The 72,089-nt window shown below is 40.7% G+C and overlaps 1 protein-coding gene across 1 annotated transcript; it reads left to right on the top strand.

Annotated features, from left to right (window-relative positions):
- The first annotated feature begins 49,971 nt into the window (after positions 1-49,971).
- On the top strand, positions 49,972-50,376 carry LOC150075138 (uncharacterized). The gene has a single exon (XM_090388376.1). The coding sequence runs from the start codon at positions 49,972-49,974 to the stop codon at positions 50,374-50,376; it is 405 nt and encodes a 134-aa protein (XP_090244502.1).
- The last annotated feature ends 21,713 nt before the right edge of the window (positions 50,377-72,089 follow it).

The raw sequence follows: 72,089 nt of genomic DNA, 5'->3' as shown, positions 1-72,089 counted from the left end.
TGTACAGGGATATTAGAGATAAGTTTTGCAGCCTTGGGGATTGACATCATAAGCGGCTGGTAGTTGATTGATTGATATGTGGACATTTTGTTTCCTATAGTAGGTTTGTTCTCAGTAGATTCATTTGAATTCTTCTGCGTTTCTTTGGCTTCGCAGCTTGGTAGTTTTAATTGCTATTGCATTTGTTGATGATTTTGGTGATTTATTCTTGGCGTCTGGTCTAGGAAGGGTTTGACGATAGGTAGCATAATAAAGTACCGTTCACTATACGATGTGCAGTAAGCGCCGGTCATTGTGATCACGTTTGTGAATTGAATTTTAATTCTATCAAACGGCGATTCTAATTAGCGAAAATAGGAGGAATATTATCCACAGGCTATAAAAGCAAAGATATATTAAGCACAAATTTACCCTTATTACCTTACCAATTAAAAAATTAAATGATACGTGAAAATCGGAAGAATATACGTGATAATCGGAATAATTAATACGTACTGTAATATGTACATACGAACTAGTTGACATTTCTGTTCACTGACATTTGTGGGTGGGGGTTAAAATTTAAAACAGTAAAAAGATAAGCAATCAATAACAAAGAACACGGCACACACACAAATTGCAAGTAACACGATACGCGCAAGTGAGAACGAAGTAACGAGTTACAAAGCTTTAAAAATACGATTGAAGAGATCTGAAAATTAATTTTTTTATATGATTGAAGATTTCATGGAAGTGTAAACACATTTCACCATAATAACCCACAGAATTCCAGCTGTCGGTATTATCGCAAATTCAGTAAGATCGAGTTTACTGTCTGTTTGGGCGCCTCCGTAGACAGGTGGGAAGGAGCAGCAGTGCATAGCACACGCTTCTTGATTAGACCGAGGTTCGAGCCCGTCACCACCAAATACGGAGGATGCGGAAAGGTCAGGGAATGACCACCGCATATCTCGGAGCAATATGGCCTTAGTTGCTAATGCTCCTAAAAACTAAAATAACAACAACAACTGTCTGTTTATGATAGACTTCGCTAAAAGAAAAACCAAATAAACAGGTGACTGCTAATTGTTTTATGGTTGTGACCTCCAGAATTTCGACCGAACCACATGGTACCATCGGAGACAATCGTAGGGTAATCTCCAGTGCTGCGGTCTCCTGCCCCGATTAAACGGCATGCTGTCCCAAAGTAAACCCTGGCTATTTTCTCGATTGGTTTCTGTTTAAGATTTTCCCACAAATAAATGGCTGCACCGATTAACCGGTGGCCCAAATAACCGGAATCCACTGTACTGTATTAAGTGCAATAGCATCATTAATACACAGCCATTTCTGAATAAACAGAATATTTATAAGGCGGCATCGTTTTAAGTTATATCTCATATTGCGAATATCTTCACAACGAGTTGCCATTATATTGCAGTACTTCGGTATTGCACTACAGTTATACTTCATTAACTGTTTTGCCATCATTGCATCACTTGGGTGCATACCCACGCACCGAAGAAGGGCCAAATAGCACTGAAACGGTGCCGCTTGGCTGGTGGTACCTATCTGAGAATAAGTAACATTAGTCTTCTCCTTAGGTGAAGCGTTACTTATTCGAAGTAATGCAATATCATGGCAACTCGTTGTGAAGGTATTCACAATATGAGATATAATTTAAAACGATGCCACCTTATAAATATTCTGTTTATTCAGAAATGGCTGTGTATTAATGATGCTATTGCACTTAATATATACATAGTGTAAATCCATCATTAACGATTGCAGAAAACAAGCGGGATATATTATCTAAGTTAGTTGATTTGTGGCAGGAGCGTTGGGACTTAAGTGTAACTGCTAGGATAACATATTATTTTATTTCTAGTGTACAATTTAATTATTAGAATAAATTAAACGAGTGGTTTTATCCTTGTATGAAGGGTTCATACAAACAGTACTTACAGGACATGGTTCACTGAAAGCGAAATTACATCAGTTAGAATTGGAAGTTGAGCCCTACTGTGTTTGTGGCATGGTAGAATCATGGGATCATGTATTATACAATTGTAATTTGTATGAGTTCAGATGTCAGCTGATACATTTGGTGGCTAATTTTGGTAGGGGGGGGGGAAATGAGGCAGTGTTGTTGTCTTCAGCTGTTAATATGATGTATTAATGTTAATTATGAATTATTAATCATAATTAACAATTATGATTAATAAATCAACAAGTTGTAATATCAATTACAACGTGTTGTCAGTCAGTATTATTACTGAATAATTGCATTAATGATATTACTAATATATTTATATTAATTATGCCTTTTTTTTTCCGCTGGCTTCCTGTGGATTCAGGTTGCGGGATGATACACCGTATTTGGGAGTTGTCCTGAGGTGTGTATATACACACACATATATATAATGCTTTTTTTGGGACGGTACACAACGGTTCGGCGTACCGGCACCTTTATTAACAGTGACGTGTGACATTTGGATGCAGTGCACTTAGAAATTTGTAATATTCCGTAATTTTTTTCACATATATGTTTACCTACTATTCAAATAAGCTTAAAATTTAACTAAATTTGCATTGTTTATTGTCTATTTTTAAGATATTTTCTATATAAAACTGTATAACATTTTTATAATTCTAATTTACTCAGTCGGGCCTCTGTTTAACGAAGTCCTTTTATAGCGAAATATTTTGAATTCCCCTTCGAAGTTTCATTTAAAATAGTTTCCGCTGAGCGAAGAAAATTTTCATATAGCGAACGAATTAGAAGAGAATTAACTTGGTGCTCATTGTTCGCATTTGTTGCCCTCAGGCAATTTAGGCAATTAGTGCTGCTGCGCGAATTAAGAGATCCAAAGCATTCTACAACTTAGTGGTACCTGGTAAAACCTATCCGACCACCTGTCCCACATACGAACGAGTCGCGCTAGTCAAGGGTGAGCAGATCAAGGTGTATTCCCAATGGGCTCTGCCCACCTTCTACTGCAGTCGTGTCCAACCTTTTCCCGTACAGGGGCCATATTCAAAAAAATTCAAAGTTAGATTTCTTTAGTGTGTTACATTTTCTATATCTTCTTGCACGTAAAAGTAAAATTGAAAATATTCGAAAATTTTATTAAGTACAATACACAATTACATTTACTGAACAAAAATATCTAATGAGAATTTTTTTTTGATAATTAACAAAATTTTAAATGCTGTTTTAGTTCACTTTCGTCGCGGGCCGTAGGTTGGACACCTTTGTGAATCAATCGTATGCACCCCATTCGAGAATTAGAAAAGTGATTTTCTTTTACCCCGACAAATAATCATCTGTTGTTTCGCGGAAGTGCGTTATCCACATTTTCCCTATCTCTGTTTACATGGTCACAGTACCTGAATATCCGAATTACCCCGTCATTTTGAATAGTTTCAAAAGAAAAAAATTCAAATTTAAGAATTAGTGACAATATCGATGACGAGAGAAGGAAAACGAGGAGAACGAATGTATTAATCTTTCTAAACTTGAATTGATGACATTTGGTGAAAGTGAAGTTAGAAAACTGTCAATTAGGTTGCAGTTAAATGAAAGAGATGCAATTCGGGGATATCTAATTGATAAGGTTTCAGAAGAATTGAAGCATTTGATGAACGTTCTGAGTACGATACCAATTTCATCGAGTGAATGTGAACGAGGATTTTCACAAATGAATCTGATCGCCTACCCAAAAAGCGCTTTGTTGATGACAAAAACAGTTTCTTCACTACTGTTTCTTAAAATTGTAGGGCCACCGCTTCGATCCAGCAAAATATGTCGATTCGCGACTGCTTCGGAAACATCATTCAGCAACCGACACACAAAGAGGAAGAAAAGAAGTCGGCATAGGACAGGGGTAGACAACCTGCGCGGCTCGCGAGCCGCATGGAACTCTTTTAACATGTAACTGCGGCTCTTTAAATTTACAGCTCACATTAAGCTCAATTTGAAATGGAGTTAAGAGGACTTAAAAATCAAGGACATGTGGAGTGCAAGACTAAAATGCCTTAAAATCTGCAATTCTACACAAATGGACGGTGATAGATGATTTTAAAATGCAGCCCAAATTGGTTTGCATTTTACGGACCCATATATAAATATGGGTCCGTAAATTAATTGGTCTGCATTACCGGACCCATATATAAATTTGAAAATATTTGCGTTTGGACTTCTCTCAGTTTTTGGTTCGACGTATTTCTGCGAGCAAATATTTTTGAATATGAACTATATTAAAAATAAATATAGAAATCATCGTCTGAACAATGCGAGCATGTTTAATTAATTACGACATACTCGCATGATGTTGGACCAAGACTATGACCTACCTGAAGTGACACTGAACTGAACATCCAAAAACCATGACTGTGACTGCAGTAACCCACCTGAAGTGTTTCTGAACTGGCAATCAAAAACCATGACTGTGACCGCAGCTATGCTGTTGCCTCGCCTTTTGGCGATCTGGGTTGGACACTTAGTCTAGCCCACTTTCTCTCCATATGCTGGCGGGGGGAGGGGACAATCCCGTCCCCCCGTTTACTTCTCCAGGTGCGGCATGGGTATGCCGCACTGATATCTGGGGTCGTCTTCCCTATTTGCCCCATACTTCTGTCTTCCCCCCAACTCTCTCTATACATCACAGTGTACGCCCCCACACGACAAAAACTTAAACTTCCAAATTATAACAGCCAAATCGTGCATCAATTCCGAAATTTAACCTCATTAGCGACCCACCCCTTAAAATCGCGTTTTCTTTTGTTTTTTTATTTATTTTTTTTTTGAATTTTTTTATTAGGCCCTAGCCACTGAAATTTCAGGAAATTAGGTGACAGGGCCTGCCAGAGTAAATAATTATGCTGGGTGTACCTGGTCTGGCTCCACGGGGCTGAGTGTGGGCAACGTTGGGCCCCAGCAGGGGTCTAGCGGCTAAATGGCCAGAGGAACAACGATACACAACACAATACTTCCAAATCCCATACACTTTTAAATATCTGGCCTTAACAGTGATCTGTTACACCCACAAAGAAAACCACGCGGAGATGGGGGAAACCCCTGGTGCCGTTTGACACGAACACACTTTACCATCCCTCTTTCAAAGTCGGTTACCGCAGGCCGTTTTACTGATACAGAATTATCGTCTAGGTTAATGCATTGTACCTATATACCTGCCAAGCGGTAGGTTCGTCCACTAGCGAGAGGGCTGAAATCGTCGCTTGCCCAGGAACCAGGTATCCCATGAATTCTGTTCTTTCAGTGTAATCTGAATACCAAGGATACAATAGTAACATTGTTTTCCCTAATCAACAGCTTTTGAAATTATGATCTGGCTTGCTTATATACATTGATTTGAATTTCAGGTTGATATAACTCTGAGTGGTAAATCTTAATTATTTGGACGATGAGAATTCTCATATTTGTGGAGAAAGACTAACTTGTATTTAAAGAGACTAACTTGTATTTAGCAGTTAACTAATCGCAGTTTTTTCTTAATATGTCGCTAAATATCAACGGTACAACAGTCATTACGAATAGCAGCACCACTGAATATATAATGACCAATACTGAATAATTTTAAGCAGCTCTAGTTCCACGATGAGGAAGTAAAATGAGCGAACAATCGAAAAAATAAAATAAAATAAAAACCTGAGACCATAATATAATTAATAACGGTTTGATGGCAGTGTCAGGAAATAACATATCAAAAACTATCCAACTGACGGTTCTAATAGCAATCAACTTTTCAAAAAAATAAAATAAATAAAATATATGTACTCGTATATATATAAAATAAAATATGGAATTAATATTTATTCTGTTGTAGTGAAAGAGGGTTTAATCATATTAGACTATAAAGCATAGCTAGAAAATTACTGTATTAGAATTTTTTAGAATCATTAGAATTCATGGGTTCAGGAGGGTGAATGATTATCGTCTCAGTACATTGAGACACCAGTACACCTGCTTCAAAGTAAACAATCGTGGGGTAAGGATGGACTTATTCCTTGGAAGGACTTATTCCGAAAATTTTTACTAGGGGAACGAAAGAATGGCTAATACATGGAACGGGTACGAAAATATGGCGAATAACTAGAACATAAAGGGACCCGCCTCCCAATAACGCTAAGCAGTTATAACCAAGAAGGGTAATAAATTAAAACATATTTTAGAAAACTTACTTAAAATGATAAAATGCTTTATAATACTCAGTCAGTTAAGTAAAAATTAATGTATTTATATGAGGTCAGAACAATTACAACTAAGAGCATAAAAAAAATCATAAACTACGGTAAACTTAATCTAACGAATTCCAGAAACTTATACTATACTGTAATTAGAAATGAATATTCCTAAACTAATCAAGATTACATAGTTAAATTCACATATAATAAGAAAGTGGAAAGTGTGATAACTAAATAAAACTGTTTCGCCTAGAAAATGCATTCTTTCATCTGAAACTGTCCACATACTGCATTATATGCAAAAGACTGGAGTTGCTGACGATCACGTCCTATATTCTCTTCTTTACAAACCTAAAAAAAAATTAATGAGGGCTCCTACCACTGCAGAAGAAAACAAAGCGATGAACTTCTACACGAAATTTAAAACAAAATACTTTACTTACCAGTGGTGGACCAATACATTTCGAGGTGCGACTTCTACAGCGGCCTACACTAAAAATGAAATCCAAAGGAAATTAGCACAGTGGAACGGGGAGTAAAATTAACATAAGAAAGTTGGTAACAATGCATCAAAAAAGAGAGAGAGAGAGACTTGCTGCTAAAGTAGCTCTTATACACGCGTGATGTGTAAACAGCCGTACACATCATGTTTTATGTATGTCAGAGACTTCGCCTACACAAGTCCGTCTTTCTGACAGATGGCCAAGGAACATTTCCAATGCTAAATTCAAGCAGTCCCTTCGATATTTTCCTCTCTATCTTTGTAAAAATTTGGCTCACTACCAGTAGAGGTACTTAAGATTTCAGGGAGCAAAGAAATTTAACAAAAATGTCAGAAAGCTCCGAGCGGTTAAAGAAATATTAAGTTTAAAAGTTGATACCCGCATGAAGTAACAAAATATTCCTTGCAATCCTTCAAGCAATGATTAATTAAACTACTTAGAAATAACTAATATTTAAGTGCGAACATCCATTGTAATATAACTTAAAAAACATAAGAGATTTCCTCTTTCATTGTTAACTTTATGCTAGAATATTTTTTCTTTGGTTACAGAAAAGATAACTTCCCTAAATCAAATAGCCCTCGCGGTAGTACAGTGGCCATAACACCCTTTGCCCACATCCAGGTGGAAATTCTTTGAATTCCAACTCCGTCAATGACGCTGGTTTTTTCATATGACAGCTGAATTAGTCGGTCTTAAGCGAGGATTGCATAGTTTCTCCTCTTGGAAACTTGGGTTTTTCGTCCAGAAAATAACCAACTGACTGAAGAACAACCAGTTACAGACTGTTCACGCCTCGTAGTCTCATTTGCTTTGGAGCGCGTGTGCACACATACACACATCAAATTAAAGAAAACTGTTTCATACCTACCCTTCACCACAAGGGGGAAGAATAATTATGAGTGTGCGGATAGTTATGTTTGTTATTTGGTTTTTAGGAGCATTAGCAACTAAGGCTATATTGCTCCGGGATATGCGTGGTCATTCCCTCCGCATCCTCCGTATTTGGTGGTCACGGGCTCGAACCCCGGTCTAATCAAGAAGCGTGTGCTCCTTCCCACCTGGCTACGGAGGCGCCAGTGTACGGATAGACTGTTGGCGATATTACTATTCATGGTTAAGCAACTGCGCTCCATTCGCATTTGATTGGGAACGCTAAAATGAAATCTTACCTCTTCACTGCAAATAATTCTTGGAGTACTTATTACTTGACGATGATCACACCCAAAAGTAGTATGGGCATTTTGGCTGTCCATCGCTGATATTATTTTTAAACTTTGCTGACTGATAATGAAAACTTTCTCATAACATACTCAAGTTATTTATTACTTATATTTTGGACGTGAGTGAAATATTCAAATTCTCCAAATTAAATCCGGAAGCATACAGCAGAAATCACTCAGAATTTTCAAAGTCTACAATTTAAATTCGAAGAAATTTTCGTAAGAGTATCAGTTTAAATTAAGTGAACTACGGCGCAATTAAGAACTCAAATAAAAATTTATTACCTGTAACGTACTGTTTGTGGTATTTTATAAACTCCGCATCAGTTTCTTTCGACTTCTGAAACAAGTAATAAAATGAAGCACTACAAATAAACTCGTGTGCCTACTTTCCGACAAATACTTTTAACTTGAGCTGAATTTAAAATTTGCATCAGTAACATCAAATCGGATGCTCGTAATGCTAACATCCAATATGCATTCGAATACAATAATAAAATAATATTTATTTTAGCAAAAGTAATAATAATAGCACTATAGTGTAAGGTTTTGGACAGTTCAGCAAAAGCTGAACCCGCCGAAAAAAAAAAAAAAAAAAAACGAGTAGTAAGAAAATACAAATTATATGCTTCCCTCCTCACACAAGCAACTATCCAGTTGACTTGAATTTATTCAACCCGTCAGCCTCAACTACCTGTGAAGGTAATCTGTTCCAGCAATCAACGACTCGCTGGCTAAAAGTAAACTTTCTACAATCTAGTCTAATATGTTAATGTAATATATATGTGTGCTAATGTGATATATATTTCGTACAGATAATTACTCCAATTGGATTGGAAAATTGTCATTGTCATGCAATTTAATTCCAAAACGTGTTTCACACTGTCCGTCAATCATCTGGATCTTAAAGCATTTCCATGTTTTTTTTTTTTTTTTTTTTTTTTTACACAATGCATGTCTCTGGATATTTAGTTGCCTAAAATCAATTTTTTATCGAAATAATTGCTTTGAAACTTAAAGTTAACCGTCTAGACATGGTCTAGCTTCTAAAGCACTAAGACGGGGCGAAATTTTATAAGCGTTTTCACACGATGTCGATTTTGTCGATACTGGGCGAAAGTCACACGTTGTCCTCCCCTCCCCTTCTCGGAAATTTGATTTTTGTATGCAGAAAAATAAATTAAACACACTTTACAGACCAAATACACATACCTCATAGACCTACGTATTTGCGTTGTTGTTTCGTAAAAGCAACAAATTATCATCTAAAACTTGGAAAATTATGTTTGTGCTACTTAAATTTACTCGTGACTAATTTAGTAGCGGGTTGAATTCAACCCGCTACTAATTAGTTGAATTCAACATACACAGGTTGAATGCAACTTAAATTGCATTTATTTTACTTTGTAAGTAAAAGTATTACTACACACATTAACGAAGAGTAACATCAGAATGCCAATTCTGAAAAAGGTTTAAAAAAAGTTAAAGAAATTCGACAGGCTTTCCCCGCACACAAAAACTCGAAAAATTAGAACTACGCCTGGTGAGTTTGTAATTCTAAAGAAGTAATGAAAGTTTGGCGAGAATAATTTACTTCGCTAGTTTGGGAGTGCCGGCAGGTGTTTACATGCGCATACAAGTTCAGAAATAAGAGCTAGTATTTATTCATTTCATTAAACAGTATGTTTGATTGTTGTCACTTGAAGTGTGTTAGCTGTTTCATTTTTCGCTCGTTAGTTGTGCAATTTAATTGTTTCCATCTGAAGTGAACATAACAGTAGTCATTAACTTTTACTGTTAATTTTTATCTGAAAAGCAATTAACATTTAGATTCACTAATGCCTTTTTTTTTTTCCCCACAGAACCTGGAAGAGGTGACAGGTTTAGTATTTTGTGAAAGCTTCCCCAGATCTGGAAGCTATAAAAAGGGAAATTATATGTTGTGGAGTTAATCCTATCACTCTTAAAACGGACTCTGGATTCTTTCGGTTGTTGACACTAAAATAATGATGAATTTGACTGCACATACTCTTCATCAAAAAGAATGACGCATACAGAAAAGTGTATATCCCCATAAAAACGTATACATTTCAAACATTACTATATTGAATTTTGATTGTAGGAAAGTTTCCGCTTAATGGAATTCCCTTAGTATTAATTTAATTTTTTAACAAGATCGAAAATAACACAACCATATTTGTGTACTGAACAGCAGCAGTACCGAAATTGTACATCGTGCGCTTTCATATTTTATTATTCTCTGCTATTCTAGTCATTAATATTTCATTAATATTTCCGCAATACGAATATTTTGTTTCTGATTAAACAGTTCACATTCGTGCGCTTAGGTTGGAAATGTGCTAGTGATATTTGTGTAGCTGGCAATGACAAGCTCTAAAAATCCATTGTCAATGACTTAGTATAAGACATTACGACAGACCATATCAGAAAATATTAATATCGCTGCGAGCCGAAGTAGAAACATCTTCGAAAGCTAAATGAAATGTTATATCCAAGTATACAAAATGTAGTCAAGATTCTTTGTAAATTCAAATGAAATTTTACAAGTACGTGTTGTTTGCAGTTGTTTACTCGGTAATTGTTTCTTTCTCACTGATATGATATAATATAATAAAATAATACTATACTATAATACGTCTGTATAAGATGTTACCTCCACGAGTAGTTCCGGCTTGGGCAAATTTAAAGGCAGAACTTTGGGAAATTGAAAGGTCAGCTGGATCAACAACTACTGAAGTGGGAAACAGATAAGCAAGGAGGTTTTGTTTTTGCGTTGCAGCAAAAGCGAGATCTTCCTTACACTACATGGCTAATACCATTTGAATAAATCGATGACAACATGGAGGTCGACTTACAAGGTGGGGATTGCAAATTTTGACTACACATCTAAGGGGAAATCTGATTGAGATGTATAAAGCGCTGAAGGATTAAGTAAAATAAATGAGGAAGGTCAGTTTTCTTTTGCCATTTGGGAGGATTTCGTGGGATTTACCTGAGGATACGCGGGGAGAGACATTCTTCTAGTTGGTGTAGAGTGCTATTAATGTGATTTGTGGTAAGAATAAGAATTTTCAGATACTAGTCACAAACTAGAATGAAGTTCCTGTTTTTAGTGAATGGGTGTAACAGACAGTAAACAATAAACCTGATATACATGCCCGTCTCCCCCTTGGGTTCACATGACGATCAGAGTTTTATAGAAACACCCTTGGGCGGAGAGGCCTATCACTCATTTTCTATGTATTTTTTGTAATCTTTCTTCCTGTTCACTCAAACCTACAACTTCACTATTATCAGTAGATAGTTTTAAAACCACTCTGAAATCTGTCAGAATTTAGAGCGGGTAAAAGTTTACATTTTTAGACCATGATTCATTTGGCTTCTGTATAGTTTAGAATGCCAGTGAAAAGAAATCCTGTAACCTAAAGTTCCGTCTGAGAGACTGTCTGCAATATTTAATAAAAAAAAAAAAAAAAAAAAAAAAAAAATGGTAACACTCCAGAGAACGGTACCCCTTACAAAATAGCGTCGAGAAGAATAGGGGGTAAAGCAGTGACATACGGTTCATAACTCCGCCCCCACTTCTTCTCGACAACTGCACGTGGTGGATGTCACGTGACATAAGTATGTCAGAATTGCAAAACAACAAAATTAAAGGCAAATTTTTCGGGACAGTAACCGAAATGAAATTTATTCGGCTGTAAGATGAAAAATCTTACACGTTTAATATTTTAGAAAAGAGTGAGATTTATTTAAAATAAAGATTAGGAAATGGCAATATGGGGCAGCAGAACAGTACTGGTCACAAATACTAATTAGATAATGGGTCACAGGCAAGGGGATTAAATGTAGACAAGGTAACAAGGAAAGGTTAGCGTGGGAGACTACGGGCCGAACGTGGCTATGGCTACTGGCGAGGAGGTGCGAACAATTTAGGCTAGGACAGAACACAATACCAGAAGGACACAATCGGTCGGACATTCCTTTTGATCGGGGACCTCCGGAGCCAGCCAGGTGGTAAATAGGGGTCAAATGCTAAGGTGAGATTTTAAAATGGGCGTCCGTCTGTCGGCGATCGCAGGTTTAGAAGATAGTGAAAAACAAATTCGTTAAAAGCACAAACGAAGTAGCGGCGTGCTTCAAAGGAACAGACAATCTGGGAAAATTATAATTTATTAAAATAAGAGGTTGAATTGTACATAGTAAAATTAGCTTGAGAAAAGTCGAAGGACGAATAGGGCAGAAAGAAAGTCAAAAAAACAGGAGAAGATTGGTTATAGAAAAAAAAAAAAAAAAAAAAAAGGGGGCAGAACTGACATACAAGGGCGGTACGTAATTGAGAGAAACAAAAAGTGAGAAACGGGACGAAGAAGGAGAGAGCCTTCTTGGAGTGGTTGGTAAAAATGGGAGTTAGAAGCAGATTGGAGTGATGTAGGTATTTTTGGAAATAGGTTATTGTTATACTAAGTTGAGTTTTTTGTCGTGTTTGATAGTTGGGTGATATAGTTTGGACACAACACACTGAGTTGAGTTTGGTGGTGGTTTTTAGGAAATTTAAATAGTCAGCGGGCACAGCAGTTAAGAGTTTCGTCAGTGTAAGGAAAAGTAAGTTAGTAACAGTTAATAGCTGAGGGTTTCGTCGTTGTAGAAATTATCTGTTAGCAGCAATTGAGTTTTTGGGGTATTAGGAAGAGTAAGAAGATTAAGCCGGTCCGTCATTGGAAGGCAAGAGCAGTGGCCGTTTTTGCGAGTCAATCCGTCATGGACAGTAGCCGTATGCTAACGAGCACTGTCCAATAATTCTTATTTTAATAAGAAGTTTGTGAAAGGAGGAGTCAAGAAGGGTAGCGCCCTGTGAAGTCTTCTTCTTGAAAGTGTTTTTTATTAGGTGGAGCGAGGGTAGCCCCTGTGAGCTCTCTCATGTGGACAAGATAGCCGTATAAGGTGAGAAAAGGCCTCAGGATGGAGATAGCAGTCCTCATATCGACGGAGTATGATAGTATGCAACGTGCCAGCCCAGTTCAGGTGTACAGTGAGTCCATCAGAATACCAGAATTGTGATCCTCACTAGAAAATTCGCTAGGAGTTCTAGAATGAATGCCCTGATATACGATGATGACATTTCCAACTAAGAGTGGGAGGATCCAAAACACCGAAGCCCGACTAAGAGGAAATTAAGTAAGTGACTAACATAGTATTCTCGTTACCTTAAAGGACTTTAGGACCCTAATAACAGATTAGTGGAGATTTAAGACACAGAGATATATACGTGTATAAAAATATATACGTAATGTAGAGAGAGATAAGTTAGGTGATAATAATAGAAATTTGACAGGTATAACTTTGTAATTAGTGAAAGGAACTAAAGAAGAAGAAAAGGGTGTTAATGATGTAGTGGCTTTGATTAATAATAAAACATATGTTATGTTATCAGTAAAGGAGAGAAAAGGAATATTTGTCATAAGTTGTTTCCTGAAAAATGTAGGTATGATTAGCATTTTGGAAGGGGAGAGTAAAGTCCTAAACCAGTTTGTCATCCTGGAACACCCAGCTCTTCCGAAAGGAATTTATAATTAATCGAGAAGTTCCCTTGAATTTGGAATTCTCCTAGGAAGTAAAAGTCAGATGCGTAAGTGGGGGAAATAAGAAAAGTTGACAAACATTAAAAGGGAACAAACGAAATAAAATTAAGAATAAATAAGAAAAAACAATAAAACGAAAATAAATAAATATATAAATCATCGTCAATGAATTCCATCCCCCACACGGTGAAGGCAAAATGTCACGTAACATAACGGCATTCCAGAGTTAAAACGAAGAAAAATTAACACGAAACACCAATTTTTGTTTTTAATTTTTTTTTTTTTTTTTTTTTCAAAACAAAAAATAATACCACGTGTGGCCAACGACCATTTTTTGCTTGGATCCCTCCCGAAGTCGCGTAAAAACCTAATATTTTTTCACTAAACACAAATGAAATTCGATTAAACACATGACCCCTCTTAATTGTTTTTTTTTTTTTTTTTTTTCCCCAACGAACGCTTGAAAGTCGCGTAAAAACATAACATTTTTTTCACTAAACTAACACGTGCAATTAACAAAAAAAATTCCTCTTTGTATATGCACAATACGCCAATACAATATTATTTTTTATTTTTTTAAAGAATGTAATCACTGCCAATACTAGGTTAAAAAGATTGGAAAAGTAAGGTCACCTCATCAGTCCTGGAACGCGGGCTCGCAGCAGCAAAAAACAACGAAACAGTTTACACGACAAACTCAGAACGACACGTGGAACCACGTGGCAAGCTAACCCAATATTAATTTTTGGACACTTACGGTAATTAAAAAGATGTAGGAAAAATATGAACAATTTATGAATATTTCCAAGTTCACTTTTCTTTAACTCAAGACAGCACGAGGTAACAAGCGAACATAACCAACAAACCCAGCAAGGAAATGTACTACGAAACGATACGAACTTCGCATTTACCGCTGCAATGACGAATGTCACATGACGTCCGCCTGAAAAGAAGGGAGGACGAAGTAAGTAGGGGATCACAACTTGCCAATCACTGCTTCCCCCGTTTCTCATCGCCATTTTGAAGGGTGTACCGCCACATCTAATTTGGCCAAAAAATTATTTCTGCACATAATGCAGCAGCGACTTGACGCTAACACAGGTTAAATAAAACTGGTTAATACAATGGGACACTGACGCATATGCGATACAGTAAACAGAATGGGGTTTCACCCCACTTATTCACGATATGTCCATCTTGTAGAAGGCATGCTAGTGGTTAAGAAAAATAAATACTATACGAAATTCCAGAGCTCGATCTGGATTAAAGCAAAATACGATTTCATAATTTGAAATCATATTTTAATTTATAATTCAATATTATCGGACGTATTAAATTTCATATAAAATTTAAACTATTGTGTTTAAAAAATAAAAATAAAAAAAGCATGGCTAACTTTACTTTTGGACAAACATACAAGGATAGCATTAGCATTAGCATTAGTAGAGGCATTTGATGCAAGAAAGCAAGCTTATGCAGCATCAGCCAAAAAAAACGCACTTCCACTTCACCGCTCTGTTCGTTCAAAATACCTATCCAGCCGAGCCTTAAACTTATTTAGGCTATCAACCTCCACTACAAGGGATGGAAGTCTGTTCCACCAACCAACCACCCGATGGCTAAAGGCAAATTTCCGCACGTCTATCCTACATCTGTCTTTCCTCAATTTGAATTTATGCCCTCTCAGGTGATTATTCTGAGCTAGAGGAAGAATCCCATCAGCATTGAGCATGCTCGAACCATTCAAGGCTTTATACACCTCTATCAGATCACCTCGCTGGTGCCTAGTCTCCAGACACTGTGATTTGCAAAACTTAAGCCTTTCTTCGTAAGAGCACCCCTTTGTTCCATTCACTAATCTTGTTGCCCTTCTCTGTACTCGTTCCAGCAGCTCTACATCCTTCTTGAAATGAGGCCTCCAGACCTGTATACAGTACTCTAGGTGTGGCCTGACCATTGCCTTATACAATGGAATAATCACCTCCTTATCCCTGCTGGAAAAATTCCTGTATATCATTGACAATACTCCATGAGTTACTCTTGCATCCCGTCTGCACTGCTCAGAGAACTTCATATCTGCCTGCACAACCACCCCCAAGTCCCTTTCATTCTCTACCACTGTCAGTGTAGTACCACAGAGTTGATACGTTGCTCTGGGGTTGCTGTTTCCCATGTGTAGTACTTTACATTTGTCAATGTTAAACTTTCATTTGCCACCTCTCAGCCCATCTGCTCAACCTTTCCAGATCCTGTTGCAGCAGCATAGTGTCAGTAGTGCCCTTGACAACCCTGCCAACTTTGTATCGTCTGCAAACTTGGACATTAAGCTTGATATACCATCATCAATATCATTTATAAATACAGAAAACAATAATGGACCCAACACTGAGCCCTGAGGGACTCCACTAATAACATTAGTCCACGATGAGCAGTGTCCATTGATTACCACTCTCTGTCTTCTCCCCCTCAACCACCCCTTTATCCATAGCAGCAATTTGCCTCCAATATCACACTGCTCCAATTTGTGTAGCAGTCTTCCATGTGCAACAGTATCAAAAGCCTTCATAAGATCCAAGTATATAATATCAAAGTTATTCCCTGTGACTGCATCATAGTATCTAATCAGATTGGTCAGGCAAGACTTCCCCTTAACAAAACCATGCTGCGTCTGAGCTATAACTGAAGTCTTGTCTCGGTGATCCTGCAGTGCTTCTTTAACCAGTGCCTCCATTAATTTTCGGGGAACAGAAGTTAAACTCACAGGTCTATAATTACTTGTGTCAGCCTTTGATCCTCCTTTGTGAATTGGGGTCACATTTGCACATCTGCAGTCCATGGGTGCCTCCCCTGAGTCCAAGGAAGCTCTCATAATTATGGCTAAGGGTTTGCTTACTTCCATTGCTGCCTCCTTTAATATAACTGGATAGATCCCATCCACCCCGGGTGCCTTTCTTGTGTTTATCTTCAACAGTTTCTCCTCCACTTTACTCTCAGTTATTACAAGATTCTCTAGCTTACTGCCAGAGTTGAATACACCTCTGGCATTCCCTCGCTGAATAACTCCTCATGTGTGAATGTCGATGCAAAATATTCATTGAGTTTGTTAACTACCTGAGCAGGATCATCAACAGTTGACCCATCGATATCAAGTGGACCAATCTTATTCATCCCATTCCTTCTAGAGTTTACATAAGTAAAGAACTCTTTGCTGTTTTTTTTCGCATCCTTTGCCAAGGATTTCTTGTAATCTGCCTTCGCCTGCCTAACCTCCTTTGTAACTTGGTTACAGATCAACTTGTATCTATCATAGGCTTCTGTGTCACGTGTTAATTTGTATGTATCCCATGCATTTTTCTTCTCTGCCATATGCCTCATTAGTTCATCTGACATCAATTTAGGCCTAAACCTTGAAGTTGGTATGTAAAGCCTAGTACTTCCAAGATAAGTTCTTTGAATGCTTCCCATTTTGAATTTGCTGTTGGTAACATCATCAGTTGATCCCACTGTATAGAATTTAAATACTGTCTCAGTCCACCGTAGTCGCCTTTACGAAGGCAATACCCCTTTCCTTTACCCCTAATGGTAGTTACCTAAATAATTTATGTCTTTCAATTTTATAGAGTAGCCCCCATGGATGTGCATTGCCAGAGTTGTGCAAAAATTCTGTCCGTGATTCCTTCTTCTTGGTAAAAAGTGTGAAGTGTAAAGTGTGTTCGTGTCAAACGGCACCAGGGGTTTCCCCCATCTCCGCGTGGTTTTCTTTGTGGGTGTAACAGATCACTGTTAAGGCCAGAGATTTAAAAGTGTATGGGATTTGGAAGTATTGTGTTGTGTATCGTTGTTCCTCTGGCCATTTAGCCGCTAGACCCCTGCTGGGGCCCAACGTTGCCCACACTCAGCCCCCGTGGAGGCAGACCAGGTACACCCAGCATAATTATTTACTCTGGCAGGCCCTGCCACCTAATTTCCTGAGATTTCAGTGGCTAGGGCCTAAAAAAAAAAAAAAAAAAAAAAAAAAAAAAAATAGTAATAATAAATAAAATAAAATAAATAAAAATAATAATAATAACGCGATTTTAGGGGATGGTTCGCTAATGAGGTTAAGTTTCGGAATTGATGCACGATTTGGCTGTTATAATTTGGAAGTTTAAGTTTTTGTCGTGTGGGGCGTACACTGTGATGTATAGAGAGAGAGAGTGGGGGGAAAGACTGGAGGGGAAAGACAGAAGTATGAGGCCAATAGGGTAGACGACCCCAGATATCACTGTGGCATGCCCATGCCGCACCAGGAGAAGTAATCGGGGGAGACGGGGGAGGGGACGGTTCCGGCCCCTCCCACCGCCAGGATATGGAGAGAAAGTGGGCCAGACTAGGTGTCCAACCCAGATCGCCAAAAGGCGAGCAACAGCGTAGCTGCAGTCACAGTCATGGTTTTTGGATGTTCAGTTCAGTGTCGCTTCAGGTAGGTCACAGTCTTGGTTCAGTCTCACTTGTCTCGTGTTCATCTTATGGGATCAGGAAGAGGAGTGATGACTCTGGTCAGTTTGTAGTACTGCTTTGATGTCAATTTAGTCATATTCGTTGAGAGCATCAGTCCTGGCCATTTGCACCAGGTCATGAATGTAGAGTTATCTTTGTTGGTAATTTCTTCTGATCGGTTGTAGTCATGCGGTATGTTCATGCTGTAGTCTCCTCCTTGGTCAGTTTCAATGGAGTTCTTCTATTCAGATGTTTCCATATTGTTGCGGATAGCGATTTCTGTTCTCCTTCTGTTAAAGATGTCCTGGGCGTAGCGGCTGAACGCGGTGTACTCGTCTTCCGAATCCAGGAGGTGATGCTCATTGTCTTTTGGTACAAATTTTATACTGGTGATGAGTACTGATCTTTGTTCCTCATAGCATTCACATTTGTGCATGATATGTTGCCACGTCTCCATATTGCCACAGGTGCAAGTTGGGTCCTCGGTCAGTTCGAATGAATTCAGTTTTGCGTTAAAGGGCCCATGGCCCGTCAGGAGGAAGGTGGTGTTCAGTCCTGGGTAGAACCATTTGGGGGCTTTTGGATAGGTCTTGTCTACGTAGGGTATAAATTTCCGTGTGACTTCACCCTTGGTCGTCTCTTGCCATCTCCTCTGCCAAGTTTCTTTCAGGTGTTCCATGATTTTCTGTTTTTCCATTCGGTGGTTGTTTGTAGGGTCCAGTGTAAAAGTGTCAAACGTGGTCGGTGTTCCCTTTGCCAGGTAGTACATCAACCCACATCTCGCCACCTCCAGGTCCAGTGGGAGAGTTCCCGCCAGGACCTGCAACGCACAGGTACTCACCGTGTTACACGCCCTGGTGATGGTGAGGAGTATTTTTCGCTGTATTGTATCGAGGATTCTTTTATTTACTGCAGTTCTTGCTTTGACGTACCATATTGGGGCTCCATAAGTAATTGCTGGGACGAAAATTGCTTTATAGTAGAGGGATAATGTTCTTTTGTTTAGTCCCCAGTCTCTGCGTGTTACTCTGACTACTAGTGCTGCGTATTTTCTCAGCTTCTCCTTCATATATAAGAGGTGTTGTTTAAAGGACAGGTTGGAATCTAGGATAATGCCTAGGTATTTCATCTGTTTTGCCAGTTTGATTGTGCTTCCCCTTACTTTCATCTGGGGCGGCCGTCTGATGTTGAGTGTTCCTCTCAGTAGAATTGAGTTCGTTTTGGTCGAGGAAATCTCCAGTGTATGCAGGTTTGCCCAGTCCTGGAGCACTTGCAGTGCATGGTTTGCACGGGCTTCTAACTGTGATCTAGAGCTCGCTGCCACCGTTAGGACGAGATCATCCGCGAAAGCTTGTGCGTTGACATCACCCAAGTCGAGTGCCAGGAATTCATCAAAAACAATGTTCCACAGGAGCGGCCCCAGGAGAGATCCCTGCGGGCAGCCCCTGCGGACCGATCTTGTCAGGCTCCGGAACGGTGCCATTACCCTGATTTTTCTATCTGAGAGGTAGGATCTAATGCAATTATATAAATTCATGGGGATTTTTGCCTTGCGGAGTCTGCCCAGGACGCTCGGCCACCAGAGGGTGTCGAACGCCCCGGCGAAGTCGACCGCAATTACCAGGAAGTACTTTTCATTACATTGTGCTGCGCTTTCTAGGAGGTTCCGAATTGCTTCAATCGTGGAGAGTCCGGGTTTGAACCCATATTGTCTGGGTGACTCTAGGTTAGCTTCTTTGTAGTGGCTGAGTATTCTTCGATGTAGTATTCTCTCCAGGAGTTTACTTAGTGTTGATAGCAGCGCTATGGGACGGTAAGAGTTTGGTTGTTCAGGTGGTTTAGTTGGGTTTTTCAGGATGAGCTTGAGATGTGCTGTTTTCCAGCTAGTTGGGAAATGGCCCACTCTGAGGCAGCAGTTGAAGAGGTGCAGCAGGGGTTCCGGTATGTGCTCCACCGCCCTCTTAACGAGTTCTGGGTCCAAGAGGTCAGGGCCAGGGCATTTCTTGTTGCGCATTTGTGTTGCAGCTTCCTGCAGCTCATCCATGGTAATTGGCGGCTCCATTTGTTGGGTGTTATAGGTCTCGTTTGCCTGTATGATAGCTTGTTGGTCTTCCGTGAGTATATTCGGTGGGTCTTTTATAATGGTGTTCAAAATGTTGGCCACCGAGTCGTCCCATGTTGTGGTGAGGGTGCGTTGCGGCGTTATAGTTGCTGTGGTTATTTCCCCCCTGGGGAGTTTATTTGTTGTGATCTTGTAGACCACTCCCCAGGGATTCTCATTACCTTTAGTTGAGACCAGTCGTTCCCAGGAGGACTTTTTACTTTTCTTTATACTCTCGGTATAAGTATTTCTCAGTACTGTATATTGGCGGCGCAGGTAAGTGACCTCAGCGGGTGGCCACGACCTCCGTGCTCTCTGATATTCCTTCCTTTTTTGTTGGACTAATCTCCTTTGTCGTTGCAGCTCTGGGGTCCACCAGGGCATGGTCTTGCTCGAAAGCGTTTTTCTTTTTATGGCAACTTCAGCTGCCTTGGTTATGATGTTTGTTATTATTTGTTGCAGTTCGTCTGGGTCCTCTCTTATTTCTTGGCCATACTGTCTGGTTTGCCCAATTCTATCATGTTGGGCTCTACTAATAAGCTGTTCTCGGTAGAGTTCCCAATTGGCTTTGGAGATTGCAAATCTGTTTAGCATCGTCCTTTCTGTTGCGATTCTTGCTGTGGTTCTCTGTATCCGGTAGGTGATGGTACGGTGATCCGACGTGGTCCAAGCATTTTGCACCGTCCAGTCGGTCACGTGGGAATCGATATTTCTTGTGATTAGGGTGATGTCAATGGTCGCCTCCCAAAGTGTATTACAGAAGGTTGGGAGGCAGAAAGGTTGATTTTTAACCGTCAATATTGAGTTAGCCAGGAACTCTTCCAGTCTTTGGCCGTTTCTGGTGCCTTGCCGGTCCGGCGTGGCGCTGTGCCAGACTGGGGATCGGCAGTTGACGTCGGCACCTATTATGATCCTCTGTCCTGCTAGGGTAGTTTGGACATCCTGGAGATATGTAATGGCGAAGTCAATCTCGACGCCAGGTCTGCAGTAGAGAGAGACTGCATATAGGCAGCCGACAGAGCTGATTATATGTGCACATGCTGCCCATGGCGTGCATAACTGTGGGATCTTGGTTACTGTTATTTCTGGGTTGCGGACTATAATTGCTGCCCACGGTGTATCTTCGTCACTCTGTACTATTTTAAACCTGAGCGGGTATCCCCTAACCTTCTTCATGTGAGTGTAGGGCTCTTGAATAAGGATGAGATCAGCATTGTCTTCTTCTGCTTTTAGGCATACTTGGGCGACCACTGCTTTCGCACGTTGCGCATTTATTTGGTGAATTTTTAGCACTCCATCGTTATATTTTTTACGTTGCGTACCCATAATTGGTTCTGAGTTGATATATACACTTGAACTTTTGATATGTCGGACATTTTGGATCTCTTATGGAATGCGTATGATCTAGCCTTAGTAGCTTGCAGTTGACGCATACAGGGTCTTTTGCTTTGTTTGGGCAGCTACTGAAGTTGTGCCCCTTTTCGGAGCAGTGGCCGCAGGTTGGTTCCATTTGATTACATGTGTGTGTCGTGTGCCCATATTTGCAGCACCTAAAACACTTTACTATAGCCACGTGTTCTCTGTACCTGTGGCTACTCCACTCTATATAAATTGATCGCTGTTCCCGAAGGACTTGCCAGGCCTCTGGGGCCAGCTCCACTACCCAGTTACAGTTTCCGCTGCTTCTGGCCCTTGTTTTATACTTGGGCATTACCATTAGCTTTTCATCCCTCTCTGGTAGTCCTCTCTGTAGGTTTTTCCTATAGATTTCCCCGGTTAGAGTCTCGGGGGTGATGTCTTGGTCCACGTCAAATATTATGACAGATGGCCCTTTTCTTCTTAGGGTTTCCGCAGTAAGGCCCAAGGTTGGGATCTTTGCATTGGACATGATTATTTCCGCTTCTTCCTTGGTCTCCGTTTCTATTACAATCCCTGGGTTTCTTGTTTTCCTTATTGCTTTAATTCGGGTAGCTTCGAGGTCTTTCCGCAGGTTTTACATTACCACCTTCTTTATTTCTTCGCTTGTATGTTCATCTTGTCCTGTTGACTTTAGGATGACTATATTGGGTGTTGGTAGGAGTGTTCTTCTCGAGGACACTCTTGCAGGTTTGGCGGCAGGTTCATTTATGTTTGCAGTGGTGGTTTTGCTCCTCAGCGCTTCTGAGAAGGTCGGGGCACGCTGTGGCATTTCTCTTGCCCCGCCTTGCAGGTATGCCTCTAATGTGGCGTTTATTTTTTCGTTCTCTATGTGGGTTTTGTACAGGATAGTTTCCAGTTTTGTCCACAGTGAGACAATGTCTGCTCGAATCGTTGTTGTAACTCGATTGTTCTGCTTTGCAAAAATTTCCTCCAGTGCAGACCTGAGTATGAGAATCTGGTCTGGTACTGGGCCCCCTGGTAAGGTGGGGTCTAGGGTTTGCGTTTCTTCAGTCATCTCAGTCAGTTGGTTTTGTTGTTCCAAATTACTTTTGCTCAGGTCAGATTGCGACCTGGTTTCCCGTTCGAATTTCGGGACGCCCGGTTTCTTGTTCCTTTTTTTTGAAAGTGGGGTCGGTTTTTATTCCTCGGTGTCGTCCCTATTGCCATCAATCAGGATGGGTTCTGGTTCTTTTCCGATGTTTTCTTCGGTTTGGTTGGGGTTTTCCGAAGGCATTTCTGGCCAGATCGGAAAATCGGAGTATTCGGATTAGCGGGGTTCTGTTTATATAATCTTGTAGCTGATTTAAAAAGACGAAGTTTGGTGGGTCACACAAGTTCGTGCGTTGTATGGTTGTCACACAATACCCTGGCAACGATTTGAGCTATCCCCAAGGTCAAATCGTTGGGGGGGGGAGTCAAGTGTTAAAATGCCCCTAGAGCAGTGGGATTACCTCCGCATGGGGTTTCCTGTGACATCTAAAATATTGAAATAGGCACGTGAGAGAAGATTCCACAACATCATGGAAGTTTATGGCGGGGGGGGCAGTCACTAAAAACATTATTCACTGTCTTTTAAAACAGTTGTAAGCACAGCTTGTTGGAGCAGCTTTTGCTCTGGATATATCACAGATCGTGGCACCCTCCCCAGTCAAGTACAAGGTACCAACGTGGCTTCCGCGTTAAAATCGGTGCCTCTCTATATCCCTGCTGCCAGCCACATGGTGACCAGTGTAGGTCTGGCAAACAAAGGAAACAGATAAAAAACGCTGGTAACTTGCAAAATTCCAGTTAAATACTCAAACGTTCCTCACCTATAGAGTCCACTGTAGTTTATAAATCACTGGACATACTTTTCCTGAAATAAAAGCACTAAGAACTCATAATTTAATCCATAAATCGCAGAGCGCTGTTTCAGCGTGGCAGTAACAAACGGCAGCCATATTGGCGATCCTTCTTCTTGGTAGCAATCACCTTCGCATAACGTTTCTTGAGACCAAGGTAACTATTATAAAAGATGCAAACATCAGCCTGAGACAAGTGACGATGTCGCTGATTCGTGCGTCGAGCATGGTGGACCTGTTTCCGAAGCGAAGATAATTCTGACGACCACAAGGAACAAGTTCTGGAATTGATACTTTGTTTCTTTGATGATTTATATGATGCATTCAGCAGAATTTTTTGAACCTGTGTCGCAGCTTCAGACACAGACATGGCATCAAAATGAACATTAGAAACTATGCTGCCATGGTAGCCCAAGTCATGCGAAAAGACTTGGGACTAAACAGAAGAACTCTGGCTCTTTATTACAAAGCCACTTTTATCCCCATAATCACATACGCAGCTGCCACATTCTCCCACAAAATGACAACAGTATCCAACAAAAGGAACCTTAACTCAATACAACGGTCAATATTATTGAAAATAACGCATGTTTGTAATACAGTTAGTACAGAGGTACTCTAGATTCTGGCGGGAGTCTTGCCGCTGGACCTGGAAATCATTAGATGTGGCCTGACATACTACATAACGAAAGATATTGCCTTCTTGGGTCATACAATAGAACTGGCAAACGGAGATATACAAGAGAAAGCACGATTGCAGGCACACCTGAAACAAACATGGCAGACCAGATGGTCCACTTCGCACAAGGTAACGTGGAAATTCATCCCGCTTGTAGAAAAAACCTACCCAAAGTCGCCTGCGTGGTTCCATCTGGGCCTCTACACAACCTTCATGCTGACTGGCCACGGGTCCTTTTAATGACAAACTCGCCACACTGGGTATACTCCAAGATCCAAACTGTCCTTTTGGTGAAAGAGAAAGCTGGGACCATCTGATGTACCAGTGCCCCCATACACAAGGACCTGCAGGGAGCCTTCATAACGAGACTGAGTTCATACCCCAACGGCAAGAACATCACCTACTGGAATCATATCCTTATACATAAAGATTCAAGGGCCGAATAGCAAATCCTGTCCAGATTTTCCGGGGACCTCTTTGCAAGAAGAACTCGAATTGCGATTAGGAACTGATGAGAAGATTCACTGAAGAGAATATCATAAGCAAAACCACACAAGGACGAGACATCCCAAGAGACATCGAGTATGACTCTCAACGACAATGATCAATCCTCCTGAGCACTCAATGAACGAAATGAGACGGTGCTCCTATATGCGACCCAAGCACATGAGGCACAGATGCAATCTACTCTACAACCCAGGATGGGAACACACCACTTATGTGACCTAGGACTGAAAACATTCCACAGCTCATTTTTACAAAATAGGACCCATGGAAATCACGACCGGGACACTGTCCAAGATGTGGTCATTACTGAACTGATAAAAGGCACCATCCTCTGAGCAGACACCCGAGCACCGAGAACTAATGTGACGACTTGCAAAGCAACTGATACGACAACTGACAAAAAAAGTTGAGAAAACCTGACACAGCCAAACAACGATGGTGGACGCAGCGCTTGGCTGACAGTGATTCACCACCAGCTGAGACAAATAAGAAACCAATTTCCACAAAGATAATACACGAAGCAGGAATAAGAAAATACAAGGACTGAGCTAGCCAAATAAATAATCCAACTAGAAATGACGAAACAAAGTGCACCTTAGCTGTCAAATGCCATATGGCGACCTGAAGAGGGCACCCTAGCCCCCTTCATCTTTGAATTACATATCTACCTTCGCGGAAACCGTATTGCACCGGGTTAAGGAGGTTATTTTTAACTAGAAACCAGGTTATGGGGGCATTAATCATTTTTTTTCCAAGACCCTACTCATACAGCTCGTTAGTGCGATAGACCGAAAATGTAATGGATTTGTAGGATATTTTCCTGGTTTTGGAAATACCAAAATATAAGCGTGACGCCATTTGTCCAGGAAGGTATTTTCTTTGAAAATTCTGTTGTAGAGAAGTAACAATGTCTTAATGGCTGGTTCAGTAAGTAGTGCTATCATGATTTCTTCTCTTTCTTTGTGATTCTCTTCTATTTCTCTCTCTCTCTCTCTGGTTAATTCAGATTTTTTTTTTTTTTTTTTTTTGTTGCCTGGTGCAGCATAAGCCTCAGGCTTCCTTCACCACATGGCTAATAATAATAAAATAATAATAAAATAAAATGATTTAGTGTATTCCATCTGGTTATGCTGGCAGTGAGTTTGCTTGGTGGTGGTGGCTAGAGCATGATGGAATTTGACATTGTAAAGGGGAGATTGTATGCAGCGCTATATGCTGATTCGAAGTTGATGAAATGTTTCTGAGCATGTGCCTTGTGTGCCTACAAATGAGGTACGTAACATGTCGTGGCTGAGATTTTCATGAACGATTCGCCCAACGTATTCGCAATCTCCACTGGTTTGGTAACATCACGACCGTTAACAGTGAGTTTGGGAACGTTGATACGTGGATGTTTTGAGTACATACGTCGTATTTTGGTCATATCGGTTGCGCTTTTGTAGTTGTTGTAACTGTGGAGGCGAAACGCCTCCATGCTCCTCTGTTGCTAGTCTACCTAAAACGTTTTGCTTTTGCCCGAGCCTGTTTAAACAGATGAGATTGTCAGTTGTTGCGAACTTCCAGGGGATGTTTCATGCCTGTTCTTCTCTTTTTTAGCTGCGCTGAATTCATTATTCCACCACAATTTTGAACGTGCTAATATTTTTTTTTTGGATTGTTTTGGAATCGCTTGGTCCGTAGTATTTGGTTAGATATATATATACTGTCCCCATTTATGGTTTGTTGGACCTGCTTTTCTTCCAGTATTGCTAGTTGCTTGTATATATCCAATTTTGCTTTGAAAACGTTCCATTTGGCAGTTCGGTTAAAAAAGTGGAGAACGCTTGTATCAATCCGGCATATCACTGGGTAATGGTCACCACCCAGCGGACTGCTATCAATAGTCCATCCAAATAGCAGATATACGAATGCTGAATATAGAGAGCCATCAATAGCTGAAGTAGATCCTGTAGGTAAATTCGTATAAGTGTATGCACTATTATTGAGAGTAGCCAAATTGTGCTGGTCAAGTAATTTTTCAATAATTTGTCCATATTAATCCATGTGTAAAGTTCCCCATAAAAGATGGTGACTGTTGAGGTCCCCCAGGATGAAGTAGGGTTGAGGAAGTTGTACCATTAGAGGACAAGTATAACGAGATGATGGTCAAGTCAAAGTTAACATTGACTCGTACTCAACTGCCTCAAGATTTGTTTTAGCGGTATTGGTTTGGAGGGCATTTGAGTATTGATTGATTATCAACGCTACACCTCCATGTGCCAGATTCAGGTTGGGTGCAATACGATCTTGTCGAAGAATTACGTAGTTCCGGAGAGAAACAGTTATGTGGGTTAAGATTAGTTTCCTGCAGACGAAACGCGATAGGATCATATTGTGAGATGAGGATTTGGATGTCATTTAAATTACTAAGATAACCTCTACAGTTCCACTGCAGGAATGTAAGCATTATTTTCGTTTAGTAGAACCCTCGATTTGTTTTCGAGGGGGCTGAAGGTTTGTTTCACTCTAGTTTCCCTTTTCCCCCTTCTTTGGAAAGTATGGTTTTCCCATGCCCATCTCATCGTCAGTGAAAAGTTTTAGTACATGCTCATGTTGCAGTGAGCCAACTTCTGATTCCATACAATCTGTTTGGCTGGCATCAGGAGAAGTACTGTAGAGTTTTACTGTGGGGTAGCATCTGGTTGTACAGTAATCTGGGTATTTATTGCTTAGCTTTGTTTTCTTCTGCTTGTCGTTCGGTTTATTGGTACGGTGGCCAATAGGCACCTTGCCCACTCAGATAGTGATTCGTTTGGTATGGTTACCGCCGTTTGACGTTTGAATTCAAATTGGTATTTGTCTTTTGGGTACTTGAGCATAGGTGGGTTTATTAGAATTCAGGCTGGAAAGGATTTTTTTGGCCTCTTGGTAGGTGACATTGTGTTCAATTTTGTGTTGGTGAATATTTGTTTCACATTTCCACACGGTATAATCCTTGGAAAATGCCGGATGGGCTTCTCTGTGTCGCACGTGGATCCCGGATGGGATCCACATGCGGCACAGGCAGATGCTCCTCTGCAGACTGTCAGTGAGTGCTCAAACTTCTGGCACTTGCAGCAGCGTAAGGGATTTGGAATGTACGCTTTAACAGGGAAGTTAAGATAACCTGCTTTGATCAACGTTGGTGGTTTGGGGTTGTCAAAAAGGAGTATTACGTTCCGTGTAGGAACTAGTATGCCATCCTTCTTCGTCATAATTCTTCTGACATTGATGACACAGTAAAAACAAGAACTAATCTTGTAGTTCTTGTTTTTACTCTTCATCTGACACGTTCATGAGGTCCCATTCACTGATGACACCTCTTTATGTGTTCAAGGAAACGTGTGGTGAAACGATAAAAAAAGTTCCACCAAAAGTTTTTAGTTTTAGTTTTAGTAGTTGCTCAGACCATCGAGCAGTGGCAACTTCAACCAGTAAGTGTCCCGATCTTAAACAACGAACTGTCTTGGGGATGCCTATTATGCTTTCTAGACATTTCTGTACCACAAATGGTGAGAGTTTGCCAATCGATTGTTCTTGGATTGAGTGGATGATAAGGAAGGTTGGAGTCCTGATTCTGTCTACGTCAGTCTTTTAACATTTAGGCGCAACTAAATCCGGCTCCGATTGTTTCGCCAGTAGGGATTTCATCCGTGCACAGTGGAATTCTGGGCTTTAGGACCTGTTTGCTCCATTTTGTCCTGGAAGGGAGAGTTTCCCCCTGCAGGTTACCGGCCCCACCAGATGGAGGCAGGAGCAGTGCCACCTTTGTGACCAAGTAGGAGAAACTAAGAGAGGAAAGAAGGTTAATTTTCCTTCTGATCTAGTGAAATGCTTTCTTTTAGGGATTAATTGAGTCTTAACGTAACGCTGAAAACAAGGAAACGATTTTATTTCACTAGTAATATGCAATCAAGGACAAAAGACGCACTCGTTTTGATAGGATAGAAAATAAAATCACAATAAAATGTCCACCCAAAAGTCACAATATTTTCCAAAATGAGGAATTAGTACTATTTTATTAATATTTATGGCAATAAAAATCACGTGTGATAGGATCAAATGGAGCATTAATTTTGCGTAACTACTGAGAATGGCGAATCTAAATTCCATCAGTTAGTCAAATGGCATGAGTTCGCTGTTGCTGTTGATCCATTATCTATTTATTATTATTATTTATTTATTTTTCGTGTTAAGTGGATTCCAGTAATTTAAAAAAATATTCTCCATATTCATCCGATCATTTCCCCATCGATTTAATTTTTTTTTTTTTTCATTGCTTTTTACAAAGCACAGGGAATGTTTCCGTGCGAAATATTTCAAATAACCAGGTCACAATTTCTATAAATACTCGACTGGAAGATCATAATAAAGATTGCTTTATAATATGATCAATGACGTGGAGTACCGCTGCACCGATGAGTAAGGTGTAAAGTATATTGTTGTCATGCGGCACCAGGTGTTTCCGCCATCTCCGCGTTGCTTTCTTTGTGGGTGTACCAGTTTCCTGGGGATGTCAGAGATTTAAAAGTGTGTGGGTATTGTACCTGTGTAATGTCGTGTACCGTTGTTCATCTGGTCATTTAGCCGCTGGACCCCTGCTGGAGCCCAGCGCTGCCCCACCTTCGCCCGGTGGAGGCACCGTTGAGTAATTGTAAGCATCGAAATTAAAGACTGTCATTGGCAACAACAATACAAACCTTGTGAATCATTATTGTAACATGCTTAAATGTCGCAAAAAAAAAAAAAAAAAAAAAAAAAAAAAAACGAAACTAAGTGAAATAACAAAACACATCAAATTCTGAAAGTAAAGCATCTTTTCAGGAGAAGATGAGCTTAAGAGTAATTATTCATTAAAATTTTCAGAACAGTTCAATCATATAATGTTACAAGCTGTTACGCTTTGTTTCAACTTCTTAAAAGTACAGAAAGCACAAAATTTTGCTGCTTGTTATTAGCTTATTATCCAGCGTGAGATCAAAGATCAAGAAATGAATGCAGCTCAATTACATCTCTACCTTACATTTACATAGAAGCAGATTTACATCATTCTTCAACACAATTTAAAAATAAATGAATGTTCTTCCCCTGATTAACTGCTGAAAATAATCTGACTTCAACAAAATTCTATCTGCGATACCACAGCAAAGTTCCACAAAGCATAAACGTTGATTAAAATTCGAGAACAACCCGTGTCATCTAGTGACGCTTTAGCGCTGTCGGTATACTTCCCATAACGGAGAATTGCGTGACTAAGGTGCCCTTCAGACACCATTACAATAATATGTAGGGAGTTTCCACTGATAAGCTTGAAAGATGGTGAAAATGGCCAAAGAGAATGCGATGCAAGTCTCGTACACGTCTTCTACATCATTAAAGATGGAATGAAGGGCCATCAGTGAGGCATTTCTCTCACATCAGACTCACCATTTCTAAAGAATTACTTCGCATAAGATCTCATATTAAATTTAAAAATGTTCGGATCTAATAGGTCGTAGCCATTCACGGCCCATTTTTAGATAAAGAAAAAATAGACAGTGGTAGTAAAGATCAAGGAAAGAAAGAGTTATGCTGGATTTTTTTTAAATTTATACCTTTAAATATCCTCGGAAGTTCCCCAAGAATTGTCCGATTGTATTTCGTACAATCGGATAATTCTTGGAGAACTTCCACATATAATTTCAACTTGTAAACAACTTAATTATTTTATCTCCATAGCCGGGGTTAAGAAACCTCGCTACTTTCAATGGGATTACATTTATTCTAATATTCGTATATTTTGCAGTTCGGCAGAGCAAGAATTTCTTTTCAACTGAAAGGAAATCATTTTGTTTGCGCAAGGAAATTTGTTAGCATTATAAAAGTGAGAGCAATTGTCTTCTCTAATTTGACCTAAACGTATTGCTTGAAACTCAAACTCATTTTCACATGGTATTCCTTTTATTAAAATAATCTGATAAATAAAGACGTGAGGAGATGATTAGCGCTGCAAGCGGACAACATTCTTTTCAGTTCAGCATGCAGAACTTATCTGGAGGCGTTCTCTCTCTGTGTGGAAGACGCAATAAGAGAGCTATTACCAGTGCTTCGTACAATCGTGCTAGTAAGCGCTTCAAAAATCTTCCAGGACAAAGGCTTAATTTTATGAAGATTTATTGTTATTTTAGGAGCATTAGCAACTAAGGCCATATTGCTCCAGGGATATGCGGTGGTCATTCCCTGACCTTTCCGCATCCTCTGGTGGTCACGGGCTCGAACCCCGATCTAATCAAGAAGCGTGTGCTACGCACTGCTGCTCCTGCCCACCTGGCTACGGAGGCGCCTTATGAAGATTTAAAGACAGCGTTCAAACACAAACAGACAGCCTTCAGGCGATGGAGAAAATCAAGAACTAAGGGAGAATCACATTACTCACAAAGCGTTAAGGGCAATAAATCTTGAGGATTAAAAGACACCTGCGGTATGACAGCTTTAAAAAGATTGCTGTCATTTGCATCGGTCGTTTGGTCACTCTCTCCTTCTTCGTACCATGTCTTTGGATGTGAATACTGCCTCATGAAGTGGATTAACCAGAAACCTAATAACCCTTTTATAATATCCGGATCTGGGTATCGCTGGTTTTTTCGTAATGAAAAATTCGTGTGCCAAATTCTTTCACACAGAATCAATGCTCTTTCAATCTCCATAGTGGTCTTCTTCAATCCAAATGGAAGACTGGCTTAAAAAGGATCGATTATTGTAAGCAAACTGGCAAATTGCAAATACATTAACACGATGTTTCGACATAATACCTTGGACATACCTATAGCCTCCGAAGCAACCCAGTCATTTTTTCCAAGCAAATGGACACTGAACACAGATGCTTGAAGATGCATTTGCTTAATAGTTGAAACTGATTGCCCTTCAAGCTTTTTGTACTGGGGTGTATATATATATATATATATATATTTTTTTTTTTTTTAACTTACGTAAATAAATATCTTCTGGGCTTATAGTCTGGATGGGATAAGTTCTTCCCACCAGGCGAAATGGACCAAACTGAGTCAAAATCTACAACGCCACTGAATTCAACCATACAATAACAATACATGTTTGATATCGGTATCGGTACGGGTTTGAATAGCTAGGAATTTTGGTTCCTTATTCATATTAATAGCAGGAGAGAGTCCGATAAAGGCGACGTGGAGGTCCAAGAGGAGACAGCCTGTTAGTACCTGTAGGGCATCCATGGCGTATAGTTGGACATTTGCTGGACAGTACCTTTATTGGGTTTGGAGGTTCCAGCGCATGTAGAACAGCAAATGAGGAAATATTCAGTCGAACTGTGATTTTTGAAATTTATAGTCGTGCCATCCTGACTATTGAATATTATTGTTGTTTTATTTATTTTATTATTTTTTTTTCCTGCTATCTCCCTGGAATGGGCAACCCGGGGAGCGGGATTGCTGGCACTCACTGGTACTGCACTACCTCCAGTGGGTGTAGGATTTCATGCGCGAATTGCTTTTCCAGGCCTGTTTTGTAAAGACTACATTTTTACAAGTTCTCAAGTTAGAGTTGGGCTTATGCCTGGGAGCTACCCTGATTAAAGAACACACTTACACACACACATACACTAGTGTTTGATGATATGTACAGAGCATATATCTAAATATATCTTGTATATAAATCATGTATATACACTGATGTACATAATCTTGAGACTGTATATTGTGTGTAATTAATAAATGAATGAAAGAAAAACACCTGTAGGACGGCAGTTGAAGTCGTTCTACATGCGCGGGTCATTTGTAGTAGCAAAAGTCGTTGAATTTGCTGAATTTGACGTTGTGCATGCACTATAGTCATCTACTGGGTACCTGGTCTGCCTCCACGGGGCGAAGTGTGGGCAACGTCGGGCCTCAGCAGGGGTCTGGCGGCTAAATGGCCAGAAGAACAACAGTACACGACATCACACAGCTCAAGAACCATATACTTTTAAATCTCTGGCCTTCACAGTGAACTGTATCACACCACAATATAAACTACGCGGAGATGGGGGAAACCCCTGGTGCCGTTTTACCCTGAACACACTTTACACTTTATAGTCATTCGGCGGTACCATACTGCAGCTCCATATGTGACAATTGGTATAAATACTGCTGAATATAGAAGTCGTTGAGTTGGTCCTTTAAAACCCCAGTCCTTGCGGGTAAAGCGTGCTAACAAACATAGTGATGTAATTTTTTTTTCTTTTTTTGATAGCTTGGATAAGGGGGATGAAAGTTCTCCTGTCGTCCAAATTTACTCCTGGGTACGTCACCGATCGGTAGATTTTCAGTGGGCGGCTATTAAAACGTATGGTAGAAGGTCTGGAGAAGTCCAGTTTGCCTTTCAATAGGAGGTTTTGCTCTTCTCAGTGGAGACAGTTTATTTTCCATGGCCCATACAGACAGAGCAGAGAAAACAACTGCAGCCTGGGTTTATATGGTGGCGCAGGTGGGGGCCCTCGACGATGATAACCATGTCGTCGGCATAAGAAATTTGAGTAGTGTGTGGGTAGTCCCTCAGGAGCCAGTCCACAAGTATCATATTCCAGAAAGCTGGCCCCAGGATGGAACCCTGGGGGCAACCTCGGGTGATGCAGTGATATTTTGTTTTGATGCTGATGTTGCGGTTAGAGAAGTAGCTTTTGAGGCAGTAGTAGAAATTTCAGGTACAGTTAGAGACTCTGGGCTATACAATAAATCTGATTTATTGTATCTTCCCAAGTGTGTAGTCGCAGATGAGTCATCAGAGCGGACAGACTTTATGACATCCATGGATCCCAGCTTATTCCTCACGAGTTTGTGGTCTTAACCCCACGGATTAAGGTTCCCCTCAGTGTCGACAAGGGAATGCCAGGAAGAACGCCCGGCCACCACACTGCGTCAAAAGTTCAGTTTCCTTTGAAGTCAATGAAGATTGCCAGTACATAAATTGCATCCCACTTTTCTGTCACTTTGAGGGTTTTAGATAGAGCATCAATTGTGGACCACCTTTGTTTAACTCCAAATTGAAGTGAGGATGCCAAATCACTGGCTTCATATCGGAGTTGGAAGCAGGGAAGCAGCAGTCTATCAAAAACCTTGCCTAGAATGGGAAGCAGCGCAATCGGGCGGTATGCCTTGGAGATACTTGTGGGATCCTTAGATAAGAGCCTCAGGTTAGCATGCTTCCAACGTGATGGAAGTTGCCCTCGCTCAGACAGGTGTTGAAGAAGCATCATTAGAGCTATGGCCCAGAGAAGCTGCACAGTCTCGCCTTTAATAAAATCCAAACCAGGAGTTTTACCTTTTTTGATTTTTTTAATTGCTGCATCGACTTCCTCCGCTGTGGATTGTTCCTCCATGTCTGGCTGGAAGCTGGAATTTTGTGCTGCAATCTTCCTGTGGATGTCATTGTCGAGAGTTGGTGTTGTCCTGATATATTAGTTCATCCAGAATCTGATTTATTGTATCTTCCCAAGTGTGTAGTCGCAGATGAGTCATCAGAGCGGACAGACTTTATGACATCCATGGATCCCAGCTTATTCCTCACGAGTTTGTGGTCTTAACCCCACGGATTAAGGTTCCCCTCAGTGTCGACAAGGGAATGCCAGGAACTCTGCTTGGTATGGTAAATTTTGTTAGTATATTCACTGCGGACTGCTTTGAATCGGTTTCTATACTGTTCTACAATGTGAGCAGGTTCAGTCCTTCGTTTGCGTTGGTACTCTTTGCGAGCGTGCTTCAGAGAATTGCGCAGGTTATTGAGTTTCTGCGACCACCATGGTACATCTTGGTTTCCTGGAACATTTTTTCATGGAAACCTCTGAAACTTAGAGAAGCAGATTCTGTACAAAGTCTGTTTTCTGCACACTGTTCATTGATTGGTAGGAGTTGCTAGATGGGTCATGAAGAATATCTTGAATTATATTGTCAAACCAGTCCTAGTTCGCTGTTTTAGTAGAAAATCTTGCAATATCCTGGATAGACACTTGACGAAGGGGAGCAGAATCGGTGATACTGCAGGTGATGATGCGATGGTCGCTAGCAGTGGCCGTGTCATGCACCTGCCATTGAAGGAATCTATTGCAAAAAGAAGAAGTAGTCAGTGTGATTACCAGGTTAGACTCTCCAGTTCCCGAAGAGTAGGTAGTTTGTTGTCCTATTCTGTCGATGATTCAAAAGCCGCGTAAGGCAATGAATTCATCTAACTCTCCTCTTGCGTCGGTAGAGGTGTTGAACCATTGTGTCGACCGGGCATTCGAATCTGCTGCTATAATGACATCAGTGTTCTCCAGGTGGTCAAGAACTTGTTCCAGTCGAATTATATATGCGCGGGAGGATATCAGTATCAAATTGGAAGTACCGGTATGCTGTTATGACCACAATACGGCCGAAGCTGCCTTCTATTGTAGCCCCAGCTAGGTGGGAAGTGCAAAGTGATTCTATCTGTGTTACCACTAAGTCTGGATTGGGGACGATGTTAGCAGCGAGGCACAATTGGTTTGTCGTCTAGATTTTCCTGAAAGCCAGGGGATAACCAGAGACCCTTCCACGGAAGCAGTACGGGTCCTGGAGGAGAAGAATATCTAGATTCAATTCGTCCATTAGAGGATGAAGCTGTGTTGCCACTGCGATGAATTTTTGGCCATTGATCTGGGCTATACGAAGTCTGGGAGAGGGGGGGTTAATCATCAGTCAAAAAAAAAAAAAAAAAACCGTTCCCATTTCGCCCATCCAGTCACTCTAAATGTTCGTCTAGTTCAGCCTTAAATTTAGATTTAACCTATCAACTTCCACAACAACAGATGAAAGGCGGTTCCAGCAATCTACTACCCGCTGGCTAAAGGCAAACTTCCTCACTTCTATTCTACAACTGTCTTTCCTCAATTTGAATCTATACCCCCTCAAGTTCTTCGTCTGAGCAAGCGAAGGTATCCCGTCAGCATTAAGCCTGCTGAAACCATTCAAGGCCTTATACACCACAATCAGATCGCCTGGCGGGTGTCTAATCTCTAGACACTGTAATTTGCAAAACTTAAGCCTCTCTTCGTAAGAGCAACCCTTTGTTCCATTCACTAATCTTGTCGCCCTTCTCTGTACTCCTTCTAGCATCTCTACATCCTTCCTAAAATGACGCTTCCAGACCTGTACGCAGTACTCAAGGTGTGACCTCACCATTGCCTTATACAAAAGGATAATCACCTCCTTATCTCTGCTAGCAAAATTCCTATGTATCATTGACAAAACTCCATGACCTGCTCTAGCAACCCGTCTACACTGCTCAAAGAACTTCAATCTGACTGCACAATTACCCCCAGGTCTTTTCCATTCTCCACCTCCCTGAGTGTAGTACTACACAGTTGGTATGTTTCTCTTGGGATATTGCTACCTATACGCAGTACTTTGCATTTGCCAATGTTAAACTTCAGTTGCCACTTCTCAGCACACTGACTAACTTTTCTAGATCCTGTTGCAGTAGCATACTGTATTTAGTGTCATTAAGCTGCAAATCTTTGTATCATCTGCAAACTTGGACATTAAGCCTGATATACCTTCATCGGTATCATTGATAAATACACAAAACAACATGGGCTCAGCACCGAACCCTGGAGAACTCCAATAATAACGTTAGTCCACGTAGAGCCGTGTCCATTTATTACCTCTCTCTCTCTCTCTCTCTCTCTCTCTCTCTCTCTCTCTCTCTCTCTCTCTCTCTCTCTCTCTCTCTCTCCCCCCGTCTCCCACTCATCTATCCTGACTTGCCCTTAATGCCATACCGCTGCAATATTTACAGCAGTCTTCCATGTGCAACATTATCAAAAGCTTTCCTGAAATCCAAGTATATGATATCAAAATTATTTTTTGCTTCCAGTTCTTTTGTGACCACATCGTAGTATCCAATCAAATTGGTCAGACAAGACTTCCCCTTAACAAACCCATGCTGTATCTGAATTATTACTGCAGTCTTCCCTATGTGATCCTGTATCACCTATAACCAGTGACTCCATTATTTTACCCGGAACAGAAGTTAAACTAACAGGTCTATAATTATTTGTGTCACCCTTTGAACCCCCTTTGTGAATTGGGGATACATTTGCACATCTCCATTCCACGGGAACCTCCCCCAAATCTAAGGATGCTCTCATAATTATGGCTAAGGATTTGCTAACTTCCCTTTTTTTTAGGTGCCTGTTTTTTATGTCTAACTTCAACGATTTCTCCTCCACTTTTCTCTCAGTTATTACAAAATCACTTACTCCGTAATGTTGTTTGCATGTTATTATATCTCATTCTCTGTATGGAATTGTAAATATTAACCTGCGATATTGTCTGCATCACAATGTAGGGCGAGATTGCCAAAGGTTGGCACCTCATACATTAAATAATAATAAAAAACACTCGTGCGGGGATGAACAAATTTGAAAATTGGGTAGCACAGTGGTATTGCCACCGTCCTCCCCACACTGGATGGAAAAGGCCCGGGTTCGAATCCCGTCGATGATGCGAAGAACTTTACTGGGCTTTTTTCACTCCGTGGCCGAGTTAGCCGATCTCAGGCGTAGATAGCAAGTTTTTTTGCTCCAGTAAAATGGCAAATTGACCAGAGAATACACACAATTTACAGACACAATACACACATGAATATATGTAAGAAATTATCGTCGACCCTAATATAATAATTTGGTTTGTGGGGGGGGGGGTAGCACAGAGACCCAATTTGAATTCTATGGAACATCTACAAGATGAACTAGAAAGTTGGGAGAGTGAGACTCACCTTTCACTGGTAAATCAAGTGGTCACTCTTCTGCAGGAGAAATGAAAGACTACACCTGCTGCAATCTATCGTTCGTTGATGGAAAGCCTACACAGATGGGTCAAATGTGCCATAGCGAACAAATTGGACTGACCTGCTATTGAAGAGAGTGGCAGTGACGTCAATATGAACCCGATGTGTGTGCTGTTCGGATATTTTTGGAGGGTAGCGTCCGTGTCATGGACGACAAGTAAACATTTTCAAATACTGTAAAGCATTTGGATTCTTTTTTTTCTTGTCCTTTACTGTAAATCAAATAATAAATGAAGGAGTATCCGGAGAAAAGCAATGTGGATTTAAAAATACAGGTTATATAGATGCCCTCACTCACTCTGTAAAAATAATTTTAAAATAAGGTTCAACTTACCAAGCTTTCTCTTATTGCTTCATTACGTAAGGCGTATGATAATCTGAATTGGGAAATATTATGGAACATATTAAATCAAAATGAAATGCAAAATTAATTGACAGATACAACAAACATTTTTCTAATACAAAAATACGCATTGATATATAATTATTAAGATTTCATGTAAAATAAAGACAAATAATAATGAAAAATTTAAGAGTAAAAGAGGGGTGCGGCTCTAATCTGTTTCTATTCATTTAATTTATACACATTCAATGGTGTCAAAAAAGTGAAGAACAAAACAACAAACAGATCTAAACAAATTCACAGTATTTAGGAAGAGTAGTAATTTTATACAAAAGAAAGACCAAATTTATCAAAATTTCCTTCAATATTTTTATTAACTAAGAGATACGAGCATGATCAATAGAACATAAACAACGTTTCAGAGAATGAAAGTACACACAGCATTATCTACTACTTACATGTATCTCATTGATATTTTGGGATTGAGATCGAAGGATTTACTGCACGTCACGTCACGTCACTGTATATTTTAAGTGATATTCTATCAGACGTTACGCATTCAATAGTTCGCTAAGAAATTTATGTATAGCGTCGTATTATCACCCGTAATATTTTATGGTAACAACAAACACAAAAACGTTATCTAGGAATATGCGAATGCGTCTCTGGTTTACAGTAACATATACAGTCAAAATATTATGACGATTTACCTAATAGTGGGCATGTCCTCTTGTCGCCAGTACCGCCACCACACGCGAGGCATGGACTTTATAAGGCCTCTGAACGTTGCAGGAGATAGTCGTATCATGTCGCCAGTATTGCAATCCAGTAGATCTCTAATACACCATGGTGGAGGATTCAAACGGCAGGTCTGTCGATCCACTTTTTTTTTTTTTTTTTTTTTTTGATTTGGTAGTTGTTGGCGCATCGGCTTCTGTGGCCATATTGCACCTCCCAAGGTTTTTGCAGTACTTTGATCCAAGCCCGAGGCGGGAATCGAACCCGCGACCTTTTGGGTTGCCGGGCAGGTACTTTACCCACTCGGCTAGCCCGGTCGGCTGTCGATCCACGTAATCCCAGAAATGGTCTAAGGGATTCATATCCGATTAATTCGGCAGCCAAGGTAATCACTTTCGTTTTCGGCAAACCACTCTCGAACAATACCGGCAACGCTGCTGGGCGCATTATCCTTCTGGAACACACTTGTGTCGTCCGGATAGGCAGTCGCCATGAAGTGCCTGATCAGCTACAATGGATTGGTAATTTCAGCATTCAGAGTACAGTCTATGGGGGTGGGGGGGGTAGAGCTCCAAGATATTCCCAAGAAACATCCTCCATACCAAAACACTGCTGCCACCTGCCTGTTTCTGTTGGACGAGGACATCGCAGTGATTCGTCTCCTCAGTTTGTCTCCGTATTTTCTATCTACCATCCACACGGCATAGCAGGAAATGTGATTCATCGGAAATGGCAAATTTTTTTCCAGTCGATAATGGTTCAATAACGCCATTCAGATGAAAACTTTAGGCATCGTTGGCGATGGTGGTCGTACGTTTAGGTAACTTTACCGGGCATCTATTCCGAAGGCCTAAATGAAGGAGAGTTAGTTGGATTGCGGTTTGGAAATACCGCTGGTCATCGCCCGGTTAAAGTCAATGGTCAGCCGCTCCGCCGGTTTCCATCTATCCGCTCGCATAATGCCGGAGATAAGTTCACTACGACCATTGATGAGGCGTGGAAGTCCACCACTAGCCAGGCGACTGCTGCTCTGTCCGCTCTTCGAGCACTGCTCTGACCATCAACAAGGTCTGTAGGTCCTTCCAACAGAGTGTTTTGAAACGCGAGGAATACCGCAGGGAGGTGTCCTGTCCTGTCCGGTCTGCCGTTCGCCGCTACTTTCGAACCTTTCCTCGCAAGGTATGCTGATTTTTCATCACACGCGGACGACCTCAAAGTATATGTAACATAGAAAGCCGATGAACAGACTGACCTCATAAATCAGACAACTCTCCGCCTTAATTAACAGACTTGTAGCCTATCTACTGCAAATAGGTCTATACCTAAATATCTAAATCAGCTAAAATCACTTTTACGAAAAATAGAATAAAAAAATAACATCAGGGACTATCAAAATGGATTGTAGATAAAGAAAGTGAAGTCTCACGCCGACTTCGGCTTGACTTGGAATGAAAGCCTCACTTTTCAGAAATATTTTTCAACCATGAAAGGAAGATTTACTCAGGATTGTGGGTAATTCGAGAAGAAATTCGGGGGTTACTCAACGTCGATGTAGTCGGGAGATACGTCCAGCAGTGCCTACAATCATTTGCACTATACCCATCAACAATCTTGTCTTCTGCTCCGAATGTTAACAGATTTCTGGCAGTCGAGCTGTAGCATTAGGAACGCCTTGACATCGGGGCAGGTGCCAAGGGAGCTAGTATCAGAAGGTCGCCATTGACAGGCCCCATCAGTTCCGTGTCAAGTTATTTCCACACCCGAGGATAGCTGACGAAATGGTGCCCCTAGATGTCGCATCAGGATGAGAGCAGAGGGCGGGGTGAAAATTAATTTTTGCCAAATGTTTTCAGAGGACGATTCAAACATGCATCTGATTAGTTGTCTTTTGTGCTGCGATCATGAATACTTCCCTCTAGATTCTGGAGTGCTGGACCTGATTCACTGCGTCGGATCTGGTGCTCTAATGGTTCTATTATCCATGGCGTATAGTTGGAGATTTGCTGGACAGTACCTTTATTGGGTTTGGAGGTTCCAGTGCATGTAGAACAGCAAATGAGGAAATATTCAGTCGAACTGTGATTTTTGAAATTTATAGTCGTGCCATCCAGACTATTGAATATTATTATATGTATATATTTTTTTTTCCTGCTGGCTCCCTGGTATGGGCAACCCGGTGAGCGGAATTGCTGGCACCCACTGGTATTACACTGCCTCCAGTGGGTGCGGGACTTCATGCGCGAATTGCGCTACAGTAAAATCAGACTCAGGTAATCCAACATACTTTTCCAGGACTGCTTTGTAAAGACTATATATTTACAAGTTCTCAAGGTAGAGTTGGGCTTATGCTTGGGAACTACCCTGATTAAAGAACACACTTACACACGCACATACACGAGTGTTTAATGCACGAGTGTACAGAGCATATAATTATACATAAATATATCGTGTATATAAATCATGTATATACTTTGATTTACATTATCTTGAGACTGTACATTGTGTGTAATTAATAAAATGAAAATGCACTCATCCTTAAATCTGAGTACATACTGCATAGCAGCACAGATCTATTTGCTGTCCAGAACAAAACGGGACCAATCAGGCGACCAGTTCATCGGCACATGCTCGAATCACAGCAGTTCGCAATTCACGCACTGTGTACGTTCTGCGATACTGAATATGTTTGGAGTTATAAATAATGAGTGTACAGTGGTTTTGTGCTTGCTATATATACAGGTAATCGTGAATATTGTGATTTATAATAATTCAACGCCGTACATTAGCACGGTTTCTACGCCGTACATCAGTACGGCGTAAATATGTAAGTTATATATGGAATTATTAGTGAACTGTAAATATATGATTCGTATAATGTATGTACAGAATCATTAATGTGTAAATACTGTATATATTAAACATAAAATTTGTATATAATATTTCGGGACGAGACTACGTGTTCTGTATATGTAGCCCTCTGCACGTAGTATCTCGTACCCTGATATGTACTTAGCACCCTCCTGGCACTTTGCCGTCCCGAGGTGGTTTCCTTATGGGAAATAAACAGATGATAATAATAATAATAATAATAATAAATAGGGAAAATTTACGGCAAAGTGTGGATGATTCACTTCAGGGAAACAACAGATTGCCCCTTGTTGGGGTAAAGGGAAACAACAGATGGCCCCTTGTTGGGGTAAACGAAAACTACTTTCTCCTAAATCTCTAACAGGGTGCTTACAGTAGAAGGTTGACCAGAGCCTACTGTACGAATGTGGAATACCCTTCATCTGCCAACTGGCTATGGATACATATAAAGTAGTTGACCAGCTCGACTTCTCGATATGTAGTAGAGATATGTGATGCAAGAAAGCAAGCTTATGTAACGTCAGCCAAAAAAAAAAAAAAAAAAACCATTTCGCACATCCATACCCTCTAAAAGTTTGTCCGATTCCTCCTTGAATTTATTTAAGCTATCAACTTTCACAACGACAGATGGAAGTTTGTTCCAGCAATCAACTACCCACTAGCTAAAGGCAAACCGCACATCTATTCTACAACTGTCTTTCCTTAATTTGAATTTATGCCTCCTCAGGTTCGTGATTTAAGCAAGAGGACGGATTGGGGTTATTTCTACCCATCAGAATTGAGCTTGCTAAACCCAATCAAGGCCTTATACACCTCAATCAGATCACCTCGCAGGTACTTAGTCTCCAGGCGCTGAAATTTGCAGAACTTAAGCCTTTCTTGGTAAGAGCACCCCTTTTTTTCCCCTCACCAATCTTGTTGCCTTTCTTTGTACTCGTTCTAGAAACTCTACATCCTTCCTAAAATGAGGCCTCCAGACCTGTACACAGTACTCAAGTTGTGGCCTGACCATTGCCTTATACAAAGGGATAATCACCTCCTTTTCCCTACTAGAAAAATTCCTGTATATCATTGATAATATCCCATGACCTGCTCTGACAGCCTGTCTGCACTACTCAGAAAACTTCATATCTACCTGCACAATTACTCCCAGGTCTTCATTTTGTACCACCCTAAGTGTAGTATCACACAGTTGGTAGGTTTCTCTGGGGTTACTTCTACCTATATGCAGTACTTTGCATTTGTCAATGTTAAACTTCAGTTGACACTTCTCAGCCAAAATTCCCAACTTTTCTAAATCCTGTTGCAATAGCACCCTGCCATTACTGTCATTAACAATCCTGCCAACATTTGTATTATCTGCATACTTGTATATTAAGCCTGACATACCTTCATCAAGCCTTACTTTCCAGCAAGGGAATAACTGCATCACAAAACACGTGGAAGTCGGTATACCCCAAGGTGGATCGTTGTCGGCACTGCTTTTTTCAGCGATATTTATTCCACTAATGAATGAAATACCGGCGCTCATGGCCTACGACGACGATATTGTTTGTTACCTCGGTTAACACCTCACCAGACCAGGCAGAGGAATTATTGAATTCTGTCATCCTGAACAAATATCTCTCCTCTTTCTGTGAATACGCTACCGATTTTGGGCTTAAAATAAACCCTGAAAAATCAAATATATCATTTTCTCACCTAGAGCACAAGCACACCTCAATCCAGCAGCCTCTCTGCAGCCCTCCATTGTGGGGCATGTTCTCATTCCGTAAAATTCCAAGGAGTGGTAATGGACGAAAATCTAACGTATAAGGATCAAATCCAGCAACTGCGTTCAAGAGCATTACGGGCTTTCTGGGGTATGAAACTTGATCTCTGTAGAGCACACAACAAGGAAACAGTCAGAAAATGTTCTCCTCTACTATTCTAGTTCTGTCATCAGTTATGGTATTAAAGTTTGGTCCGCTGTTCCTATGTCCAGTCTGAAGATACTCTGGGGTCTGAAATTCTGGGTCCTAAAGTCACGCACTGAATTGTCAGTGTCCGTCTACACCCGTGGTGTAGACGGACACTGACAATTGCCCAGTCAGTGACAATTGCCCTGGAAAGCCTGCCCAGTGTCCGTCTACACCCGTGGTGTAGACGGACACTGGGCAGGCTTTCCAGGTGATCGCCTGCCTGGTGACAAAACGGCCAGAAACAACTAAACACACACACTGCACGAACATAACGTTACACACATTTCTGGCCTGTTACAGTGTTCTGTAATCATCACAGTGTACAAAGACGGAGTTGAACTTTCGTTCAGGTGCCGTCCTACATAAGATACTACACATGTCTACATGTAGGTTGAATTGTTGCCGGCTTCCTGGCACGAAGGTTCTTTTGAATGATTCCAAACTCGCTTTGCACATTCAGTGCGTGACTGTTGAGGTTGGCCATGGTACTTGCGTAGTTGTGGCCTACCTCCCCGTGGTGTAGACGGACACTGGGCAGGCTTTCCAGGTGATCGCCTGCCTGTGACAAAACTGCCAGAAACAACTAAACAAGACACACACACACTGCACAAACAAATGTTACTCACATTTCTGGCCTTTTACAGTGCTCTGTAATCATCACAGTGTACAAAGGCGGAGTTGAACTTTCGTTCAGATGCCGTCCTGCATAAGGTACTATACATGTCTACGTACATGCAGGTTGAATTTCGATTTGTCAGAAAAGATGACGGTGTCCCATTGCTTTTTTTTGTCCATGAAACATGCCTTTTAGTCCAAGCAAGTCGCTTCTTCCTCATTTGTTGGGTCGACAAAGGCTTCTTCTTGGGCCGATAGGCATGCAGACCACATTCCGAAAGCCGTCTTTGGATAATTCGTGCACTTGTTTCAATAGCAGAGGCCATCTGAAAGTCCAGTTTTAGATCAGGAGCACTAGCATGGAGATTACGAAGGCACAGCCGTTTCAAATATCGATCTTGGAAAGGCGTAGTGACTCTCTTACGGCCTGATCCATGTCTTCTCTTCACTTCACCGGTTTCACGCTTTAATTTCAGCAACCGGGGTACTATTGACTGGTGGCAGCCTATTTTATCAGCGATAGCACGCGTAGAAAGCCCTTCCTGAGACAGAGCAACGGCTACACTTTTTTTTCTTGGTATCAACTGAACACATGGAGCCATGCTTATACCTCCTCAAAACAGGATACTAATGAGCGCGTATACCCTTCCAATGCCCTATTTATAGAAACGGTTGAAACAATACCTTGCAATTACTGTCTGATACAATAGAAGCGTTATCTGACGCAATATCTTTGCTTTGCGACAAATAAAACAACTGTAATCAAACAATATCTTATACGTTTCACTACAAATGTTACTTTTTTAAGGTGATGCAGTTTTTTTTATTCGCCACTAACTACCTGATTGACCTGGCCTGAGACGAAAACTCATGTGACACTCACTGAAGGAGCAGTCAATTCCTTCGATAATGAGAGTGTACCAAATTAGCATTAGCATTAGTAGAGGCATTTGATGCAAGAAAGCAAGCTTATGCAGCATCAGCCAAAAAAAAAAAAAAAACCCACTTCCACTTCACCCCTCTGTTCGTTCAAAATACCTGTCCAGCTGAGCCTTAAACTTATTTAGGCTATCAACCTCCACCACAAGGGATGGAGTCTGTTCCACCAACCAACCACCCGCTGGCTAAAGGCAAATTTCCGCACGTCTATCCTACATCTGTCTTTCCTCAATTTGAATTTATGCCCTCTCAGGTGATTTTTCTGAGCTAGAGGAAGAATCTCCATCAGCATTGAGCATGCTTAAACCATTCAAGGCTTTATACACCTCTATCAGATCACCTCGCTGGTGCCTAGTCTCCAGACACTGTAATTTGCAAAACTTAAGCCTTTCTTCGTAAGAGAACCCCTTTGTTCCATTCACTAATCTTGTTGCCCATCTCTGTACTCGTTCCAGCAGCTCTACATCCTTCTTGAAATGAGGCCTCCAGACCTGTTACAGTACTCTAGGTGTGGCCCTGACCATTGCCTTATACAATGGAATAATCACCTCCTTATCCCTGCTGGAAAAATTCCTGTATATCATTGACAATACTCCATGAGCTACTCTTGCAGCCCGTCTGCACTGCTCAGAGAACTTCATATCTGCCTGCACAACCACCCCCAAGTCCCTTTCATTCTCTACCACTGTCAGTGTAGTACCACAGAGTTGATACGTTGCTCTGGGGTTGCTGTTTCCCATGTGTAGTACTTTACATTTGTCAATGTTAAACTTCATTTGCCACCTCTCAGCCCATCTGCTCAACCTTTCCAGATCCTGTTGCAGCAGCATAGTGTCAGTAGTGTCCTTGACAACCCTGCCAACCTTTGTATCATCTGCAAACTTGGACATTAAGCTTGATATACCATCATCAATATCATTTATAAATACAGAAAACAATAATGGACCCAACACTGAGCCCTGAGGGACTCCACTAATAACATTAGTCCACGATGAGCAGTGTACATTGATTACCACTCTCTGTCTTCCCCCCTCAACCACCCCTTTATCCATAGCAGAAATTTACCTCCAATGTCACACTGCTCCAATTTGTGTAGCAGTCATCCATGTGCAACAGTATCAAAAGCCTTTCTAAGATCCAAGTATATAATATCAAAGTTATTCCCTGCATCCAGTTCTTTTGTGACTGCATCATAGTATCCAATCAAGTTGGTCAGGCAAGACGTCCCCTTCACAAAACCATGCTGTGTCTGAGCTATAACTGAAGTCTTGTCTAAATGATCCTGCAGTGCTTCTTTAACCAGTGCCTCCATTAATTTTCCTGGAACAGAAGGTAAGCTCACAGGTCTATAATTACTTGTATCAGCCTTTGATCATCCTTTGTGAATTGGGGTCACATTTGCACATTTCCAGTCTATGGGTAGCTCCCCTGAGTCCAAGGAAGCTCTCATAATTATGGCTAAGGGTTTGTTACTTCCTTTGCTGCCTCCTTTAATATAACTGGATAGATCCCATCCACCCCGGGTGCCTTTCTTGTGTTTATCTTCAACAGTTTCTCCTCCACTTTACTCCCAGTTATTTCAAGATTCTGTAGCTTACTGCTAGAGTTGAATACACCTCTGGCATTCCCCTTGCTGAATAACTCCTCATGTGTGAATATCGATGCAAAATATTCATTTAGTTTGTTAGCTACCTGAGCAGGATCATCAACAGTTGACCCATCAATATCAAGTGGACCAATCTGATTCATCCCCTTCCTTCTAGAGTTTACATAAGTAAAGAACTCTTTGCTGTTTTTCTTTGCATCCCTTGCCAAAGATTTCTCGTAATCTGCCTTCGCCTGCCTAACCTCCTTTGTAACTTGGTTGCATATGAACTTGTAGCTATCATAGGCTTCTGTGTCATGTGTTAATTTGTAAGTGTCCCATGCATTTTTCTTCTCTGCCATATGCCTCATTAGTTCATCTGACATCCATTTTGGCCTAAACCTTGAACAATATTTCTTAGTTGGTATGTAAAGCCTAGTAGCTTCCAAGATAAGTTCTTTGAATGCTTCCCATTTTGAATTTGCTGTTGGTAACATCATCAGTTGGTCCCACTGTGTAGAATTTAAATACTGTCTCAGTCCATCGTAGTCGCCTTTACGGAAGCAATAACCCTTCCCTTTACCCCTAATGGTAGTTACCTCTTTGAGTAAATCCCACTTCAGCACACTGTGATCACTGCCACCTAGTGGTTCATTTATCTGCAGATTCTTAATGCATGAAGAATCACTGCTGATAATCAAATCAAGAGTATTACTCCCTCTAGTTGCCTCCCGAACATGCTGATGTAGAAAACAATCATCCAATAAATCCACAAAAGCCCTGCTAGTGTGTTAGCAACCGGCCCCCAAACCCCAGTCAATATCTGGTAAATTAAAATCTCCCATTATAAGACTCTCTGATTTACTGGCCCACTCTATTTCCCTGTACAGTTCCTTATTATACTCATCAGAGTCATTAGGCCTATAGCACACTCCTACTCTCAATTTTGATCTCCCAATGCTTATGTCACACCAAACTGACTCAACACTGCACTGTCCAGCGATGTCGACTGGTTTCACTTCCTTGGTTTTTATGTCTTTCTTAACTAATAGTATAACCCCTCCCCCCTTCCTATCCTGTCTATCCTTTCTGTAGGCGTTGTACTCCCCAAATTGCAGTTCTGCATCCCTTATATCTGTGTGACACCACGTCTCTGATATCCCAACAATATCTGCCTTTGATGTTTTGAGCAATACCTCAAATTCATCAATTTTATTTACTAAACTCCTAGCATTGGTGTACACGCAAGTATACCTGCACCTGTTTCTATTCTTAGCTACCCTAACACAACCCATGTGTTTACTTGTACCGCAATGGCTCCCAGCAGTCTCTGAAATACCATGCATCTTGTTTTTTAGGCTTCTGCTCATTCTAATAAAAGCAGTGCAAGAATCTCTTTCACCTCTGCCAGTGGCCACTGTCAATCTATTGGTCTTTTTCTCCCTCCCAAGCTAGCAGTTTTCCGACCCACCTAACACTGCCTCGATAGCATCAGCAAATATTCTTGCACCCTTTCTATTTAAGTGTATCCCATCCCTGTAGAAGCAATCTCTCCTGTTAACAAGCACAGTCCAGGCTGAAAAAAATTCTACCCCTTGAGCCTTGCACAATCTTTCCAGGGCCGAATTGATCGACAAGGCTCTCATCATATACTCCCTCCTATCGTGTCTGGGCAGAATTGCAGACACTTTCAAATTCAACCCTAATTCACGGCTTTTGTTCAACAGTGAACTGTACTTGTTAAGTAATTCTGCCGGTCTCCTACTCTTAATATTATTAGTGCCAACGTGTACAACTATATCACCTTTTGTGCCCTTAAAAGATGATATTCGCTCTACAACGTCATCAACCTTTGCCCCTGGCAGACATACCCTGGTCCTGTTCCACCTATCTTTTTTACAAAGCATGTTTCCCGTTTCCCTGACAATAGAGTCACCAACAACTACTAGTTCCTTCGGGACCAGCGCATTCTGCCTTGGGGGTTGTCTCTGTGTCACGCGATGCCCAAGTGCAAGCTCTGGCATTGATGTGGGCAGCTGAGAGCTTGATGGGCCCCTCAATTTAGTTTCTTCGAGGGCATCCACCCTGTCCTTCAAGCTCTCATATAGGCCCACAAGAACGCCGAGTTGTTGCCTGATATCGATACACTCCTTGCATCGCGCACACACAAAGACATCCCCCTTGGCAGTATCATGTCCCGTACCCGATTGCTCTGCAAACATCAAGCAAACAGTGCATTTTATAAGGCTGTGAGTCAGAGGACAACTGCCCCTCTCAGTTCTGCTCTGAGCCACAGCACTTCCATTAGCTTGATCATGGCGTACCTACCTGTATTGCACTTTCGTCACTGCTCACCAGTGAAGAAAATACCATACATATAGGTCCACCACATCGTGATCTACGACAGTTAGTATCATGTGGTTTTAAAGACAAGAGGGAGACCAAGAATTTGTAATTACGCTACTTCTGTCCATTCAATGAACCATCCTGTATAATACCGCAGTAACATGTACGTCTTCGAATCCCCTCAAAGCTGGAAGTAATTTTCATTTACATTTTTTTTTTTTTTTTTTTTTTTGCACGGTGGCCGAATTAGCTGGTAGCATGGCTCCAATTCTCTCGGTTCGCCTATTTTGTCCATAAAGTGGATAAACCGACCAAAAACTAGATACATTTTACAGATACCTCTGATCATGCATTGCAATATATTGAGCTTCGGATCGAACAATTCCTAATAAATAAATTTTCTGATTGTACTTGGAATCATAGAAAGAGAGCTGCTTGATGGTCAAGCTGGTTTCCGCAAAGGAGGAGGCACTCGTGATCACATCGCAAACATCCGTTGTATCATGGAAAAAGCCCATGAATTTCAGAAATATGCTTCATCGACTATATCAAAGCATTTGATTGTATTGAACACGAAAAATTGTGGAATGCTTTGGTAGAATTGGGGTTACCGGCACACTTGATTGAACTAATAAGATCATTGTACTCCAACTATGAAGCAACTGTCAGAACAACATTTGGAGATACAAACTAGTTTGAAATCGAAAAAAAGGTGTGCGACAGGGCTGTATCTTATCCCCATTTATATTTAATTTGCATATTGAATCAGTTAAGACGAAATTGAACTTGGAGTCAAAAATTGGAGTGAAAATTGGCGGCAGAAACATCAATAATTTAAGATTTGCAGATGATACAACTCTGCTAGCAGAAACTGAAGATCTAACACAATTGATTTAAATGGTTGAAGATGAGTGAAAAAGCGGGACTACAGCATAACATCAAGAAAACAAAATGCATGACAACAGCCGGGACAGGAGAAGTTAAAAATTACAATGAAGATGTCGAATCTGTTCAGGAATTCATCTTTCTTAGATCTAAGTTCCACCGAGGCAGAGGATCTGGCTCTGAAATTAAAAGAAGAATTTCACTTGGACACAGCGCAATAATGAGCATGGAATAGATCTGGGAAGACAAAGACGTCAGCCTTACAACGAAGATCAGAATGGTTAATGCCACAGTGTTTCCCATAACAACTTACGGGTGTGAAAGCTGGACAATGAAAAAAGCAGACAGAAGAACTATTGAAGTTTTTGAGCTTTGGTGCTGGAGAAAGCTGCTTCGCATTCCATGGATAGCGAAAGTTACGAACAGAGAGGTCTTGAATCGCATCAAGTCAGAAACATCATCGGAAGACAAGATCACCAAGCTAAGATGGATCTATTTCAGTCACGTAATGCGATTTAATTCTTTGGAAAAATCGATAATGCTAGGAAAGGTCAGTGGAACAAGAGGAGGTCGGCAAAGAACGCGCTGGCTCGACACCATCAAGAGCGATTCTAGCATGTGCATAAAGGAATTGAAAGATGAAGCTGTTGAAGACTTCCAGTCTTCAACAGCTCTCCCATAAAGTCTCCGAAAGTCAGCTGCAACTGAACGGATGAAAACAACAACTCAAGGACCGACGTATAAGATCATAGCAGTTCACAAGATAAAAGAACATCACCGTATTTTACAGTCACATGGTTTGAGCCATCGTTAACTGAAACGCATGTACTATTGTTCCCTCGTTTGGTCACTCGGCCACTAATATGAAAACGTTAGTTTTCCCACTCAATATATACACCGATGAGCCAAAACATTATGACCAGCGAGTCGTTATGCAAATCGAAGCATCCGCAGGTGAACTATGACGCGTGCGCGGACATGGGACACGGTATAAAAAACAGCTGATACTGAGCTCCGTTAATCATTGTTACTCTTGCTCTTCAGATGGGAAAGGCAGCGGACTTAAGCGAGTTTGACAAAGGCCAAATTGTAATGACCGGACGACTGGATCAGAGCATATTCGAAACGGCACGGCTGGTGGGCTGCCTAAGGTCAGCCGTGGTTAGTACCTGCCAAAAGTGGTCCGAGGAGGGGAAACCCACGAACTGCCGGCGAGGTGTTGGAGACTATGGCTCATCAATGCGCGAGGTGAGAGAAGGCTCTCCAGGATGATATGTGGCAACAGAAGGGCGATTATGGCGCGACTCGCCGGTAATTGGAATGCTGGTGACGGGAATAATGTGTCACAACACACAATACATCGAACCCTGCTAAAAATGGGGCTGCGTAGCCGCAAGCCGCTCCGAGTGTCAATGCTAACCACGGTTCACCGACGACAGCGCCTACAATGGGCACGCGAGAATTGAAACTGGACTTTGAGTCATTGGAAGAAGGTCGTCTGGTCGGATGAATCACGTTTCCTGTTGCACCATGTGGACGGCCGGGTGAAGTGATGGCGCCCGGATGCACCGTGGGACGAAAACAAGCCGGTGGCGGCGGTGTCATGCTTTGGGCGATGTTCTGCTGGGATAGCCTGGGTCCAGTCAGCCATGTGCCAGGCACTCTGACGTTTACCACCTCCTAGCTCCAGGGGACTGGGATGCCAGGTAACCTCTATGGAGTAATTCAAAGCTACCTCTCCAGTAGACTCATCATGGTGAATGCTCCATATAAAATACTCACCAGAAAAATCAACAGAGGCTGTCCTCAAAGCTCCGTTTTAGGACCCACGTTATGGAACGTCTTGGATAAATTCTTAAATACCGATATTGGAGAGGCGTCTTCACAAGCCTTATAGACGACCTCATCCTGATGAGGCAAACAGCAGAATCCAGCTGGAAAAATTAAATATTACTAAAAAAAATGGTTGTCGGTGACGGAAATAAGGCATGCTTTAGATGTATTATTTGCAACCTCGCGCAAGATAACACAAGTAGTAAAGAAGATCAAGAAATGTCTATTAACGAGACTCAACTTGATACCTACCCTGCATTCTCAAATGGCATGCACAACTCCTTCTCATTGCCGTACTAGATGCTGACTGATGTACCAAAGCCAGGGTTCAACTTAAATATCGAACTGGAGTTTCTCGCTTTCGTCACTGACTTTACAGAGCTCAAGAGAGACCTACAGTCACAGGGACAATATCTTGCAAACAAGATTAGCGGATTATACGACAAATGGTCCGAGATATTTATTTTTCAAAACTCTTTGGAAAATGGGTAAGACACGCTATACGAAAAGTTGCAAGGTGTGCTACATGAACTTTCCAATTGTAAAAAGCGCAATCTTGAATTAACGAATTTGATAACCAACACTACAAGACAACACACGGAACTACCAACAAACTACAACTCGGGAGAGACCCCGAAAGCTGCATCGAGTGATCACACTGACATCGATGATACAATTCGTTGCTCGCCCGAGTAGAATTGTTTCAAAATCGCAAATCCTGCCGAACAACGCAAGGTGCCGTTAAATAGCAGAGAACCTGGCTTTAAAAGGTCAAGAAATGTCACTCGTGGGCAACGGCAAAATTTCTAATGATGCTAACGATCCACCGATTATCGGCTCTTTTCAAATACCTTTGGAATTACTAAGAGAGAACAACAAAAACAGCATTATTCCGGCAATTTCTAACGTGCCTCAGTACAATAGGGATATATCCACACATACTACAAAAAAGAAGGCGTTCTTGACTCACCTACAACAATTCCAGGAAAAGTAAAAAGTAAAAAAAGTAAAGTGCAGCCATTATCAACCCGCTGCAGGATGGAAGCCTCCTCAACAATTCATGCTGAGGGAAATGGACCATAATCTGCCACGCTGGTCCAGTGCGGGTTGGCAAATCGACCGTATTCAGCAGTCAGGCGCTTGAACCCCGGTCTACTCAAAGAGCATGTGCTACTGCACTCCCGCTCTTGACCACTCGGCTACGGAGGCCGCAATTCCAGGAAATCCACCTCTAAAACCTAACACTGTGAAGTTACAGGAAAAGGATGCACATTTATAAATGGCAGTAACGGAATCACCTCCAACATGACGAACTTAGTTCTCCACATCGCTACAGCACCAGACAAAAATTTCCTGGTTATGCGAATGAGAATATAGAAAGCTCGAGCATTTGTGATCCAGAAATGTCTAATGAATCTGCCTTAAATACCGGGGGGGGGGGGATGCAAGCACTCAAACCCCGGAATCAGGGGTGAAACTTTATGAGCATAACTAAACAGAGGATGGACTAACATTAGGTGCAAAACGGAAGAAGAGAGACGAGAAAGGACCAGTTCAATTAAGAGAAACACAGGCTGAACACTCAACCTTAGAAACATGAAAAACCAATAAAAACAAAGGGCGTTGGTTGGAAAGTGTAACTCACCGAAATAAGACTCAGATCTCAAAGAATATAAATAAATATAAGGAAAATATTGATGCACACACAAAAGAAACCTATACAGCCAAGGCACAGACAAAGCATAGTTATGCCGAGATATATCCTTTAAAGTTTCATATAGTGAGGATAATGAAGCAAGAATTCTGGACACTAATAACTGGACGGAAAGAACACTGATATTGCCTTTTAGCAAGAATGTTAAGTACAAGGACAAAATCAATAAACCCGTTCTCACTTACGAATATTGAAAACGGAAATAAAAAGTAACTACAGACAATCAAGAAAATACAGGAAAATAGGATTCCAGTGCGGCAAAATAAAAATAATTTACAAAATAATTTGATATGTTATTATCGAAACGTGCAATGTCTAAACAATACAAACTACAAAGACACTTATTCCCTTACATTACAAGAAGACTACAACATCAAATGTCTAAACAATACCAACTACAAAGACACTTATTCCCTTATATTACAAGAAGACTACAACATCTACTTTTTAGTGGAAACATGGCTCACTCAGGATGTTAAGGACAGTGAATTGGTCCCACCGGGCTTTGTTGTTAATCATAGGGATATACTGGATAACAGAGGCGGTGGGCTCATGATCTTTTGCCAAAAAGAGATTCCTATCTCAAAAATCACTCTTCGTTAACATTGAAGATATTTTCCTCCAACTGGGCAGTGGCCCTTATATCTGCTATATTATGCTTGCCTACCTTCTACCACCTGTAGATAACTTATGATGGAATTTAAGAACAGTAGCGACCAAATTCTTGATTGACGAACATCTGGGAATGGCCCATTTAATTGTTTTAAGAGACTTTAAAATGCTACATGCCTACAATGGATGTAATGCCAATCGAACTAATGTCTGGACACTTAATCCAATTGAATGGCTAGACTACATCACAAGATTTAAGCCAAACTCAGCGTCAGACCTTAAGAGCATTTACAACAGTTGTCAGCGAGATGTCCTCGCTTCCATCATCATTACAAAAAGAGAGCTTATCCAGGCCATTAATGATATCCCACCAACGTCTTGCACTGGATATGATGGGGTCCCACAATTCATTCTTAAGAGAGTTAGTGTTTTCATCATTGATGCACTCCTAAGTATCTTCAATGGAATCCTCACAACGCAAAGTTTCCCAACAGCCTGGAATCAATATATTGTCCGACAAATTCCCAAAACACAAGGAGCGATATCAATTTCACAATTCAGGCCAATAATGAAAGCCTCATGTCTCCTCAAAGTCATGGAGAAGTGCCTTCTTCCCATACTAACCAACCGGGTTCTGCCATATGAATCACCATATATTCACTATGCCTTGAAACGCAGGTTCATCATTACCAACCTACTGCAAACCACGAACACCATTCTGGGGGCTCTACAAGATAGGGCTGAGATGGCAATTGTTTATCTGGACATCCAGTCTGCATTCGACAGCATAGTTATGTTGGGCTCTACAAGATAGGGCTGAGATGGCAATTGTTTATCTGGACATCCAGTCTGCATTCGACAGCATAGACATTCAGCCCCTCCTGCAATTTTGTGAGGATGGATACCAGATAAAAGGCAATATACTGGCATTCTTGAAGTCGCTATTTACGACCAGGGTCCTTCACTTGACTGTGAATAAAAAATATTTCACAAGGAAAGTTTGTGTAGGTGTACCCCAGGGCGGAGTTCTCTCAGGACTCCGCTTTACGGCTGCCATCCACCCATTCCTGTGCCAGCAAACAGAATTTATCAGTTATGCAGACGACTTGAAGCTCCTCTATCGAATCAACGGGACCGCCCGACCTGATTCAGTTCCTGAAACCATTATCAACAGCCTTAAGAATCTGATTACATACTTGCACAGTTTTCTCTTAAGATAAATTCAAAAAAATCTGCACAAATGGTATTTTCCCTCAAATCAAACCCAACGCAACTAAACTTGAAAATCCACGGAACCCCCATCACCCCAATTATCAAGCACAAAGATCTCGGCGTTATATTCGACTCTAAACTCAGTTTCAAACACCATGTTGCAGACATTCACAACAAGGTCTGCAGAGCAAGATGGCTTGCCAAACAACACCTCCTTCATGTCACAGAACCTGAGTACACGCTGCAATACATATACCGGTTTCTGCAGCCAGCCATCACCTACGGGTCAGAAATCTCGGCGTTGGCAACGAAAACCACGCTAAAAACCATTGCATCTGAAGAGTACTGGCTTCTTCGGTGGGTCCTCTTCAAGCATAATCTGCCAACACTCACACATACTTCAGATATCACCCAACTTCTAAATTACAGAAAAGTCTCCAAACGGATATTTGCCCTCCGCTTGCTTGTGTCAATTAAAATGATAGCGGGTGAAGTTAATACGCCAGATGTGCAATTGGAGGATCCCCCCGAAACCCTTAAGAGCCCTCCCCTCTCTGCAGTCTGTGGCGTGGAGGCTCAGAATAGGGGATAGATTCCTGCCCGTGGAGATGCTCCACAACGTCCAGGAGATAGATGTTGACTACAAAAAGATCATAGAGGACAAATCGTACCGCATCATCAGGGACCAGCTTTCGTCTTCAACCGAGTGACTGCCATCGTCTTTTCATCGCTTTTCATTTGTCTTCATTTCACATGTTAATATTAATTTTATATGTAAAATATGTAATTATACGTTTTATGTCCTAATATATTGTTTTATGTCCTAATATATTGTTTTAGGGGCTTAGAGGGGAACAGGTATCCTGTGTGTTATCAGACACTCAGCCTAAAACACTGATGGATCCAATATCTCTCTATTACAGAAGATTTAGGAGAAGTCCGGTTGGCCTGCCTCCCTAAAATCCATTCAAGCACACCTTCTCGATGGTAAGCCATGTTACGTCACATAGGTGGCAACGAACGTGTAGAGTGGTTCCCTTCAAGACGCCTGGTCAGCGTGAAGAGGAAAAGACCAAACCCTCCAGCAATATGAAAGCACGACGAAACAAATGGCCCTCAGTCCCCAGCAGCTTTCACTTTCCCTCTTACGGCAGCGAGAGAATTGGAGTGGAAGCAGAGGGTGCTAAGAATCTCTGGGTACGACCAGGCTGCCATGCACGGAAATTGAACTTGGCCTGTTATAACGTAAGAACACTCATCGGTGAAGACAGGATATTAGAGCTGGAAAAGGAATTAGAAAATGTGAATTGGGATATCATCGGTTTGGCTGAAACAAGAAGAAGAAATGAATCACTTATAAGTTTATCAAGTGGAAATCTGCTGTACACCAATGGAAACAGTGAAAGGAGTGAAGGTGGAGTTGGGTTTCTGGTCCATAAAGATTTTAAAAACGACATTTTGGAATTCAAAAGTACATAACCAAGAGTGTCAAGACTAATACTCAAGATTTCTAAGAGATACAAGCTAAAGATTATAATGATTTATGCATCAACATCGAGCCATGATGATGAAGAGGTTGAAGAAATGTACACCGAAATTGAGAGTCTTCTAGATGAGCAGAAAACCCACTACACTATTATTATGGGGGACTTCAATGCTAAGGTTGGAAAAAGACAAAACAGCGCAGAAAGGGGAACTATAGGAAATTTTGGAATTGGTGAAAGAAATGAAAGAGGTGAAAGACTTGTGGAATTTGCAGAATCTCAAGGACTGTCAGTAATGAACACTTTTTTCAAGAAAATGGTGAACAGAAAGTGGACATGGAAGAGTCCAAATGGATTAACTACTAATGAAATCGACTTCATCCTCACTAACAGAAGATATATTGTGAATGATGTTACCGTCCTGAATAAGGTAAATGTTGGAAGTGATCACAGAATGGTAAGATGTACCCTTGATATAGATGTAGGAAAGGAAAGGAAAAAACTGACTCGAGTAAATAATACAAAGGTCTTTGAGATAACAGAAGAGGAGAAAGAGCAGTATGTACCGTAACTTAAGAACAAGTATGAGCTTCTGCAGACTGCTGAGGACCACAATATCGACGAGAAATATTAGAACTTTTTGAAAGTGATAAAGCCCAAGAAACCTATAGGGAAAAAGAAATCCAAAGAAGAAAAAATTAGTCAAGAAACACTTGTCATGATGAACTGAAGACGACAAATGAAAAACAAGAAAAACACTGACAGGGAGAAAATTGAGTATACTGAGTTATGCAAAGCCATTAGAAAGAGACTCAGAGAGGACATAAGAAGATTTAACACAAGAAAAGTAGAACAAGCATTAAGGGAAAACAAAGGATTTAAATCAGCAGCCATGAGCAGTAATACAGAAAGACAAATGATACTGAAACTGAAGAATAGCGATGGTGTACTTATAAACAGCAGAGAAGGCATAATTCAAATAGCAGAAGACTACTATAGAGAATTATACAAGGAGCAGGGGAATGATGCCAGCAGTGGGGAAGATGGATTGCAAAGTAGCAACACATACGACATACCCAATATTCTTCCTGATGAGGTAGAATATGCATTGAAGAAAATGAAGAATCGGAAAGCCCCGGGGGAAGATGAAGTTACTGTAGAGTTGTTAAAATTGGGAGGAAGAGACATAACACAAAAACTGGCAAGGCTCTTCACAAAGTGCATTAGAAAAGGTGTGACGCCTAAGCAGTGGAATAATGCAATCATAGTTTTGTTGCATAAGAAAGGAGATAAATCAGAAATTGGAAATTATAGACCAATCAGCTTGTTATCCCACATCTACAAGTTGTTCACGGGTCATTATTAACAGATTAGAAAGAATACTTGATGAGAATCAACCAAAAGAGCAAGCTGGCTTTAGGACAGGATTCTCAACTATGGATCACCTTCACGTAATATCACAGCTAATGGAGGAAAGCAAATGAATATAAAACACCATTATGCCTGGCATTTGTGGATTATGAAAAGGCATTTGACTCCATACAGCATAAGGCAATGTTTCGGGCACTGGAAAGACAAGGCATTGATACCCCATATATTATGATTTTGAAGAAAATATACGAGAGTGCTACCTCCTTTATTAGACTAGACAAAGACAGTAGCAAATTTAAAATTGAGAAAGGAGTTCGACAAGGAAACACAATATCTCCGAAGCTGTTTACTGCTGCCCTTGAGGAAGCTTTCAGAAGATTAGACTGGTCGCAGAAAGGAGTCAATGTGAACGGAGAGTACCTAAACCATTTACGATTTGCAGACGACATTGTGGTCATAAGCCACGATCCCAAAGAATTAGAGGAAAATCTTAATCAGTTATGCACAGCTAGTAAGGATTTTGGATTAAAGATGAATATGGCTAAAACAAAAGTAATGATGAACAAGTATGCCACAGAAAGGGAAATAATGATTGAAGGAGCAGTAATTGAAAAGGTGGAGTCATATACTTATCTGGGACAAGTTATTAGCTGTAATAATGATAAATGGCTGGAAGTCAAGAGAAGAATAAATTTTGGATGGATAACATTCAGGAAATATAGTCACATAGTGAAGAGCAATATCCCAGTTTGTCTGAAACGTAAAATAATGAACCAATGTATACTCCCCACCATGACTTATGGAAGTGAAACTTGGGCACTCACCAAAAGAATGGAAGATAAGCTGAGAACTACACAGCGAAGAATGGAACGAATCATATTGGGAATCAGACTGTTAGATAAGAAGAGAAACACATGGATTAGGCAACAAACTCAAGTAAAGGACATTCTTATCAAAACTAAAGAACTAAAATGGTCTTGGGCAGGACACATAGCTCGAAGACATGATGACAGATGGACTAAGAAAATAACAGAATGGTATCCAAGAGGAGCTAGAAGAAAACCTGGAAGACAAAGGCGGAGATGGATAGATGAAATTCATGAGTTTGTGGGTAGTAAATGGATGTCCAGTGCTCAAAACAGAAGGAACTGGAAAGTTGCTGGAGAGGCCTTCATCCTGCAGTGGATTGAAAATGGCTGATGATAATAATAATATATTGTTTTAAGTAATTTTTCTTGTATTAGTTATTTAATGTTAAACCCCTAGCATTGTCGCTGTTGTGGGTATTATTGCATCAGGAAATCATGTAACCAATCACTGCCTGCAATAAAGATATTTAAGAATATTTCAAAAAAATTCTCTTTAAATCTGAATCAGATCTGTGAATTTCCAACTATAAATGACAACTACTTGGATTTAATCTTCACTAACTTTCCTTTGGTGGTCTTTTGGCCAACTAATATTTTCAAATCAGATCACATTCCCGTGCGGCGCCTCCGTAGCCAAGTGAGGAGGAGCAGCAGTGCGTAGCACACGCTTCTTGATTAGACCGGGGTTCGAGCCCGTGACCACGAAATACGGAGGGTGCGGAAAGGTCAGGGAATGACCACCGCATATCCCGGGAGCAATATTGCCTTAGTTGCTAATGCTCCTAAAAACCAAAATAACAAACAACAAACAAATATTCCCGTGGCTTTTTCCATCAAGAAGTGATCAGTTAAATATACGGATTTAGAACGAAAACAGAAGCACAATTTCAATAAAGTGAAATGGCCTGATATGAATTATGCATTTAAAAACTGTAATTGGGAATTACTATTAAAAATCAATGATTCTCAAAAAGAAGTGGAATGCTTTTACCAAATCATTAACGAAGTTACAACAACCTTGTTCCATGCTGTAGTGCTCCTGATCCAAATTACCCACACTAGTTCTCTAGGGAACTAAACTTCCTACTGGCAAAAAAACGAAAAATGCATAGTATGTTTAAGACAAATAAGGAAATATGCCTTTACAATATTCTTCCTTAAGAAGACAGGTTAAGATGACATTAAAACAGGACTACATCAAATACTTGGACTTCGTCGAAAGGTGAGTCTTTGAGGCAAAAGATATGAAGCATATATTCAGCTATTTCACGACAAAAAAAATCAAAATGCGGCTGTAAACAAGCTAGATATTCCCAATGATTTGTCATCTTTGTCTGAGGCAGACTACCTTGCTAGCAGCTTTGAAGAAATTTACAAAACAGATACAGCAGATGACGGGATGGAAGGTAACGAAACTTTTCCTCTCAACTACATTGATACACTAACAGTATTTGAAATCAACCAAGCAGAATTGTTGAGTACAATCCATAGTATGAAAAAGGACCTCACAAGGTATCCCTACTGTTTTATGGAAAACATGTGGAACCACACGTAAAGCCATCACTTCACTTAATAAAATTGTTCTTTAAGAGTGGAATCTATCCAGCTAAACTGAAAAAAGCCTCTGTTACCCGTCTTTACAAAAACAGGGGACCCATACTCATCCAACAACTACAGAACAGTAGTCAATTAAATGCATTCTCAAAGGACTTGAATCCATTGTAATGAAGCAGCTATTTAACGTTAAGAAACTTAATTTGTCAGATTACTCTCACAGATTTATGAAGGGTCGTTCCACATACACAGATATGATTTCGTTTGTCTCGAATAGATCCCAGACGCTTGGCGAAGGAAAACAAGTCGACTCCTTCTACCTTGATTTACGCAAAGCCTATGGCAAGGTAGTCAACTGGACTGCAAACTACTTGGAAGGTAGAGAAATGTCCGTGACATTTAAAGGTAAAATCTCGTATCCTTTCAAGCCTGAAACTGGTGTCCCACAGGACACCAATTTTCAATTCCTTAGCCCGCTATTATTTCTTATCTACATTAACGACCTGCCAAGTATCCTTGGAAACTACCAAATCAAAATCAACATATTTGCAGACGACAAAAATTTATAAAGGAATTCGCAGTACCAATGACTGCATCTTCCTAAACGAAGTTCTTCAACGAGTTATTCAGTGGCTGAAGGAGAACAAAATGGTAATCAATGAAAATAAGTGTGAGCTGATGTGATTTGCTAATGCACGCAAGAAAAAAAAACTTAATTTTTCTTATTGTATCAACAACAAGGCAATCAAAAAAGTTAGTACAGCCAAAAATTTAGGTATCTTTATTAAAGAATCATTTTCCTTCGCTGTCTATGTCTCAAACATTGTGAAGGGAGCTAGCAAAAAACTGTTTCCTGAAAAGAATTAACCGAGCCTTCAATCAATTCGAATTTTTCATCTGTTAGGCCAGCCCTAGAATTTTCCTCACAGGTCTGGTCCCCACATGAAGATTACCAAAAATTAGAAACTGAAAAAATTCAAAAAAGAGCAATACAGTACGCTTGCTTTAAAAGCGGCCTTGAATACAATGAGAAATGTGTGTATTCTTTGGACTTGAAACGCTGGAAGAAAGAAGAGATAAAGCCGACTTACTCCTTTTTAACCAGCTGTTAAATGGCACCCTGAATTGCCCTAATCTCGTCTCACAAATAAATTTCAACGCATCGACAAGAGCTTTAAGAAACCATCCTATGCGAGAACAAATTGTGGATACTACAACTTCTATAACAGGACTGCAGGATCAATCAACAAATCAAATCTGGAGATATTTAACACCCCTGGACACTTCAAGAGGCAACGGAAATTGCTAACCTATTCTGTTACCTGAACTTTAAAATTGACTCTTCTTGCAAGTTCTAAGACTCTGATCGTGTAATGTGTGTGAAGAAATGCCTTACTCCTACCTGTTCACTTAAATCTGACTGATACGTCCTATTTTTATTTATTTATTTATTTTTATCTGTAGATTTCAATTTACTGTTTTGTGTTCTCTTTATGTGCATTTTCGTTTCGCTTTACTTTGGAAATGTATACTCCAAGCTTCTGCTTTGAACCTGTGTAATAATGCTTTGTAGCTGCACCCTCAGGCACGTTTGATTGCTGTTTTGTAGCTGTTAACAATAATAATGTGAAGAAAGAAAGGCAAATCGTGCTCTTAAAATCCTACAGGAGTGGACCAGTATCCACTTTCTTAGGATCTCTGCAACCAAAACGGACTCAATTCTCCTCAAGGGTGCCCTATATTATAGGAGACCCCCCACAGATTAAGATTGGTGGTGTCACACTACGACTTTCCAAGGAACTTAGATACCTGGGAGTAATACTGGACCCAACTCTCCTTCCAGGCACACTTGAAATACATCCGTAAGAAGATTTCATTCATTTTTTTTCATTTATTCACACACACACACACACACACACACACACACACACACACACACACACACACACACACACACACACACACACACACACACACACACACACACACACACACACAAAGTTTATGTACAATTCCAAGATAAATATACAATTAATTTATATACATGATTTATACAAGATTTATATACAATTTTATATACATTCTCAATATATCCATCCTAAAGGTGTACATGTGTGTGTTCCGGTATCGGGATGGCTCATAGGCAGATGCCCATCTCCACCTTGTCCTCTGTGATCGTACAGAAACTCTATATAGTGAGCCTGAAAAAGGGTTGGAAATTTGGTGTTAGGAGTGGTGACTTTTGTTGTTATCATCTGCATGTGCTTTTTTTTTTGCACAAAACTTGCACCCACCGGAGGTAATGCAATACCGATGGGTGCCATCAATCCCTCTCCCAGATTGCCCATACCTGGGAGCCAGCAAAAAAATAATAATAAATAAATAAAAATAAATAATAAATAATTAAATAAAAATAATAATAAATAATTAAATAAAAATAATAATAAATAATTAAATAAAAATAATAATAAATAATTTTTAAATAAGAAAAAGAAAAAAGAATCATATGGGATCGTTTTTTCTTTTCCTTCTTCCCCCCCTCCCCTCCCCCTTTTTTCAAGTTCCCTGAGCAGCTGAAGCCCTCAGTTGAAGTCGCTTTCTAAAGACATTAGAAGCGAAGTCTTGCAATGCTCTGAAATTGCCAGCATTATCCATAAGAACACTGACATTCTCCTCCGATAATTCTGGAACCAGACTCAATAGTATGCGGCTGAATCGTACATACTCTGGGCAATGCAGGAGAACATGTTCCCAGGTCTCAAAACCGCGACAATTACAAAACGGGTCCGGCTCTAAACCACGCTCAAAAAGCTTAGCCCTCAAAGAGGCATGCCCCGTTAACAAATAGGAGGTATACATTTTAGGAGTGAACCATAATTTTATACCTGGAGATGCTAAGTAATCAGCTTGTTGAATATATCTCTTTGTGGTTAGGCCATATTGACTCTAAATCCCATCTTTGTTGCCATATTCCTGTTAGCTCTCTCCAAATTCTAACCTTTTCGTGTTTTATATCATCTGCATGATCAGATGTTATGCTATGCACAGTAATCGAAAGGCCCTTCTTTAGTTTGTGCAGCATTCCACGATATGTAATGTATAGATCTAAGGGCATCACTCCTCCTAAGACTTGTAGGGTATTGTTTGAAGTAGTTTAGGAATAGTAAGTATCGTCAGTAATACTCTCTGCAAAGAAATTAACTTAGTTTTCATCTTTACTTTGATAATGTTTTGGTACCAAACACTAGCTGCATAGGATACCACAAGCAGGAAAATTGTTTTATAGTATAATAATAAAGTTTTCTTAGTCAGGCCCCAATCTTTCCTGGGGATCCTGACCACGATGCAGTAAAATTCCGAATTTTGTTCTTTAAATTTCAGACATGCGGCTGGAAACTCATCCTATCATCTAATAGAACACCTAGATATTTGGTCTGAGGTGCATAAGGTATCTGTCTATTACTGAGCAGGATCCTAGGAGGTCTGTTATAATTAAATGTTTTCCGAAATTCATAAAGTTTGTCTTGCTTTGAGAAATTTTCAGTTTGTTAGTATTGGCCGGATAACAAATCATCGATAATAGGTTGCATCTTCTCTTCAAGGATTTTTCTTGACCTTCCTTCGACAGCCACCACCAGGTCATCTGCATAAGCAATTTTGAATACATTGTGATGCGTTCTCAAGAGCCATTGATCCAGGACTGCATTCCAGAGGAGAGGCCACAACACCGACCCCTGGGGGAATCCTCTGGAAACCTGAGAATTATAAGCAAGATGCTTAGCACTAACCTTGACTGTACGTTCACAAAAATAAGACCGTAAGACTTTGTAAACATAATCATCGCAATTTGCAGACCTCAAGGCGCTCTCCCACCACAACGAGTCGAAAGCACCTCGAAGTCCACAAACACGGCCAGAACATATTTGGATGAATAATGTTGTCCAAAAGAAGTCAGAGTTGTCATTGCTTCCTCAGTTGATTTTCCCTTTTTAAAACCAAACTGAAATTTAGAACAGTGTTGTTTTTCTTCTAGCATTTTTTGAAGTCTTTGGGCTAAAAGTCTCTCAAATAGTGTTCCTAAGTCCGCCAGCAGCGAGATAGGTCTATAAGCAGGAGGATTCGATGTTGGTTTCCCTGACTTATGAAGGACCTTTAACAGAGCCACTTTTCACTACCTAGGAATTTATTCATATGATTCATAGCCATTTATTCATAAGATTTAATAAGATCTGTGGGTAAAGATCAAAAAATTCTATAATAAGGTTCTCAATCAGATCTGTGCCGGGACATTTCTTACTATTTAGTTTACCAATAGCAGGTCCAAGATCCAAAAGAGTGAACGGTTCAATGTCCGTAGGACCATGATATATTTCATTATTTTGCCTTATCTCCTGTTGTTCCAGTGTGTCAAGTTCAGGGATATCTTTAGGAAAAAGATTAGAGACAATAGATTCAATTGTCGTCTCCCAGTCATGAGTTTCCTGACCTTGTACCAAGACAGTGTTATATACACATCTCCAGCAATCATTTTATTTCTTCTTAAAACGGTATATTAAACCCCACAGTTCCGTGTTTCCTATTTCCTTCACCAAGTTCTGCCAACAATTACATTAGAGTTGCCAATTTCCTTGTGGTATCTTTTCCTAAGATTACTATATGTTTATTTATAGTTCTGTACAACCTCATTTGATAAGTGTCTGTTCCTTTGATAGTTCCTTCTCGCTTGGAAAACTTGGGTCCACAAACAGATCAGCTCGGGGGTCCAATACGGAACTAAAACTTTTTTGGATTGTTTTCTTTTGGCAGACTGATGCATTGCGAGGAAAAGATGAGTCTGTATAAAATTAACATATTCAAGTGCCGTCATAGAATTTAAGCTATTTTGAACTTCCTGTGTTAGAATGGTATTAAGGTACTCCTTGAATTTTTCCCACTTTATTGTCTTCATAGCAAAACGTCTAAGATCGTTTGGTTGTACTTCAATACGATGCTGTTTAGGTAATATACCAAAAATAATAGCTTGATGATCGCTATTTATTAGTCCTGGGATTACATCCCAGTCCGTGATCATTTCCTCCATTTTAGCAGATGTTAAAGTTACATTTGTTAGATTCTCCGTTCGATGTGGAAAAAGTGAAAGGTTTACCAGATATATTTTGAACGCAGAAATTGAATGATAATTTGAAATCTTCTAAGGCCAAACCTCTTGGATCAATAATCATACTGTGCCAAAAGTTAGACTTCGCATTTAAGTCTGCCGAAATGATTAAATTTTTAGAAGAGAATTTTGAGCATATTTTATCAAGACGATGGAGTGACAATTGAATGTCCTCAGATGGTGGGCAGTACACCAAAGCTAAATAAAAGGATGTGAGCGGTGCAGATATCATCAAACAAATCACGGTGTTACAGCAGTCTCCTGAAATCGCAGTGACAACCAAGTCGTTATTTAAAACTATGATGGCTGCCTTGAGAGGAATTTCCTGCGAATGTATTAACGTGGCTGAAGTGGGAAAACCCATGACTTTATTACCTGCGTAGAGTAGTACGGTTCTTGAAGACAAATGATGTCAATTTTGTGCTCTACTGCTGTTGCTCTGATTTCGTCCATGACTGCTCTGCACCTCTTTCCATTAATTTGTAAGATTTTTATTCCTTTGAAATTGTAATTACCCAATAACAGGTTTGAACAGGCCGTACTGTTCATATTGGGTTCTCTTGTTTACCATTACGACTGCCTTTATGTATTCCAGACATTGGTTGTCTCAGATTGAATGTTGATAATCCATATTTCTTCATTTGCAGTTGACGCACTTGGGAGTGTCATCCTTATGCGGACAGTCTACATACACATGGCCACCGTTAGCACAGTGGTCACAAGAAACTGTTTTTTGGGTGCAGTTTTGGGCCGAGTGGCCAAAGCCCAAACAACGAAAGCACTTAGTGACCACCGTTAAACGGCGGAATTTATGTGACGTGAAGCCTAAATAAATGCGGTTGTTTTGCATAAGGTATTTCATTAGTTTAGGGGCAAAGCCGATAACCAAGTTGATGGTTTTGTTTCCTGAGCCGGAACTGAAAAGAAATGTGGTACCCTGAGCCACTTCTTCCTGGTTAAGACCATAATCTTAAATTTTTAATGTAAAGGTCTTCTAAGATATCTTCCTTAGTGTAATCTTTCGGTACACTGGATATTAGAACCGTGGGGTTTTGGAGCCTTGGTTTGTCCATTGCTAATCCAGCCTCAGTCAAGGAAGAAGATTTCCTTATCATGTTTGCATCCGAGGGGTTTGGTAGTCTCTACCAATAAGCCCTTACTTCTCAGTAATCTTATATTTTTTATCTTGATATGCCGATGTTCCTTTCTGATATTCTCTGTCACAGTGTTTCGAATGACTTGACTCGAAGCAATATTGCTGTCAGGTAAAGGTCTCATAATAATTATATTATTAGGGTCACTAACTCTTGTAGAGTCTAATCATGGATCTCCTAGTATTGTTAAATGCGTACGAGGAGCAAATTGAGTTCTATCTTCTTGAGAAGTAATCTGCATTGTAGGGGTTTTAGGAAGCTGATGACCACTGTCTGTATGAGCAGCGCCTCTAACAATATCCGCAAACGAGCGACGTTTGGACTGGTCCCGAAAAAGATTATCGAAATGATTGGCTCTAATCTGGAGCTCTGCTGATTTCGCTTTTAGACGTTCATTTTCGATAAACAGAGTTGTGTGACCGCCTCAAGGTCTGAACCATAGACTCTGAATGTAATTCGAGGCCGTCTTGGTAACCTTACTGCTCGCTGCAACAAGATATTTCCCCAATGCTTTCCTTATCTTCGAAAATGTGTTGCATACAGTTGTGATGTCAACAGGCTCAGATAAATCAAGGCCCTCAGTAAACGAGTTATTCTGTTTAGCAGTAGTAGATGGTTGATTATCATCAGTGTTTTTATTTGCTGCTTTTAGCGAGCAAGATCCACTGGTATCTGAGATAACTGCTGTTTTTTCCTCAGGGGTGCCACTGTGGTCACAATGGGTAATAATCACTTTAGGACATTTCTTCTCGGTAGAGTTGCTTGTTGTTTCTGTGGCCAATATAGCTAGAAGTTCAGGAACATTCTCCGAAGACTCCTGTTCTTTTTTAGCAGTACTAGCTCTCCTTGTAGCTTGATCTGAAGCAGATTCATTAAACTCTTCACTCTTTTTGCCAGTTTGTTTACCTGTATGTTCAGCAGCTGACATGGTTGTGGAATCAGGATCCCAGTCAGTGAAACCTCAGGTCGTTTCTTCCTGGCTGACTTTGCTGGGACCTCAACATCCTTCTTGGATCCATGATCAGACGGTGTGACTAATAGTTCCACCTCAAAACTCTGGGTCAAAAAAGATTTTTCATCCATATTAACGTATAGAGAAATTTAGTGTAATCACTAGATATCTTAAAACTAAAAGTACTGGTCCAATGTCTGGAGAGTAAGAATGTACACTATGTAAAACTCACCAGGTCACCACCACCAATTTCTGCACCAGAAAAAAAAAAGAAATATATATATATATGTGTGTGTGTGTGTACAATTTTATCACTAAAGACCAATTTGGTTAGTCAGTATACATGAAAGCTATTTTAACTTTGAAGCTCTGTAGCTTTTGAGATTTCCACCAGGGGCGCTGAGAAAGTTCTGAAATTTAAGTGAGTGGCCAATGTTCCTGTAGACCAAATGAAACCGAGGGGTACCAAGGGCCTTTACTAAGCCCTACATAACAAAATACATACATATATTATACGCAAAATATCCAATAATAAAAATGTTTTTTTCAGAACAAACCAATACTTTTCCAACTTAATATATGTTAAACACCAGGAAACCCTAAACAAAGATGGTGACGGCTATCTAATCGAACCTGCCAAAATTTCTCGCCATTTTTACACTATGATATTCCAATATCATGTTTTTTTTTTTTTTTTTGTTGTTGTTGGCGCATCGGCTTCTGTGGCCATAATGCACCTCCCAAGGTTTTTGCAGTACTTTGATCCAAGCCTGAGGCGGAATTCTAACCCGCGACCTTTGGATTGCCAGGCAAGCGCTTTACCCATCCGGCTAGCCCAGTCGGCCCAATATCATGTATGTACAATACTATATCTTCATTCACAACCAATAAGAATCTGTTAACTCAAAAACGTCACTTCCAAGATGCCATCTTATAAGTTATAGGATTTTCCATCCTAAAATCTACGCGCCGCAATATCATATTGTAGAAAACAACGAGGAAGACAAGATGGCAGGCCATTATAAACAATTTAATTTTTTGAGCTGGAGCGAAAAATAATAACTAAAACGAAACGCTAGCTACCGATTGATGGCTAGAATTGAACAGAAAATATATCCCAGCCACCCTACAGTCCGGAATTGTGTCAAATATAACTGTCCTATCCAATATTTGTGGAGGACAAGACTAGAAAATTAAATATCAAGCTGACAGTCAGTCTTGTATTTTTCATAGCGGCCATAGCATATAGTAAAATACGTTCAAAGCTGAAGAAAAACAGTTTTTGAAGATCTCCTCAGGGAGGGCTAAAACCCCATATGTCACTCTGAAAATTAAACCCTAACACTTACCAGAAATTCATTGTCTTTATGGTAATATTTACTAAAGGTGAGGGGGTTGCCTAAAAACACAAAATTATAGTGCATAATCCACAGCTAACTAAAAAAGCTAACACAAATAGCAGAATCACAGCTCCACCTCTAATCCATAAGAAGATACGGAGCTATACAGCTCTTGTTACCAGAGTCGCAAAAAGGGACTGGCGATTGAAAAAGACCCTCAAGCTTTTTTACAAAGCCGCCTTCCTGCCAATAAAGCCGACCAGGCTAGCCAGGTAGGTAAAGTGCCTGCCTGGCAACCCAAAGGTCGCGGGTTCGATTCCTGCCTCGGGCTTGGATCACAGTAAAATGCAAAAACTTTGGAAGGTGCATTATGGCCATAGAAGCTGATGCGCCAACACCTAACAAGGAAAAAAAAAAAAAAACCTGCCGATAGCTACCTATGCTTCCGGAGCATGGTACCCCAAAGTTACAATGGCTGTAAATTGCAGAATCCTCGACTCTATCCATAGAGCCATGCTGCTCGCTATAACTAGGGCCTGCAGCACAGTTAGCACCCACGCACTGCTGGTAACCCTAACTTTATACCTCAAAGTGGCTAAATATGGAGTATCATATGAAACTCCAAGGGAAAAGCCTGTGCCTTCGCCGGCTTCCTACCACAAACCGTTTGACTGAGAGACTTACAAATCATCTCATGTAGACCTGGTAAACCAGATGTACATGTATAGTATCTTATGTAGGACGGCATCTGAACGTCAATTCATCTCCGCCTTCGTACACTGTGATGATTACAGAAAGCACTGTAAAAGTCCAGAAATGTGTGTAACGTTATGTTCGTGCAGTGTGTGTGTTGTTGTGTTGTTTAGTTGTTTCTGGCCGTTTTGTCACTAGGCAGGCGATCACCTGGAAAGCCTGCTCAGTGTCCGTCTACACCACGGGGAGGTAGGCCACAACTACGCATGTATCGCGACCTCCCTGGTTTACCAGCTCTTACTGCCCTAATATCAGAGCAAAAAATAAATAAATAAAATAATAATAATAAGAAAAAAAAAATTGGGGATTTCTCCCATCTGGTAAACCATTATGGGAGAAATCCCCAAAGTGAGAAGTCACCAAACGATTCTTCCCCAACGTTGGAAAACTCTACTCAATGGCTCCAGCATGGTTCACGCCGGGACCCTACGTGACCTTCCTGCTAACGCACACGGTGCCTTTAACGCTAAGCTTATAGCCGTGGGCATTACAGACGACTCTACTTGCTGCTTTGGAGAGCTGGCACCACCTCATGCATGAACACCAGCTTTATGATGACCTCCGCTGCGAGCTCATCAACCAGATCAACTTTTTGCCCGGAGATAGAGAACAACAACTCCTAGACGGTAGGCAGGAATATATTGCCTTCTCCAAGTTCGCTGAAGACTTGTACAGAAGAAGAAGACGGGCTTGCACGCACACTAGCCACATAATGGCTAAAAGACAAAATGTGCACAACACCAAAGATGACCTACCGAGCAACCATGAAGATAGACAAAAGATCTGTATTAAGGACGAATATCAGCCGTTCTGCCGGCCTGAGCCAAGCGCTAGCCTGGCTAAACTTTAACACCCCTTCCTGGCAGTAGGAAGAGTCGACTCGCCCCCCTGCTACCCCACCTGTCCAACTGGTGAGGCATGGGCATGCCTCACTGACCACCTGAGGGCATCTCCTATGTCGCCTCCATACTTCTGCCTTTACCCCCCCAATCTTCTGCCTCCCTCCCCCACTCTACCTATACACGACGCGAACGCCCTACACATTAAATTTAATCTAGCCCAAAAATAATCTTCGCCCAGTCTCGGCCCAATTATCCTACGCACTGCCCTGCTCCTGCGATATGAATGCATGCACACGTGCTGTATGCAAGCATCCAAAGTAATTAAGACTGCATGTATGCATATATATATATATATATATATGTATCACTGTTGTGTATATGTGCATATATATATATATATATATATATGTATGTTCTATATGTATATGTGTACATAAGATTTTTTTTAAGGTCCTAGTCGCCGAAATCTCAGGAAATTATGCGGCAGGACCTGCCAGAGTAACATAAGTCTACTGGGTTCCGGGTCTGCCTCCACGGGGCGAAGGTGGGGCAACGATGGGTTCCAGCAGGGGTCCAGCGACTAAATGACCAGAGATGAACGACATTACACAGATATAATACCCACACACTTTTAAAACTCTGGCATTCCCAGCAAACTGGTACACCCACAAAGAAAGCAACGCAGAGATGGGGGAACCCCTGGTACCGCATGACAACAATATACCTTACACCTAAACATCATTGCTGACCAGGTAAACCCTTTCATGGCAACGGTCTTCCCCTCTGGCGGTGTCGTCTTTCAGCAGGATAATGCGCCATGCCACACCGTCCGGATTGTTCGAGACTGGTTCGCAGAACATGAGGAAGACTTCCAGGTATTGCCCTGGCCTCCAAATTCCCCACACATCAATCCCATCGAGCATCTATGGTTTGTGTTGGAACAGTAACTCCGATCTGCGGCGTCTCAACCACGGACCTTACAGGAGTTAAAGGATCTGCTGGTAACGTGTTGGTACCAGATATCACAAGACACATTTAAAAATCTTGTAGCGTCCATGGCTCTCCGGGTACGAGCTGTTTTGGCTCATCGGTGTACATAAAATTAAATGAGAGGAAATAAATTTTAAAAGTTTGATTCTGAAAATCTTCCACAAGCATTTTCAACTGAAGGCAATTAAATACATGAAACGGCAGTAATATTACGCCCTGGATGCATTCTGCAGTCACTATGAATGTTCTATGTGATGAAAACCTGGAGATCAGCCAAAAAGATGAACCAAGTAATTCTCGTCCGAGACGGACTAAGAAAGTTTGCGGGGATTTTTTAAATCCCCGCAAATGTTCCTGATCTGATCTGTTTTCCATGCGGCGAAGAACAACTGAGCTAGCCTTTAGAGCTTCATACATACTTCATAGTACACTTTACGTTGTAGAATAGATGTAGGACAGATGTAGAGTAGATGTGCGGAAATTTGCCTTTAGCCAGCGGGTGGTTAACTGCTGGAACAAACTTTCATCTGTCGTTGTGGAAGTTGATAGGTTGAATA

The sequence above is a fragment of the Mastigoproctus giganteus genome, chromosome 14 (genome assembly GCF_048544385.1).
Source record: "Mastigoproctus giganteus isolate SK-2022 chromosome 14, ASM4854438v1, whole genome shotgun sequence".
NCBI classification, from domain to species: domain Eukaryota; kingdom Metazoa; phylum Arthropoda; class Arachnida; order Uropygi; family Thelyphonidae; genus Mastigoproctus; species Mastigoproctus giganteus.
Note: the sequence above shows the minus strand (reverse complement) of the source record. Positions and strands in the feature narration are given on the sequence as shown.

Excerpts from the sequence above, each read along its gene's own strand:
- LOC150075138 (XM_090388376.1), top strand. The coding sequence starts at position 49,972 with ATGGTTAATGCCACAGTGTTTCCCATAACAACTTACGGGTGTGAAAGC.